The 72,089-nt window shown below is 40.8% G+C and overlaps 1 protein-coding gene across 1 annotated transcript; it reads right to left on the bottom strand.

Moving 5' to 3' along the window:
* Nucleotides 1-28,451: 28,451 nt before the first annotated feature.
* TXNRD3 (thioredoxin reductase 3) lies at nt 28,452-45,443 on the bottom strand. Its single transcript, XM_027882692.1, has 16 exons — nt 45,263-45,443; nt 39,615-39,675; nt 37,924-38,033; nt 37,632-37,745; nt 36,759-36,831; nt 35,831-35,950; nt 35,286-35,428; nt 33,815-33,930; nt 33,481-33,706; nt 33,162-33,254; nt 32,694-32,770; nt 32,231-32,387; nt 31,929-32,036; nt 30,983-31,078; nt 29,895-30,029; nt 28,452-29,594 (listed from the first exon to the last, which is right to left on the bottom strand). Exons 1-16 carry the CDS (start codon nt 45,386-45,388, stop codon nt 29,532-29,534), a joined length of 1,818 nt encoding a protein of 605 aa, XP_027738493.1. The 5' UTR covers nt 45,389-45,443; the 3' UTR covers nt 28,452-29,531.
* Between the last annotated feature and the right edge of the window lie 26,646 nt (nt 45,444-72,089).

The raw sequence follows: 72,089 nt of genomic DNA on the forward strand, positions 1-72,089 counted from the left end.
TGCTGATGAACCTTGTATGTAACATAGCTCTGACCATGGAAAATTGAATCTAATCAGATATATTGTTTAAACTGCACGTGGGTGGAATTTCAGTGGGTTGTAAGCAACTACAGTGCAGAAATCAGATTAAGCCTGGGAGAAACTGCAGTGTGTGATTATCATGTGATAATTACTCAACATTTTGACAGAGCTCAAGACTGGGCTCAGCCCAGCCCTTGACAATGAGGAGGCAGCATAAACATCAGGGCATGAAACTCTATCACTTCTGTTAATCCACCAGTATTTCGTCTGTGGGAAGTCCATGAGCTTCTGATGAAACCCCGGGGCTGCTAATTCACAAGAACCCCTGGGGTTCAGAAACAAGGTCCAGACCCCTGGAGAAGGCAACGTTAAGTTAGCTGCAGTACAAATCTGTGTTGATAACCTCTTGGAACTGGGTCACCACCAATTGTTCACATATGTGGAGTTCTTAGAGAAACCCATCTGGTCCTGGCATCCATCTGATCTGCTCTTCATGCTGTTACCACAGCAACTGATACTTAAATGAAAAATCTCTTAGCAAGCTGGATCTACAGACAGCCCAACCAAATCACATGGTAGCAAAAGTGGATGCTTGAGGCAGGTCTGGGAGGCATTTAGCTGTGTATTTACCAAAAGGGTTTTCAGCCTTGTTTTCTGTTTGTACTTCATCGTCTGACAGAATAAGCATCAGCAAACGAACGTTCCTTTACCAACAAGTCCTCTGTAGGTCAGTCACAGCAGTGTGGCTTTCCATTTGGCCTTGCTATGCAGTCTAAATAAATCTTAAAAATTTTGATTTCTGCACTGTTTCCGTGTGACACACAAATTGAATGGTTTTCTTTGATGGAAACGCTACTGCAGAGAGAAGCAAGAGTAGCCATGTGCCTTTTCAGAAATAAAAGGCGCTTTACAAAACTATAAAATCTAACTAGATCTTCCCAATAGCATTTAGATTTGTTCTGTTGAATTTGATCCAAATGTCTTTAATACTTTAGGGGATACAGACATAACATATAAGTTCTTTGCAGGATAATTTCATGTTTGGCGATACAGATTCTAAGAGTCATTTAACTCTGAGAGTGTGTTTATAGTAGAGGATATTACATGAGTTGAAGCAACCAGCCTTAATATTCTCCCAGCTGACTAGCTGAGCCAGCTCTGAAATATGCTTTATTTCTGTCTCTGGCATAACAGAAACATAAGAACTAAGTTTAAGCTCCCAATCTTTGTTCTGAGTGGCAGGACAAAGAAAGGAGGGTTTTGCCCCAGTACCTGAGCCAGATGTAGGCAAAGCAACACCTACACAGGTGATGTGCCCTGTGTAATACAAAGGCAAGGAGGAGCCGGTGACTGGGGACAGGGGAGGTGACACTGGAGTTGGCATAGGTTTCACAATCCACATCTTTAGTCTTTCAAACCAATACTGAACCTTGTCAGTGGAAGGGAAGTGGAGGAAAGTAACACAATTTAAATGTTTTTTTCTTATTCTTTGAATGAGTCTTTGATTTTTTTCTTATTACTCAAAATTCACAAGTGAGTAGGACTATTTTATGTGTAAAACATTCTGTGTCAGAGGTATTATTTCTTTCAAAGACCAAAAAGGAGAAAGAAACTCAAGGGCACTATTGAGAGAAGTGAGAAGCATAAAAGACAACTGAGCCTGAAATGGAGAAACATTTCCATAAAGCTTCACTATTGTGTAATACTTTGCTCACTAATTTCTTACAATCAAAAGAATTGAATAAAACTTCACACACAAAACCCCTCCTAAATATAATTTTTTCACTGCAACTTATTTTTCTTTTAAATGCTAAATTAATTGTATATTATTTACTCATGAGTCAAATTTCTTTCATTTGGCTATTTAAAATAGACAACAAAAGTCATGTTATATAGATTTCTGAGAAAAAGTCAGAGGGACTTCTGGTTTTCTATTTCCATTTGTAAGTGTCAGGCTGACAACCTTCCTCTCACCAAGTTCTTCCCCGCTCCATCATTAGTTACCAAATTTGAAAAGAGGAAGAAAGTTAGAGCAACCACCATGATTTACTCAATCAGCAGCAGAACAGTGACCCATACAATTCTCTGGCACAAATTTTCCTGTGAACTAATTTACATTTTTATTAGCTAAACTTTGCCGTCTGCAACCACTCTTGTGAAAAACCAACAAATCATTAGTACAGAAAACAGTAGAAAACACTTTTTTTAAAGGCCAAAAATCCGAAAATGAACTCAAAATCTTTACTGCTGGAAATGTTTGAGAATTGGTTCATCCTTCTTAAAGCCCTAAGAGGCCCAAGACACAAATTCTGTCAGAAGACTAGTCTGAGTTTTGTCAGAGGCACAGAATCAGACAGAATATTCTGAGTTGGAAGGGACCTACAAGGATTATGGAGTCCAACTCTTAAGTGAATGGCCCATATGGGGATTGAAGACACAGAGCTGGTGTTATTAGCACCATGCTCTAACCAACTGAGCCAGCCTCAGGGGCTTCAGAATCTGGACTAAATTTTGGAAATCTCAACATGCAAATCTGGTATGCATCTTCTCTGTCAAATGGAAATACTCCAAGTATGAGAAAGAACCGATCAGGAAGACATGGTGTACACACTATGCAAATTCTGAGATGTTTTGGATGAAAAAAAACTATAAATGTAATTAAACTTTTTGTTGACCTCAGTCAGGTAAAAGCTGTTAAAGTAACTAGGAAAGAAACATAGTTGTTAAGGAAGAAAACTCCAAACCTTACTTTGACCCTTAACTTCTAGTGATTAATTTAATAATACTTATACAATAGTATTGAAAATCTGATTTAGGAAAGCAATATTCTGTGTCATACCAAGACTGCCTTTCTTCCCCAGCAGTAAATCACTACCCACCACTTTCAATTTGTGAAGGCAGAGGACAATTATTCATATTCAATATTCTGTTAACAAATGTTTGTTCTCGTCCTTCTCCACTGACTTCACAGTTTTCTTTAATTGACAGCACAGATGCTTACAGCTCCTGTCTCCATTCCAAACAATTGTTTTAAATGCTGCTGAGTTATTTAACTGATGGTGTTGACAGGAAGCTGGAAATTTCTGCTCTGACGAGGGCTTTGTTTTAAGGTGTCTCAGTCCATCTTACCTTCTATCTCTTATATCTTACATGCCTAAAAACACTGCTAATGGCTATGCACACCATTTCAGTATCATATTTGCATTTCGCAGGAAGACTCTCAGGAATTTTTGAGGTTGCCCCAGATTAGAGAGAGACCAAATCCACCACATGACAATCAATTTTAACAGAGGCAGGATCACAGTCTCAACCTCTCCCTGGGTGTTCCCACTAAGATCATAGTGCCTTCTGTTCTCCCAAAGTCAGCTATTAATTATATGCAGAAAAAAACCCCAGATGCTGCCAGCAATGTACTGGACATTTGTATTCCAGACAAGATCCTGTTAACAATCCTGGTGGATGCCACAGTCTTACTTCACTTATTGATCATGTGGAGCAAGTACAAGGCACGTAAACTTCTAGTCTGTGTTAATTTGTGCTATAACTCTTGGCACAGCATCAGTTGGCAATGGTCTGAGACCCCATGTTTAAAATCAATTACCTGAAGTAGTAATTGTTTGTTATCAGTAAGGGAGATTTAATAAACAAACATACTTGATAAATCAAGGCACAAACACAGACATACACATATAAATTAGTTTACGTGAACTTACTGAAATGAGACTACAGGAATGAAAAGGTTTCAATACATCAGAATAACATTATCAGTTCTCATAACTTGGCATGATAGATACAACTCTGTCCACTTTTTGATCTTTATAGCTTTGCTTCTGAAGAGACAATTCAGTAAGACAATTCATAAGGAGGTTAGGCTGGAAAGCCCAGATTATTCATAATGTCTTAATGGAGTCAGTGAAATAAAATGATGAATTATGTTGTTGTATCAACTGAACAGCTTGTATAATGTACCTCTGTTCCTACAAAATTGAAATCTAATGTTTTAACAACGGACTTTACTCTTCCACTCACCTATAAACGAGCACTACTGGAGCAGCACTGAGCCCAGTTCTGCCTTCTCACCAGCTAAATCTGTTTCCTCCTCTGTGAAATCACTGCTGCTTTACATCATTATGAATTAGGTCAGAAACAAACCCAGTGACTGCACACTCCAGCTAGTGAGACATATGAAGAGTGGCTGCAATGACAGATCCATAATAATGCTTCTCATCTGCAGTCAATTAAATTTAGACCGTGCAGAACTACAAGAAGTACACAGTGGAAAATTTTGGCAGGGTGAATGGCAAGCTGTAGCAGATCTAACAAACCTGAAGACTTTTAAATTCATCTTTCCTCTGAACTTTAATCAAAGGCTATAAAAAAAAATCCAAATGAATACAATAAAAATTTAAACAGTGAAGATCATTAAAACAGACACTTCCCGTTACCTCATGGTGACTTGTAGAAAAATGTTGTCAACGTCAGACTCTCATCCCTGGTGTTACAGTCGTAACTCACCTTTCTGGAACAAACAGCGTGGGGAATGTCTGCATTTGCTGAACCTGTGTACCAAAGGCAGATATGAGAGGAGACCAAACATGTTTTTATAAATTACAAAAGAGAACAATTATTTTTACCGAAGGGGATAGGAGCTTTTGGAATGTGCTTTTGGACATAGGAGTGTCTTTTGAGAACTATTGAATATATCTTCAAATGAAAGCTATAAATTAAGTGTAATTATTTCTGACAGCTTGCATGAGAAAAATAAAGCATTTATCTTGTCATTGAGGTTCTCTATCTCAGTGCACTCTCAGGACTTTGGAATCATCCTTGTGACATATCCACACTGCCCTTAGCACAGACTTCCTTTGTTTTCTTTTCCTCCACCACAATTTTTTTTTTTAAAGTACTTAATTTTCCTTCAAAAATTTGTAGCTAGAATATTTTTCAAAACAGCCAAAGGACAACTTCTTCAGCAAACCCCCTCTCAGTTTCAATTCCCCACTTCAGTCCCTGCCCAGCATCAGTCATACCAACATCATCCTCCCAGACCCAAACCCCAGACCTTTATGTCTCTTCCCCGCCTCTATCTAGGTAACTTTTATTTCCTTTATCCCCGCGCTCTGTCTCAGAATTCCTCAGAATTCATCTCTTGTCCTCTTTGTGCTTGACAGTCCATCCTTTGCCTCTGGTTTTACCTTCAATAGGTGCATACCCCACCCCTTTGCCTTTTATTCAATCAGCCCTAGAGGACAGATCCTTTCTGTAAAGGCCACAAGTGATTCCTCTGCAAGATCTGCCTCACTAATTATATATTTAACATACATTTATCTGTTCCTACAGCAGGTTCCAGAGAGCAGGGGCTTTTCTTCTGTGCCTTGCACTGGGCTTGTCATTTCAAACGCTGCCACTATCAGCCACTTCCCGATGACATCCGTCGGCAGCGCTACTTTGCTGCAATTAGGAGGGAAACATGCCAGCAGAGGATGGGGTTTAAACTATCCTTGACAAAGAAAACAGCATGGAAAGAATTGGCTAGGGCTCTGTTTACAGAACCCAAAGGGGTATCGAGAAACTCCAGTTCAGACACGGATTGTCTGTACAAGTGACAGGGCACATAATGGATGGTTTGGTTTGGCAAACAACCAGAGACAAGGAAATGTGCTTGTGTAGGCTGCAAAGCTGTGCTCCACTTAAAGCAAAATGCATCACCTGAAGTTAGAGACAGGCTGTTTTTTTTTGAGAGATCGTAGGTTTTTTTGATTTCTTGAAAGTATTTTAAAATATTACATCTGACACCTAATGCCATATATTAACATATTCTGCTTCAAAAAAAATAAATAAAAAATACTAAGGATGACATTAAAAGCTGACAACAAAAATCTTTACTACCTTTACTTTCCTGCAGTGTTGCTACTATGAGATCAGCCTGTCAGACAGCTCAAAATCTAAGGCAACATGTTTGTAATCCAGTAAATACATTTTTCAGGAGCAGGTTTTCACAAAACTGCCATCCTGTAAGGCAGAATGGACCCCTCTTACCCAGCCATGACCATGAACCAGCTTGTCGCAGCAGACACTCGGCAGGAAAGAAGCAAGGAGGAGAGAGGGTGATGGAGTTGTTCAAAGTAAAGGAATTGCTGTGGTGTCTCTGGTCAGTGCAATAGCTTTCTGGGTTGTCATCTTTGAAATAAATAGAAAGTGAAGCACAAAATCTGTGCTTAGAAAAGGCCAGAAACATTTTTTCCTGGAAGGGAGGCCACATAACCTGCAGACCAGAACAAAGTAATAATACTCTGATTAGAGAAAACCAGCTACATTTAGAGTTTTTGGGTTGGACTAACTGTTAGATGACAGAAACAGAAAAAAAAAAAAAAAGCTCTGATATTTTGCATTGTTTCTGACAGAACATCAAAGGTTTAATCAGCATTTGCCCCCCAGGGCTGCTACAAACAGGTTTCAGGCAGTATTTCTGGTGGAGTAGGATGCGCAAGGTACTCTGGAAATTTTCAGCAGGCATCAGCAAATGCATTTTAAGTTTGGATTTGAGGAGCTAAATATAAAAAGCCTGTTTTTTGGATCTTCAGCAGATTCTGTGGATAATAAAATAATTTACTCTGTGTGTTGCTTTAAGTTTAGGTAGTATAATACTGCATATTACAGAAGTTTCCAATATCCTGTAAGTAGCAGAAGTGGTGCACAGTAGACCCCAGTGGGGCTAATAATGCAGAAGAAAATTCAATGCTATTATCTTCGATTTTTGTCAGTGTTTTGAGTGAAGATAGTTTATTAAGAGATCAAATCCTACATCTTTAGGATGGGGTAATCTGACCTGAATTAGAACAGCTAAATTCAAACTTTTTAGTCGAAAAGTTTTCCTATGTATAAAGTTTCAGAGTGGGATTTGCATAGGGTTTATATAAGTTTCTCTCCAATAGACAAGCTGATGAAAGAATTCATACACCTTGTAATTCTTTCAGGAAAGTATTAAATCAACAGTTTTTTATAGAGGCTTATTTCAGATGAACACACTTAGAATGCATTCAGTTTCCCTCCCCTTAAGCAACACCATTTGTATAGGTTAACTTTCAGCTAATGTCTTAATTACTTGCTCAGCACAAGCTGAAGCCATCTTGCCTTACATGAAAGGTTGGTTACTTGGTTAATTAAAAAAAAACCAGCCTTCTAATATTTTTAAGTGTCATTGTGGTGTTTTAAAGAAAGTCTCACCATCTCAATGATTGCTTCCAGATCAATTTTATGAGCAAGCCTAAGAGGTCACTTGCCATTATGTCCGCATGGATTGAAACTCATCAGCACTGCAGAACATTTTGTAAAATAAGTACCAATGATAACACTAACCCATGATGCATTGATCATCACTGGACCTAATTCAGCAAAAAATGATGAAATATCTGAGCAATTCTTAAAGCTGGGAGCCATGCTCCAGGGAGACTCTTGGTAGTTTATTTCATGTAAGTTGGATCTAGCTGGACGGAAAAGATGCATTAATGTACAAGGAATTACCACTGCCAGTATTGGTGAGGACATAATGAAAATGTGATTGGCATAAATCATTCAGAAATCTTATTACACATTTCTGATCCATATATTAGATTGCCTGGCATTCCAGAGCTGAGAAGGACTAAGGTCAGACTTACTCTGGAGTACTGTATTTCTTTACACATTTTACTGTAAATAGAAAGTGGAATTCTCATCCCGTGGGAAATTCCAACATTTTGACATTTATTTTCAGTGCAAATAAAAAACATACTGAGTCTGAATCACTGAAACTCTTATATGCAATAGTATAGGAATATCAAAATAATGTAAATATCATAGAAGTTGAAATTAAAGGAATAAAATGCCAATATAAAATATTTCAACATTGCCAGAAAGAAATAAGGTACAATTATTCATTTTGATATTTTCCCATCAAATTTAATCTAAATCAATGTATTCACTTAAGATAATTCATTCTTTATGAAATTGCATTGTCTGAGTAGAAGATTGGGGTTTTTTTTCAGCTGACTCTCATTGTTAAAGATTGATCAGATTGTAAAAGTGTTGGGGAAAAAAAATTAAGAATTCAGCTTTTGCAAACTTATTATATTGAAGTAATTTTGATTAAAGTTTCACAATCCCCAAGAAGGAAAAGCAAATAGTCACAGTAATTGTCAATCATATTCAAAGGACTTACAGGTGGCTCTAAAGTGACTTCATAAAAGATAACTCACTAAATTGCTAACATGAATATGACCATTTGAGCACAAGTTCTGTCCTTCACTCTGCAGGTACTGTGCTTATTCACCCTCAGCAGCAGCCCATGCTTTGGTCTCTTCTCCTCTGGTGTAATCCTGCATATGAGCATTTAGAGCTGCTCTGCTGCACCAGCCTCCCCCTGTCCTGTCAAGGGGGAGTTGTGTGTCTCATTTGCTTTCTACCATTTCAAATTCAGCTCCTGCTCCTTGTTTCTGTGGCCTCATGTATCACCTTGCTCCCTCCATTCTGTTCTCGTTGCCACTTTTTCATTCACATCTTTTTAATCATCACCCGCCTCCTTCTCTAGCTTTTCTACTGTCTTACAAAACGCTTTAATTTGTATTGTCACAGACCAGAAAAGTTCTTCCCTCTCCCCAGGAATAATCTCCTAACTCATTGACCTGTCTCTCATCCTGCATTAAGCCTAAACACTTCAAGGCTCTTAGGGGAAAAAATTCCCCATTTATATAAATGGTAAGACTTCAGTAGTATTCAGAAACCAAAGAATAAATGAGCAGAAACGTTTTTTCCACAGGGAAAGCAATTTAATTCTGTGCCAAGCTAATTGAGTAAACTCATGAGGATAAGGGATGCCTTCTGTTCAGATGTTGCCATATTTTATCTACAGCCTGTAAAGTTTTTGTACATACACTGTACATCCACTCACCAGGTGCAAATGGAGATCAGACCTCAAGTGTTTCAGTGTCCTCAGATGGTTGTTACAATGGTTCTATTACTAATCCAGCAAAATGAGAGTAAACGTAGTTTTGAAACATTATCCTGGAATTGTTAATAAAGCAATGAGGACAAATAAAACAAATGAGTGTAATGTACTCGCTGTTAACCAACTTGGTGCTGCTGTGCATGGAGAAAATCATCTTGGAAATGCAGTTGGACCTATTCATACATATTGAACCTTTCTTCATCTCATGCACCACTAAACTTCTTGCAGATGCTTAATTGACTTAAGGAAAGTACTAAAGAGAGCAAAAACATCAGTGAGATGTTTAGTTAGATGTTAGTTTCCACTCAGAAGTCCCCACATTTGGCTCTCGGATGCAGCAGGTCTGTGAATGATCCAGCACACTTTCCAAACCAGAATTTGTAAGTTTAAACCACTGCAGGCTTATCTGAAAGTATTTCTTACTATATAGTCAGCACTTATCTTATGTATCAGTTTCAAAACTTCTCTCTCAAGGAAGTTTTTTCCCTCTCCCTAAGTCCATGTAATTACTGAAGGGTGGCCCTGCCTTGTTCCACCCTAAATTCCTGATGGTATTTCTATACCATAATTGTGGACATTTATCACCGTCAGTTCTCTAGGCAGTCTTATGACTTGGACAGCAGAAGTATCTGATGTTTAGCATTTGCTTTGTACACTTCCCAAGTGCTAAACAACCTTTCATTACCTGCCTTTGGCAGCAGCCCAGAAAACTTCAGCCTTTCAAGCCCATATGAGGTTGGGAACATTAATAAAGTAGTATTCTCAGAATCCTGGATCTACCTTTACTTCTGCTGCGCTTTCTGTGTTTTTTTTCAGACAGGTAAGAGCCCCAGAAAGCTGCTGGTGCAATTTCTCCACCTTTATACCAGGTATCTTGCAGTGCTGCATCCCGACAACCTCATTGTGAATGCACATAAGGAGCCAGAGAGCTGTGGTGACTGAGGTATTGAATCCAAGTGAAGAAGGTGAGCTTAGAGGGTCAAGGTATAAGCTCAGGCCTTTACATGATGTCAGTGTTCCAATTAAAGTGAGCTTGAACCTACCTATAAAAGGGTTAACAGGAACATCCATCGCTTACTTCATCCAAACTCGCAGTTGTCAACCTGGAGACGCTCATAGCAGGGCTGCTGATCATCTGGTGAGCTAGAGGTGTGAAGAAAAGTCTTCCAAAGAGTCCTTCAGGTCAGTTTTAGAGGATGAGACTGCCTAACAACTTAAAGCTTTCCATTTTGCAGAAATCACCCCCTTAAACTCTAATTACTCTGAAGATACTTGCATGTCCCTTTAACAAGGAAAGGTGATGAGTCCAGCGCCTGGAAAGAGTGAAAAGGCCAAAATTCCCAACTGTTTGGGATGAGGGAAACACAGACTCAAGCACCCAAACTGAATGAGAAAAAGCAAAAATGTGAACTTGCACTGGCCCTCCTAGATTAAATCTTGACCACTGGGACAGTTTCTTTCTCAGGACAAAATAATAAAAAAATCATCCTGGTCTTTGGGATCTTTTCTAACCCAAATTTCAACACAGCTGGTATGCTCCTAGGAAACAATGATGTTTTGACAAGTCCACATCTCTTCCTGACTGCTAATTTAGTGGGGAAATGTTCATCTTGCTCTAGTTAAAATCTCCCTAGTCCTACCTCAGTGCTGTAATTTCACGCTCTGCCACAATTTTCTCTATAACTTTCAGGTAGTCACTTCATTTCCTGCATACCCACAGCGCTGCATGATGCTGTGATTTTACCTCTCCATAAACTTTTCCAGGAAATGGAGTGTCTATAATTGTGACTATAACTCATACCTTCATCTTCACATCTCAGAGTACAACTGCAATAAAGCTCAGGACAAGAAAGCTGCCTGGAGAGATCAGCCCCGTTCAATCTGAGTTCTTGGACTGAGTGTTTTAAAAAGCTTTTCATATGCAACGATCCCTCGGGTTGCACAATGTGACTCCCAGTACCTTTAGCATCCCAATAGGGACACACCCATTCATCCAGAGCCACGTATAAGTCAGCAGAATATAAATTCCCCACGTTCAGCTCATCATGAAGATGTAGTAAACTTCTGTGAACTTCAGCTGTGCACGTAACCAGGCCTGCGAGAACAGCGCGTGAGAGTGTGTTCACCCACTGAATTACAACAAACTGCTGGCTTTCAGTAGCAACACGGTGCTGCAAAATTACTGCATTATTCATTCAAAGCCATAGTGCAACTTCCTCTTATTGATTCTGGATTTAATGCCTGCTCCAGCAAAGGGAAAGGTCAGATAACAATTAGGAAGGGCTCCACAGAGCCCCCAAAAAGCTACGTTAGATAACACAATGAGTCATTCCGTGTACTTGCCCCTTAATCTCTGCCTGGGGCCACCACTAGTCTCCCACTAGCATTGGCAACTAAATAGGTATGATTACACCTCTGGCTGTATGAGTGTTGTGTCTATGAGCACATGTGTATAAGAAGGAAGGAGGATTGTTTTTTTCCTATTGCTACATAGGCAGTTCTCCCACCATTTTCTGGGAGCAAATATTCAAATCAGTGCTGTGTCTGAAGATTAGATTTACAGGCAGAGGCTTGTGCAGTATGTTTGAAATAAACTACTACTAAAAAGCAACGACAAGCAATCATAGAGATCTGTACTTGCAATCCACTACTACTCACTCATTTTAGTGAAAACAGATGATTTAGTAACATTTTCTTGTAGACAGCATTGCAGCTCGTAGAGAATCCAGTCTGCATTTTGTAATCTCTCACATTCCATCAATACAATTCTTAAGCAGCTTTCAGAGGCAGAGCCAAACTCCACTGCCCTCTGATGCACCTTCACACACCCTTTGAGACTTCAGGTGTTGCAGAACTCTTACTGAGGGCAGAGCAGTGAGAACTGCTGTGACAAGAGTACAGTGTGGAGTTTGTCTGGCAGGATTTTCCCTTAGTGCCCAGTGCACTGTAAGCTATTCTGGTCTGATTTAACAAGCTATAACTGTGTGTCTGACTTTTCATTAACAAATCTAGCAGACACAGTAGATACAGAGAAGTAAACACACATCTCACTAATTGTACATCATAACAGAGCCACATGTTAATAAAACTTTATTAATTTACTAGAGAAGTTTGAAAAACAAAGCAACCCCTTTAAGATGCTAATTTAAACCTACTTTCACTTACTTTCTGCCACTTCATTCTTAGGGCAAAGCTATCAATTTTCACCATGGATTTCTTCTACTTGAGAAGCTGCGTTATTTTTTTTCTCCTTAGATTCACATTATATTTTAACATCTTAACCACAGAATAATAGTAGCCTACTAAAATTCATGAAGGACACATAGGCCATCAGACTCCATATGACTCACCCTCTCCTGCCTGTCTTTAAGATCATCATAGAATCACCGAGTGATTTTAGTTGGAAGGAATCTTTAAAGATCATCTGGTTCGAGCCCACCTGCCATGGGACACCTTCCAGTAGATCAGGTTGCCCAGAGCCCCCTGTCCAGCATAGCTTTGAATGCTTCCAAGGAAGAGACATCCACAACTTCTCTGGGCAATCTGTGTCAGTGCCTCACCACACTCACAGTAAATATTTTCTTCATAATATCTAACCTAAACCTACTCTCAGTTTAAAGCCTTTATCCAAGTCAAGAATTCCATATTCAACAAGGATTTGGGATAGCCACCTAAGCAGGCTTCAGTATGGTATTTGACCTGAGATAACACTCTTATATTTTTTTGTTTGTTTGTTTGTTGTTTTTTTTTGTTGTTGTTATTGTTGTTTTTGTTTTTTTTTTTCAGATTTATAAATACAAGTGAAAAGACTAACATTATAAATCTAGCAAAGAAAAGAAGAATTGAGTCGGGCTTCCCAATTCCTAATGTTTATCTTAAAAGCCATCTGATTATCCCGTTCTGTTCTAGTCTGATAAACTATATGAGTATTCTACAACAAAGTAGAAAATGGAAGTAATAGAAAAGAATAGAAAATAGAAATAATTCTACCAAGAGAAATAATTCTACATAAAGAAGTTCACAGCCTATACTACTGTGAGATACAGTGATGTGGGTTTTTTCCTGCAAATTCGTTGTTCCAGTCTCTGCTCCGAATCAGTGGAAAAGGGTTTTGACTCTGATTTTACCACCCACAGATGTGTACCAGAACCACGAGAACAGAATCATCAGAACCAGAGAGAGCAGATCAACCTGCCCTGGTTTGCTTTGGCAACTCAGGCCCTGGGAAAGAGGTGGAGGTTTCTTTACCTCTGATGTTTAATTAAAAGAAGTTTGTGCACTTGTGGAATGGCTTTGGTTCCTTGGGAATGAAAGATGCATCTGGACATGTCAGATAATCCATAACACGTTAGCTTCTCCACAGCACTCCTGAATATGCTTGCAGAGGATCAGAGTAACAGCTTTTTGAAATAAAAATTGGTCTGTGAAAGACAGACTAGTTCTCAGTGCTCCACTTCTTTACCGATAGCTTTGGTACTGTAAAAATAGGGGAGGCACCATGCAGGGATGCAGGTGCAAGCACCAGAGCAGGTCCCTTCACCATCCCCAGCGTTCCTGCCTGCTTAAACTGCTTGTCTCTGGTGACTGGTGCCCTGGACAGCCAGAGTGCAAATATCAATGGAGGACTAATCCAAGCTAATCCTCGGCATTATGAATGAATGACACCTATTAACTGTTGTGCTGATGCTTTAACTGAAATTTTGCAACTCATTGAGCACACCAGCAGAAGTAATGCTTTCCTGGCCAGAATGAGAGCAGTAACGCAGCAGCTTTGCAGTTGGAAAGGGACACAAGAACTTATGACAGAAAGAGACAGCAGAAACAGTGGTCCATGCTGTGAGTGTTGAAACTAATTGGCCTACGTTTTACATCTTAAATGTATTCCTTTTTTATATTTTTCCTGTTTGACATACACAGGAGATAATAGAAGTGTTGATCTGGATCACTTGGTGATTCCCTAGGAACACGTTAGAATAGCCTTTGGTAATCAGCTCCACTGCAAAGCCAGTGGAAGTATCTGAGTCACTATTGTATTACACAGCAAACACAATTTAGCAAGATTAAAATTATTTAATTAGACAGTGAAACAGAATCTATTTGGAAATATTACCTGTTTTAAAATTCAGTGATTATCTGAACTGATATTGTCTTTGTTAGTTAGGAGAGTCAATATTTAAAGGGGGATGAAGAGAAAAAAGTATTGCTTTTGCCCTTTTTTTTTTTCTTTCAGTGAAACTCAAGCTATCTCTTTTTCTTCCTTATGAATTCATTGTGGGAGAAATTATAACTTTACTCTTGAGATAAAATGAAAATAAAACTAATAAGTTTGCTAGATTATTTGTACCAGATAAGACCACTGGATGCCTGTGAGTACAGCTCATGCAAATACAGCTCTCTGATTACAGTATCCCCACAGATATGTTTTGTTTTTCTTCATCTAATGTGCCTTCATATAACCCCAAACTCTCTTTACAATACAAAGGGAGGGTGCACTTGGAGTAATGCTTCTAAATCCCACAGCAACCTATGTAAATAAACAATTACACAATCCTCTTTGCATACACGATGCTACCTGTAGACTGGTTGCTTCAGGAGAAAACACACATATACTTTCACTGAAAATACAACCCTATTTGTAATATGAGCTTTCTAAGTGCTGGATTTTAACTTGAAGCCTATTCAGAATGCTACTAAAAATCCCATTAAAATGGAAATGAATTTTCTGACTCACATTCTTTTATCAAAACTTTCTTTTCAGTTTCCCTCATCGTCAATGAGTTTACAATTCAGTGTTTGTAGCTTCATATTTAGTCCAGCAGAATAAGTAGTATTAGCAGGGTAAAAGCTTATACTAATGCATAAAATCCTGGGTATTTTTAATAGTATTAGGAAGGGAAATGTAAGGCTACAACAGCACAGCTTCTCTTATAATCATGTCACAGCTTTTACAGAATAACAACTTCTATAATGTGAGGTTCATAAAAAAGGGATGTTGAAATATTTGGTTAATTTGAGACTCTCAGCACATCATTTGCCATAAAATGGGTTCAGGTAACAAGTTCTTATCCAGAAAGCAAGCAGCAACAGTAGCAGAGAACCAATAAATCTTACCTATTGAAGCACTCATTCAACCTCTTTGTCTTTGTACTTACCTGGTCCGGGTAAGATGAAGCGTTTCTTTCACGTCTAATCTGTACTTCACAGGTTACCACCAAATTGCATGGAAATTGCAGTCCTTTCTCTGGTTCTGCCACATGCTCAAACTTCTCACTTCTTTCTCCTTAGCAGCATTTTCTAATCTCTTTCCCACAATACAGACATAAATACAAACAACACCCGAAGCAGGGGCAATTCAAGGCTTACCATAGGTCAAGCAAGATCATTTTCAGGCTAGTTTTGCCTACCTTAAATGAAGAAAATGCACTAAATGAGCTTCATGAGTCTCCTTCTGTTTTGTTTTCTGTGGCTTCTCTGCTATTTTTTCCTACATAAGGAAGAAGGCCAATACTGACATTGCAACCACAAGTCACTGAAAGCTGTAAAGCACCAATATAGGTATATCTGCTTTCCTACATTCATATATACACACCCCTACACCATCATCTTACCTGACTTGAGCTAGAAAATTATATTTCTAATTTTTCCCATCAAAAAAGGAAGGGAGCTGGACAGGACAGGACTCATTTGCAGCCAAGGGCAGAAGTTGGAACAAGCAGCATTTTTAACAAGGTGCATATGAAAGGGCAAAAGTAAAACCAGGATCTTGCTGTGTAGGGTCTGATGTGCCCCAGAGGTGAATTGTTCCACTGGGGTGTTTGTACAGCAGGTTGATGGTTGGCTGGAGCAAGGACACAGACAGAGATACCACACCTTGCCTGGGTGCAGAGGGAGCACTTTAATCTTAGCCATGGAAAAAGAAGAAATTAATAACAACAGCAAATTATAATGCAAAGCTAAAGTTTCATTAAAGGAAAAGGATTAGCCAACTCAGTGCTAATGAGCTTCCATTCTACTAGTCTTCTACTGAAGACTTGCTTTTTCCAAGGGAAGTCACACAGTTCCGCTCTGTGCTGAAAGCTGGTCCCCACTGGTACACTTCAATGAGTAGCAGCACGTTTTATACATTTTTAAGCACTAAAAAGCATTGGAAACTTTCAAATATTGATAGAAGTGTTGCAGATGATGAAAGACTGAATGTATGTAGAGATGGTCAGCTCCAGCCTTGCTGAAAGGCGTGTTTCTAGCCATAAGCACTAAGAACTCACTTTGTTAGTTGGGACCTTTCCCAGAAATTTCATTTCTTTGACAAATCTATTACTCATTCAAAACTTCAGAGCTTTACTCAACCGCACCCGTGTTAGGCTCCTTTCTGGAATACAACGTTTCAGTGTTTTGCAATTGCCATTAAACCCACAAACCTCCTGTCAAGCTCCCAACACCACTGCTCAGCTGGATTTTTCCACCTGCATTTTGTGGACTGGATGAAGCTATTCAAATGCTTGGGGGATGCAACAAGAACAGCACAGCACCTTCTCCTTTGTCAGGCATCAGCTTTCTTTCACCACAGAGGGCTGGAGCACAGGCACAGAAGAGAAAATCATGAAATAACTGTCAAAGGCACCTAACATCAATTACAATAGACTGCAGGTTAAATTGCACATGACACTTTTTCAAAGCAAATCACCTTCTCCTATAAAGAAGTTTTATGTCGTTTTTAAATTATAATGATTTGCTGAAAACTCAATACCAGGAAAAAAAGAAAAAAATCAATTATTTTCTACAGATGGTCAGTGGTCTCAGATGCAGCTGTGGCAGAGATGGGATGGTCACAATGACATGGCTTTTTCCCTCCTGTTAGTAGAGATCATACTGCATTAGATGGTATTAAGAGGGTGGAGAGAACTGGAATGCTTCTACGACAGTGATGTATTGTAGAGATGGATGAGCTAATTTTAGACCATTTAAACTCAAAAATTGGCAGCAGTTTTTCTGAGAGCTCAGTTAAAGCTAATTTTCCTCAAATCATGTACTGAATTCATCCTGCAGATCACAAAAACGTAAAACTATCATGCACTTAGAGGATGAAGAAAATACTGTGCTAGTTCCTGCAGGTTACATAAAAATGCTTTCAGAAGCGGTAATGCCAAGGGGACATGACTTGCATTTTTATACTTATGAATGCTCTTCCACAGTAATTAAAAATGACATACCCTATTAAATCACTTAGTACATACCTTAAAGCATATAATGCAGAGGTTTCTTGAAAAAGCCAATTACACAGTGCAGTTCTGTAAAAGGCCAATGCTTCAAAGCAATTTTCAGATTTTATGAGTTACATATGCTTCATAAAGGGACTTTTTTTTTTTACTGGCAAGAAGATACACTGCAAATAACACCCCCTCTCCTTCCTTTTTTTGCTGCTGCTTTGAATTAAAAATCCATTGCCTATCTTAGCTTCAGCACAAATAGTCACAATTTATTAGAGAAGTCTTTTAGTGAAAGAGGCTCCTCTTCAAGCTGAACTTCTGTGTAAATAAAGCAGTAGTAATGATTAAATGATGGAGAGGAGTTCTGGTATTGCTTGCCTATTCCCACCAACACTACTGCTAGAATCCACGGGTAGCCAAAGCCTTGAGTCTTTGCCGTGTAGAAGGATACTGTAATAATATTGCACGGCTGCAGAGTCTGTGTATGTCACAGGGAACATTTAGATTTCTTTCCATCATCTCTGTTTAGCCAAACACAGTTTTGCTCTGCTGACTCTAAACAAAAACAGATCTTAAAAGAAATTTTTCTTCTACATAAAGAGAGTTTTCTTTCCCAAAATTGAAACAGTGGCAGTTTTGATGAAAACTTCATTTTCCTCCAGACAAGGTAGGATTTTTCCCTTCTGTCTGAGAAGGACAGATACTCTCAGACCAGAGGGCACTGTCAGCACAGGCCCCAAAGTTACAAAAGCACAGTGCTGGGAGAAATGATCAAGTATAGAAAGATCCTTCTTGAAAGGCAGCTGACTTTGCTGGCAGCACAGCACCAAACACTGAGGTGAGGTCAGACTCTAACAAAAAACCATGTGCAAATTGTAAGCAGAAATAATGTCAGGATGATCTTTATCTTGTGAGCTGAGCACACAGCAGGGGCGTGTCCTGACATCAGCACCAAACCTGACTGTAGGAGCTGAACAGGGAATCTGATGCTGCTATTTTTTAACCTCTTACTGAACAGGGAGTACATGGCACCTCAAAAAAATCCTCCTTTAATGCTGAAACTCACAAGTTCATTATACAAATATTTTTTCTCATAGAATCACCTCCTGTCATTCGAAATTCAACCAAATGTTTCATCTTCCTCAACAATATCTGCAAAACCTCTGTGTCCACTATTGTAACCACATTGTACCATTCAAGGATTCAAAGATAAACAAAAATGAAATAGTTGAGTGGAAAAGGAGATTTGTGACAGCCTAATTATGTCCATGACACATGCAAACAGCCCTTTTTACTCCAGTATTCTGTTGTTTTTAATAAAAAAACCTATGAGATCACACAAGATTAATTCCCAAGAAAGATAAAGAATACTTCCAACCTATTGTCTTTCTTAAAATACCACTAGAAAACAGACAGGATAAGGGAAAAATTATTTTTGTGATGACAAAAAAAAAAAAAATATTAGAAGCTGAAGCTGGCTCTTAGCCAGAGAGCTTTTTAAACCTCTAAAGAAGCTTTAAAATGCTCAGGACCCTTTCTCTTGATAAAGTTCATTAGAAAATTATAGTCTTGACATTTTTCCAATGTTTAGCATTGGCTTTGACAGCAACAGCCAGATGTTCCTGCTTATTAGCAAATGCAAAATCTGGCCCAGCCTAAGAGTAAGTTTATCATAAACACTTCCTTCATAAATTTAAGGGCATAAGTTTAAGGGACAGATTCTTGGGAGATGACAGGCAATTAAAAACAATGACACCTTTTTTATAAGCAGTTGGGAAGATAATTGAAAAATACAAACATGTCTGAATTAGGGCACCCTAAGTTCAGTTTGTTGAGTGGGAAAGTGCTTTCGCTGCCCGAGCTTAGTGACTTGCTATTGTCCCAGAAAATAAGTCCTGGCTGTACTTTTGAAACAGCACTTTTGCAAGGTCAAGTGTTAATACACAAAGGAGAAGAACGGGACTTGCTTAGCAGCTGGAGCTGAAGGATCAGTTCTAGCAATATCCATATTCATTTGAAGTCAACATCATACATCATTTTGGTTACAGGCATTCATAGACTCACGGGGACTTAATTTCTGAAAATTAGGGGAGAGATAAATGGACTGGGCATCTTTGATTCCAGTACCTGTCTCTCTGCCCAGACTCTCTTGAAAAGCTGACTGCAGCTGGAATGGTCATCTGGCACGTGCCAGCAGACACTGTCACAGAAAAGGACAGCACTGGATGGGCAGAAACAAGTTGAAATGGTGTACTCCCTGTGCTTTCACAGCAGATGTGCCATTCACTAAAATCCAGTAAGCTTCCACATGCTGACAGCAAGCTATGCTCATACACCAGATGTTTGTGTATTGGAATTGTATTTTACTTAAAAATAACATTGGTGAGATCAGATCTGTGCAAACTACAAGAAAGCATATAAAAACATATTTAAAAGGCCTTAATTGATACTTTTTTTGTGGTGGCAATAGAATTTGCTTCTGTTTCTGTCAATAATTTATCCATCTTCCCAAACTGCAGCAAAGGACTGGGAGTGCACTGCTCCATGCTGAAAATGCCACATGAAAAAATAGCTGTAGTACAAAAAGTGCCTGAGAGTTATTACTTGGCATTCAAAACCAAATACCCTAATTATCAAGAGACCAACCCACAACTCTCCAAAAGCCATAAAACTATTTTAAACACTCATTCTGTGCTTCAGATAGTAACATCTCAGGGGTTTCCCGAGACAAGTCCTCAAATTCCTTGAATACTTGGAATCATTTACTTTTCAAAGACATAAAGCTAACTCGGTTGTATTTTAACACATTTTAAACACGAATATTTCTATGTTTAAAAAAAAAAAAAAGGGGATAGCTTTGGTCCAGGATGGAGTATTGTCTATTTGGTTTCCTTTTTTTGAGACTGTATCACTACACTATGGGATAGAAAAGGGCTATCCCATCCCTGGTTAATCTGAAATGAGAACTGTGCTAATGTATTTTAGGAAAGCCAGACCACATCACAGAAAATTTAAGATTTATGAAAACACAGTTTCCTACCCTTTTATTGATTTTTCAGCTCTCCCATATTCTGCATAAACAGCTCACAGTATTTGTCTGAGGATGTGAGTCACTTGGTACAGACAATTTCACCATGACCCTTATACGCTTTCACTGCTTTCTTTGCCTTCTGACTGTGGGTGAGAAAAACAACCCTTTACCTCATCTCTTACATTTTCATTATTTTTTCATCATGATGAACTAAGATTGACTGAAGTTTAAAGAACAGAGAAGTATTAGATAAGTCAGCTAACATTAACATCACTTTTTACCATAGAAGTAATCCTGGTTTCTTTCTCTTTCTTCAGTTCATTGGCCTCTTCTTTGGCACAAATGTAAATATGCAAAGACTTTAGGAAAAAAAACAGAAATAGAACAGACAGCAGCAAGACTGGTTCATAATACTTGTCTCTAAACAGCTATTACTAGTTCTAAAAAAACCCCAAAACCCAAGACAAGGTTTTAATCAGAAAGGCTGCTATTTTCCTCATATTCCTGCTGTGTAAATGCTGGATGCTACACTCCCATATACAGGATTCATGGACTTTCCTCCATCTGTGAGTTAATCTTACCTTTAGAGCACACAATATGGAAAAAGAAACATTCCTCCTGTCACTGCCAATCCTGGGTAACTGGAAGAGATTTTACTTCAAACAAGTGATCTTGATGCAAAATGTACATCCTAATTTTGATGAGGTTACATATCTTGCTTGCTGAAAACAATTTCCTTTTCACCTAAGTACCCAAAAGATCATAATTCACGAGTAAATACATTTCAAATAAGCTTGTGGTCTTTCTGAGCACAGAAGATCATCTAAGCACTTTACCTACTGTTTTCCTTATTATAGAAAACAGTCTATGTTTCCTTCGCTTTAAAAAAAAAAAACTGTCTCATTTTTATAGCAATTTATTCACAAAGCAGTAAAACACAAAGAATTTGTTCTACTTCCAATTCAGGACACAGGAGTTTTCCCATTGTGGTATCTTCAGGGAGATAACATATACCTGACAAATTACAGAAACCTTTCCAGAAACACAACTGAGAAATAGATAAAGTCATTCTTTTACTAAGAGGAGGCTAATTCTATACACCATCAAGATTTTCAGTCCTTTTCTCGTCCCTGTTTGGGTCTATGGTATGTGTTAATCCAGACATTATTGCTTTAACAGCAGCCACAGAAAAAAAGCCCTCTTAAGACAGAAGTTTGCTTATGTGTTTTGATCTTGTATGGAAGATTCATTTCAGTACCTGCAGTTTGACAAGGCATAGTTTGGAAATTGGGAAGGCAGTAAACACTTGCTTTGGGGGAGACACATCCAAGAAAATACCCTGTGTTACAATCCAGCATTTAGAAATAAGTTAGAAAAACTTATGCATTCCAGTTGTTTTTTTTTCTGAGATGCCCTGTGGTCTTCATAAATCAGAAGCATCGATTCCTTATTCGACACTAATTCTACAAAGCTTTCAATATGAGGGCTGTGGGCTGAATGAGAGCAGAACATTCCTTCAGGATGTTTTCTGCTGTTGAGATATAAACTGTGGACTCTCCAAGCAGACTAATTCTGCTCTCTGCACTGACTGCTGAATCTCTGAAGAGAAAGAGTTTGGAAGGAAAGACTCTTAATGGCTACTTGAGCTCACCTAAGCAAAAAAAAAAGCAAAGCAGCAACTGGGGCTGAAGAAGGGCTCCACAAAATATTTTTATCTTTGCTTCAGCTACTGGCATCCTAATTTTAATGTAACACAAATCAATGGCAAAGAGTATTAAACTATCACTTAGTTTCCTCTGTGGTGGGTAAGAACTCCTCAAATTAAAGGTTACAATCTTTCATGTTGTAATAATTAATGAATACATTTAAAGTATCATCATTCTAGAAAAGGATAACTTTGGAAACCACAAGAATAAAAAAACTTCCAACCTTTTAGAGTAAGAATTACCTTGACATTTTTATATTTCACTTGGAAAATCATTAAGTTTTTAAATGCATGTTACTAGTTTTAGGGCTGGCTGAAAAAACTGTTTTGATCTTCCAGATATTAATCATCTACTTACAGCACTGAAGCAATTGAAAAGCAACAAGGTGAGCACTCCATAGCATAGCCCAGCAAGTCACCTCTGCCAGAGCAAGTGGTGATGCCATTAAGACATGGAAAAAAGCCACAGTGTTGGCCAAAGTCAGATGAACCTGGGCCATCTCTAGTACATGTTGACTTGCTCGCTTCCTGATACAAATCACAAGGTTTTGGAAGAAAGTTGCATTTAGAGCAATTCTTTTCCTTGAGTCATTAAATCTTAAAAAAAAACCCAAACCAAAAAACAAACAAATAAAAAAACCAAGTAAGAAATATGGCAGATTTTTATAAGGGGATGTAGTGTGAGTAGCTAATCCCATTTGTTTATGTTAGGTTTAGAGATGATAAAATGTGGTTTTTCATCTTATATTTTGTTATACATAAATATCACTTAAAAAAAATTAGTGATAACAAAAGTGTGCTGAAACCAATTTTCTTTTTTTTTTTTTTTTTTTTTTTTTTTTTTTTTTTTTTTTTTTTTTTTTTTTTTTTTTAAAGAACAGAAGAAAACAACCACGTAAGGAAAGTGTGCCCAAACTCTACTAAGGAACTCATTTTATCTTTACAATTTTCTGAATTTTGAAGTGTGTTGCTTTCTCCACATCTGACAAATACAGCTGTTTTTCCTACTGAGCTGGAAGAAAGTAACTCTGGGCTTTATCTTCTGCAATATTTAGGGGCAGTCTATGCTTGCTATCACATGCCACTAGGATGAATTGCAAAGGTAGTTTAAACCCAGATTACAGGTACAGACTCTTGGAATCCTGGAGCAACACATGGATGGTGTGATATTAAACAACAGCTCTGTCATACCCATGGTATTTTGTGAACAGCAGCAGGACCACAGGAAAAGTGCCAAACCACGGAATCCCTTCTCAAAAGCATTAAATGCCTATTTGTATATGATATTATAAAAGGGGAGGTGAAGACAAAAGTGTAAACTCAAGTGTCTGTGGGAATGACACACACTGGGGAAGTTCGTGGACTGTTTTCCCTGAAACAAGCCCACACTGTAGCAGTTGATGTTGTGGCAGGGAGCAGTGTGAGAAAGGAGCAGTGGAAATGAAGAGTTATGACCTGACCACAACTCTCCATTCCCCATCTCCCTGTGGCTCCGAGGAGGAAGCAGAAGAGTTGGGAGTGAAGTTGAGCTGAGGAAGAAGGTGGGTTCAGTTTTTATCTCTCACTATCTTACCCCAATATTGATTAACAATAAGTTAAATTCTTTTTCCCAAGTCAAGTCTGTTTTGCCTGTGACAGTAACTGATGAGTGGTCTCTCTGTCCTTGTCTCCAGCCCTAAGCTTTTTCATTGTGTTTTCTTCACCTGTCCTGCTGAGGAGGCAGAGTAAGAGAGCAGCTTGGTGGGTACTTGATGCCACCCAAGGTTAACCCATCTCACCCTGCTTAAAAAATTTGAGCAGGGAAGTCTAGGAATTCAGTTTCTCACAGGGCTCCCAACAAGACCTAACACAACTGCAGGCCATCAGCCAGAAACAGATCTGCATCAAATAGATCCTGTCAGTGACATTGCTCTTAACACATCTCATTTGATAACTTTAAAATGCTGTGCAAACAGCAACTAATCCTCTCACTCATGCAATATAAGCTTATCCTCAGAGACTTTAAGTAACCAACTCAGTCACACTACAGATGCAACACAAAGCAGAGCTCTAACCTTTGCTGTCACTGCCCACATGACAAACCCAAGTACAAGCCACAAACACATTTTAAAAGTCTGCATTTCCCGCTGATTGAGGTCAGGATCAGCGAGGTGAACTTCAGCCCCTGCAGAGTGCAAACTAAATTAAATGTGAACATCTCAACAGCAGAATCTGAGGCTTCCTAATTTAGAAACTCAGCTCCTTTACGAAGAGCGAGACAAACAGGAGCCTGAAGGGAAGGGGCTGTTTAATGATAGTTTATCCAATGTGGGAGGCAGTTGGCCTGCTTCCCAAGCTTTTTTCCTCCACCTCCCTGGCTCAGCGGAGACCTTCAGTGTTATGGAGATGCCAATCTGGCAGTCAAGGAGTACCTTTCATCACCTTTGAGAGCAATAATCCTTCTAAACCTTATCCCTCTGGTGGAAGGAGGAAGGGGATTGGCAGAGGTCACTAAAATTACCATTCAAGAGCAATAAAAAAGCAATGGGGAGATGAGGACTGTAATCGAAAGCCTGGAAAGGGCCAGAGCAAGGGGAAGAGAATTAATTTGTAGGCATGTTTGCTCCAGGGAAAGAATGGGGCCTCTTATTTTGGGGAAAGAGAGTAGGAAAATCTCATGTCCCAGAGGGCACACAATCATCTTGTCACGGAGGACGGTGGGTAGAGGAACAGAATGAATCAGGCTGAGGTAAGTTGTGGCTGCAAAGAGATGGAACAGTGCACAGTGAAGTCTTCGCTTCCCAGTCTGCTTGCTGGTATCACTACCCAGGAAAACTGGGATGGAAGGAGTAGACACATCACCTGACAACAAACCTGGCTGATACAGTCCCAGCAGAGGGTTGTAACCACAAGGTGGTAGATGCTACATGATGATTTTTCTTCCTGCTTGAGGTGAGTGAGGAAAAGAGAGGTAGGTGAAAAACCCCAGAAGAAACCAATCCTTCCCACCCCCACCAATTCTTTCCTGTTCTTTCCTCTTTCCCCTAGCAGTGCACCATGCCAACCCATGACTTCCACTCCATCACCATCTGCAACAATTCAGACACCAGTGTTCTAAATTACCCTCCACCCACACACCACGCAAGCTCCAAGTCAGAGCATGTTCAAGGGAAGATTATATAAGGAAAAGTCAGTGCCAGATTGCCAAGAGTCACATTTTTACAAGGCAAGAAGGTAGTGAACCAGACCAGCATGTACCCACAACCAGCAGCCTCTGCTAAAAGCAAACAGCAACAACAGTGCAAGTGCTACTTGAAGGGAATTCCTTGTCAAGACACTCACAGGTTCACAAACCTCAGTTCTCAGTCCACTTAGTTACAACTTACGTGTGCCTGCAGTTGGCAGGCACAGAGCAGCAGCAGAAACAGAGGTCAAATTGATCAGCAGGGTGTAGTTGGAAAGGGAGACAAAGTGAATTCCTTATAAGTCGTGGTACATACGGAATACCCCAACTCCTATATTTAATTTAAAAAAAAAAAGAGAGTCTGCAGTAATTTTTATCCAAGTTAACTAAAGAAATAACACTTCTGTCCTTTCAGTGGACAAAAGAAAGCTGCCAAATGGTTACAAACCTTGTTTACTACAAATGAAATCTTCCAAAATCTCCTTTTTTTAAAGGCTTTTACTATTTAGAAGTCAGAAATACTTTTTAGATTTTCGCCACCGTAACATTCAGACAGCCGGCATTGTCAGAGTGGCAAATTGTTTAAAGAAAAGATTTTAAAAAATACCTCAAGAAAACCTCCAAACTTGGCTACACCTACTTGAACCTCTAGTTAAGAGTCATTCTTTTCTTCCCTACCCAGATACATCTGCTGCAGACACTTACACAGCTGGTTTCAGTAATTTGATCCTTTCTCCCCATGTAGAGCAAGCGCCACAAAGCACCCACCAACATGACAGTCATGTTTGCTGGTGCAGAGGAACCACCAGTAGCCCAGCAGACCAGTGACACTGGCTCTGCAAAATAAGCAAATGCTATTTTCTATAGTGCCTTGCAGTCAGCAAGCAGACAATCAGTGCTGCCTGCCAAACATCCTGTCATTCTGACACTTCTGAGCCAGCACAGTTCCTGTTTTTGCCATGCAAAGTTATCTCAAGGGATGGTCACTATTTTTAGGGGCAACACTGGAAACTATGAAACTCAGCTCCAAATTGTGAGCTCACACACCTTAATGGAGGTGAAGATATTCCATCACACACTCACCATGTATTGACAATTAAAAAGGAGTTCAAAGCCTGTCTCTTCATTTACTTGAATTACAACCTGGCGAATAAAATACATAATGTTGCAAACCACAAAAACGTGGTTTGCTTCATTAGATCCACTACCTATTTTTAGTTAAAATGCTTGATCCTTCGTCTGCTGTTCTCACCACTTCTAAGGCACATCCAGGAATTTTTCCCTTGCCAATATTTGGGGGAAGCCTGACAAGCACAAGATTTAAACGCATAGGAACTCCATTGTAAAGCTAACCATCCCCTATTTTTCAATTTTCTTCCAGTATGAGATGTGTTGAAAAAGGTAAACACTTCAAGACTTTGTCAAAAGCATCTCTGAGGGGATTTGTGAGAATCTGAAGCTTTTAACAGTTCACTTACAAAGGAACAGTCTTTCATGTCTAATTCTGTAATTTCAATGCTTATTACAGAATATTCAGCTCCCCTTTTTGTCTCTGACTTGCCCCCACAGCTTTTGCACAGGCCAACAGGCTGCTTGTGTTACTCAAGGCAAATTACAGTGCTCAAAATATAATTAAAACTTATGCTATGAGGAAAGCCATCTACTAATTTGATGATTAAGCGTTTTCCATGTTTACAATAACTATAATCATAACCACTCCTGGACCTGGAATGGATAAATTTCACCAGTAAGTTAAAAAAAACCCACACAGCTTTGCTGTTTATCCACTGTTTCAAGAGCTTCAGTCCAGATACAGAGTGCTACAGTTATCAGTGATCTTGACGAAATAGCTAAGAGCAGATTCAGTCACAACTGGGCATTTTCAGATGAAGCCTATAAAAGGTTCCTGGTATTACAGCATGAATAAACACCAGAGTATTTTCAGGACATCCCTTCAGAATTTGGTGAACGTCTAAGACAACAGAAGTGTAAACACACCATTTTGCCTTTAATGCCACTGCTGGAGTGTCCTTACCACTCAAACTCAGGGTATTTATTTGGTTGTTACAAGTTCTGCTTCTCAGATTGTATCTTCTCCAACACTTACTGTCCAGCTTAAAATTTTGGCTTTGAACTCTCTTGTTGTCATAGGACATTTTATTTTACACAAGTGACATGTTCACTTCCTCTTGCTATTAGCAACTTACCATATATTTTAACCGGAGAGTTTAAAGCTTAAAAGACTAATTGCACAAAGTTCTCAATACCATCACTCTAAGTGCCACCTAGAGCTGACAGCTTGGGCAAGCTTGACACAAGGAACATCTGCAATTAGTACACTGTTAGAGATATGCAAGTGGTAATTATTGATCAATTAACATGAACCTGCAAATCAAATATGAATTTGAAATAAAACTCAATTAGTGCTTACTAATAGCAAATTCAAGACTTAATCATTCATCGACTTGGCTTCCTTCTTCACTCCCTTCCAGCTGGGTTACACCAGGTAAACTTTGCCATTCTGGGTCAAGTTTTTCCTGATATAAAGCCTTCTGAACACTTCACTGTTTACCAAGTTTCATTTCAGCCATTTAGATTTCACAAAGTCTCCATCATATTACCTGCTCCCAGCTGTCCACCCTCATCCACACTCACCTCCCCTGTCTTTTTACAACTGCTCAGTTGAGTCTTTGATTCATCCACTGCAACTCAGTTTTGCACTACTGTTGCACCTACTTTACTCCAAACTATAACACCTGACGTATTGAGGCAAAATTTCAGACACACAACATTTTGGCAATATCACTCTCAGGGCCACTGCTGCAGAAGTGACAGCAAGCACATGGCTCTAGCAAATGAGACCAGAACAAGTAACTCCCCAAAGCTCTGCAGCAAAGCTCAGCAGCTCAGTGTCTCCATAGTCAAGTAAAAGTGTTTTTCAGTACTACAGGGCCCACCCAGCAAAACCCCAAAGTCTCTAGGAGTTATTAAATTTGAACACCAGCAAGAGTTGTTGCTAACACTCTAACTAGATTCTACTGAGCATCTGAGCCATGTTGTAGTTAAACGCTGTAACATAGGTATTTAAGATATTCTGGAATATATAAAGCGGTATAAAATTGTTCTCTTAGTCTGAGCAGAGAGAATTCTGTGCACCAAATAGAAGCATGTTGGATTTCTTGGGCAAGCCTCCAGGTGTGACAAAACAACTTGTTTCTCCATTTAAAAGATTACAGCATGCACAGCTTTATAGAGGTTTTAGTACTGTATGGGATAAGTAACATAATTGAAGTACAATAAAATCTCAGGCAACATAAACCAGGAGGTCAGACACCACACAGTGTGTTGTATGCATTGTTTATTGAACTTCAAATTCCATGGTACATCACAGATTAAATAGTTAAAAACTGTTTACTATCATACAATGCTCAGAATAGTCTTTCAAAACATCCCTTTGAACAAAACTAAGAGCCAAATTCAAGCACAATTCCCCCAAAACAGTATGCTAGGGATGGAAGAAAGCTTCAGAGTACTGACCGTACACAACACTACACAAAGCACACCAGGTCATTGCTCTGTGCTGCCACACATGATTCAGAGAGCAGTTCTAGACAATGCTTACTACCATCATGGGCAGGCACCTACTTTATTAGTGGGGCAGAGTCTGCTCCCCCCAAGACTTTAGTACTCAAGAGCACAGACTTAAGAGTTGTGGGTTCTGTAAGGTTTAAAGTTACAGAGCTGAAACCAGACTTGGGTAAATTGACAAGGTCTTGCGCTTATGCTCTTCAACCCTGACACAGAGGATACTCTGAAGTTTTAGCCTGGTTGAGGTGGGAGACTAGTGCTTGAACTGCACTGCTCAACACTGCATTCTACTTGTGCCATCTTGCCTTAACTGAATATACAACTATCTATAACAAAATTCATCAAAAAGATAAATCAGTCAGCTGTAAACTGTTGGCAAGAATCATTCAATTATATATTTTTTTCTTCTATTTCAAGCATTTGTACAAGACACTGGAACCTAGAAGCATCAGCTTTAAATTTGTGCAATTTAAGAATTTCCTTCAGGAGGAGTTCAGTCATGTGACTAGAGGAAGGATCTCCCAACCTTGCCTGGAGCCATCAGTCGTAGCTCACCTCACGAGAAGGTTCCGAGCTAGAACGTCAAAAAAGCACCACAGTGCTAATTCCAAGCAAAGCCAAGACTTACAGTTCAAGATTTTCCTGCTGTATTACTGTTTCCATGTGCAACACAACTTACTGAGGAAGGTTCTCAAAGGCACCACTCCCAGCTGCAGCACGTACAGTGGTATTGATGCAAATGTTTACTTTGCTGCAAAGCAGTTGGATGTATTAGAGCTTCCCCAGAACCAAGTGTGAACAACATGGAAACATGTAAAACAGCAGGTTTAACCTCAGCAGCCCTTCTGAGTGATGTCTTGTCCCGAGGCCTTCGTAATATCCATCGTAGTGAACACCTGTAACAGATCAAAAGAACAGCTTGTTTACTGCTGCCTGCATTATCATCCACATGAAGATTGGTCTCCCCTTGTAAAGTAACAATACTACGTTTCTTTGAACTGTTACAACAGAAAACAGGTTGTAGTGCACAACTAACACATTTCCTATCACCTGTCAGTATCTTAGGAGTTAAGGTTAGGAGTTAAAAAAATACTAAATAAATCTCAAAATACAATGTAGTAGTCTTTCCTTGCATCTAAGTAAAGTCGTCTTCAACAGCAGGTTTTAAATCAAGCTGTGCCTTGCCCCTTCCTTACCTCTGCACAAGTAGGATGGATACCAATTGTTTCATCAAGCTGTTCTTTGGTGAGACCACATTTTATTGCAGCAGCAAAACCTTGGGTCACCTCACCAGCATTAGGCCCAAGAATATGAAGTCCTATCACACGATTCTTTACAACACATGAGAGGAAAACATGAGTTAGCACAAGACAAAGTGCAACAAAAGTTCTAGTGTGTAACTCCCACTACACTAGAAATGTGTGTTATGCAAGCAGGTCAACAGCAGAGTCTTTAACTACTTCAAACGAAGCAGATCTGCAGTGCTTTCCAGTCCACTGTAGCAGAATGAAACAAGTTTTAAAATGATTACTCAGTACTAATTCAAAGATACTGAGTAAAACTAAATACATTCTAGTTTTATAAGTTGTTTTTATGATTTATAGATATAGAGTATCTTTAGCACATTTAGATTTAATATTATTTTTCTATGTTGAAATTAGGTCAGATAGAGACTCTGTTTATACTGGTTGTTAAAAAATCTGATATTAGAGCTTTTACTGGCTGTTCCTCCCTCCCCAAGCAGTTAAGAGGAGAAAAAAAGAAAACACAGGGTTGAACGCTGTCTTTAAGCAGATCTAGAGTGATAGCAGTAGGCTACAAGTTAAAAATGGGTGTGGTTTGTTTCAATTTGTTTCCTTAATTGTTTATCAAGAGGGATACAAGCTGTGTTTTAAAACATTTTCCCAGGATGTTCCTACACCTTCAGATACCAGCAAGACACCAGGTGGCACAGTTACTCAAAACCCACTCGGAAGAAAAACTGGCAAATTTCTTCACAAATCTATCAAATAGGAATCCAGGATGAAGTTTCGTAATGTATAAAGCCACCACTTGCTCAAATAGCTGCTAAACAAAAAAACCCAAACCACCAAAAAATCCCATCCAAAACGCCAAACAAAACCATCAGCTCCCTCCACATTGGTTTGCCCTTCTGAAACAAATACTGATTTTAACAGACTGGGTAGAGCTGGCCTCAGGCAGGCCAAATAAAAGATCTTACTCTTTTGGCCTGTCTATAAAGATTTCAATACACTCAGCATATCCCTTCCAGCCTGCTACTTACATTGTCCTGTTTATTGCAGATAATCTTTGCATAACAGGTATTGTTATCTCTGCCTGGTACTGTCCATTCAAGTGGCCAGAACAAACTGTGATAAACCTGGGAGAATGACAAGAGCATTAGAATTTCACAAATTAATTCAGTCAGACGTAATTCTAATTTTTACTACCTTTATAAATAGGTGGTTTGACATTTACCCCACTAGATGTTTATTACTTAAACTAGACGGGACAGTGATTTCTGTTTCACCCAGCCCACAGAGGCCATCCTCCAAGAGTCAGCGGAAGACTTGACTCAAACCATGCATCCCTTTTTAAATACTTGATTAAACCAGCAATAAATACATAGCATTTAAGACTTTTAGAAAGAGAAGTGCAAAGTTAATATCCAGTCACTTTAAGTTTAAACCTATTCTGGAAAACAGTTAACAGCAGGGGCTAAATAATGCCAAGTGATTTCAAAGACATAAAGAGTTAAACACAAGGCATGCAAGCAGCTTTAATGAAACTCTCCAGGGAAATGCAGAAGCCAGAAATTACTGAAAAACATGGAAGGTATGCCCAACACTCTTACAGTCATATGATAAGGTCAGGAAAAAACTGATTCCCAATTCAAATACAGTGAACCAGCAGAAAATAGTCAGTTCACCTCAGGAGTTTGGTACACTTCAGCAGAAAGTCTTTGATTCATGACAACAAATAACAGTTTTGCAACTCAGGTTTGGCCCCCTGAGGTCAAATGCTTCTCAGCTGCCTGCAAACAGCTATGTGCAATTCTAACAGTATTAAGTCCAGTATCTCATTAGCCAGATGAAAACACTGCCAAAACAGTTCTACCTATCTTGCTAACCTTCTAATCTTGTCTTAACACTATGCCTTGAGAGTAAAGCAGCACGGCCCAAGAAAAACACTCTCAAGCTACAAGTTAAATGACTCTTGAGTGCTCCTACCTCCAAGTTTTGCTTTCCATATTCTTCTATGGCTCTTTCTTCAGGAAACCCACAGCTGCCATACTCTAAAGGAGTAAACACTGTCGTTGGTACGTTGATATAGTCACACTAAAAATAAAGAACCATATTTAGACTATACAAGTTCTATACATTTCACAACAGAAAGAGTTGTTTTAGCACTTTTTTTCTTTTTTACAAAACACTTGCAGAGCCCATAGACAAGTGGACAAATCAGCTCATGTTACTGCAGTTTTGAGGCAAAAATAGAAATAAGTTGAAGATGTATAGGTTCATAGCTTTACCTTTCTGGAACTACCCCCATACAGCCTGCGGGCCAGCAGTCTCCCTGCCTGAATGGCAACTGGGGTAAGTTCAAGCTTTCCCTCCAAGATATCCCCAATAGCATAAACGTAAGGCACATTGGTTTGTTCTTCATCATTTACAGGTACTTTACCATTCCTTTAAAACAAACAGAAGAGAACAAAATTCAGTTTCACAACCCTCCTCAGAGCTTGGCAAAAAAACAAAGGGGAGAAGCTCTGCTACAAAGGTGTTAGCCTAACTACTGAACATATTTTATTGAATATACTTATGCCTTTTTTTCACTTCAAAAAAAGTTTTAAAGGTTCACATAAATGCCAGGTATAACAGCATCTAAAAAATAAATAAATAATAATAAAAAAGACACAGCAGTACCACTAGGTCTTGTTCAACAGTTAAAAAATCCTTGCATTCAGTGGTTTAAGGGAGTTGAGCAATACTCACTTCTCATTGATTTTGACGCCAATCGTCTCTAAACCAATATTTCTGGTACACGCATCACGACCAATGGCTATCAAAACCTAAAAACAAAGCCCAAAATTAAATACAAGAACTTTATGCAAGAGAAGCATAACATAACACTTCCTTTGGTCTTCTACTGAAAAAAAACGAAGCACATGAATGAAGTAACTTTCTCAAACATTTTTTCAGAATTGACCAACATGCAACTTGCTTCAGAGATGCAACAAAACAGTACTTTCAAACAAAACCAGAAGCAACTGCTCATATGAACTGAATTCTAGGCACAAAGTTTTACCCATTCTGCTGATAGGGTTCAACTGAAGATGAATACTGAATTTTCAACATATTTTTTTACACCAGTAATTTAGATTTTTCAAGCAGAATTTCCCTTTAAAAGTTGTTCAAGAAAAAAGTACTTTATTCAGTTATTTCAAATCCAGAAATGCTTACAGTGTTGTATTCTCCTTCAAAGATTTCCTGTCCCTCAGTAGACTTTGCCGTCACTTTCAGCCTTCCCGGCATGCCTTGCTCCAGCTGCTCAACCTGTGCAAATTATTGTAAGATTAGAAGGACCCAAAGAGCAGAGATCATTTACACTGTCACTTCAAGCCTTGACCCACTAATCTATCACTCAACAGTAAAACAGCTTAGCCTCGTAAAACATTTATTTCTGCAGAGAACCAAAGCCTTCCCAGACAACACCTGCATTTTACATGTGCTGTTCAAAGTAACCTTGTGTGGAGAGAAGAAACCTAAAGAAAGCACTTGCCTGAACAGGTACAAACTTCCTGATGAACTTCACGCCGTGTGTTTCCATGTGAGCCCCTACTTTCTCAGCCATTTCTTGGTCAAAGCCCCGCAGAAGGATGGAACGCACCATCACCGTGACATCGAGGCCTAGACCAGCAAGAAATCCTGCACATTCCAGAGCCACATAGGAAGCACCCACAACTAGAGTTTTGCCAGGACAGTAAGGCAGGGAGAAGAGGTCATCGCTGGAAAGAAAAGAAGTGTAAGTTACAAGGTTCTTCCATCACAAGCTTGTTTGTCTTTGCAAACACTGGAGCAGACAAAGTTCAGTCTATTATACCTTGTTATCTCACCTTGTAATACAGAATTCTTTATCTCCAGGGATACCCAGATATCTAGGCCTTTCTCCTGTCGCCAGGACAAAAGTCTCTGCTGTGTGATAGGTTACTTGTCCTTTTCTATTAGTTGCCTATTGATAAAGACACAGTTAAGACAGTCTTTTTCATAGGTTTAAAAAAAAAATAAGAATCAAGAACAAGTGGTTTGAAACAAGATATAATACATTTAGAGATGCCACGCAGGTCACTGAAGAACAAGTTTAAACAACAGACTATCAGGCTTTTCTCACATTAGAGCACTTAAAATCACTTACTCTTTGAATCATGCCCATTTCAACTACTCATTTATATTGAACTATTTGTAACAACTTCACTTTCAGGTTATAAAAAGCCACAACCAATTAAGATCCTCTCTGCCCCCCATCCCAGCCAATAAAAGGCCAACACAAGACCAGTGGCAGAATAATATCAATTAGATCTTAGGCTAATGTGGAAATTAAAAAATTAAACTAGTTGCATGATTTCAGGGAGCCTAAGATCCAACCTTAAGTGAATTCAAACTAATTTAACCTCTAGAGACCCTTGGTCTTTCTCTCCCAAAATCTCACCTTCATTCTGGCTCTAGTTGGAAGATACCAACACAGATAAAGGGAAACTTCCCCCCCACATTGAGTCAGCAGATAATTCAGGTTGGAAAAGATCTCAGGAGGTCATTGAGTCCAACCTCCTGCTGGACATCTTTCTGTTGTACTTTATTTATTGACTAAGGTCATGCAAATAGATGACCTGCATGCCTGGACACTACAACGGTTGGTACATGAGGTAAGTTGAACACACTACTATCTTTCACTGCTGGTCTCTGGGTTTGAAACACATGTAGTTCACCCTTCATATTGAAAACAGACAATTACACCCACTGAGCGCTACAGTTGCCTTCAACATGCACTTTTCTAGGTTAACCTTGCTACAGTATGATCACTTACAGCAAGATTGTCAGCACATGCTTTGTCTTGCAAAACTGACAGTTTAATTTGTATGCTGATACAGCATAAGGTTCCAGCAGTGCTGTTACGCAAGTGCTAAATCTGAATTTAATTTCAATAGTTTTTTGCTTTAGTATGAAGGTTTTCAAAGTTGAAACCATCCAGCTAAAGCTTTTCTTTTTTTTTTTTTTTCCCCTCCTCACTCAGGCTGCTGAACTCAGTCATGAAGTTAGAGACTGAGACCATCTTACTCTACTCTATTCACAGGTTTACAGATATCCACATTACTCTTATGTAACAGTTACTAGGTTTGCAGACACCGTGGAATGTACTAAAGTACAATGATTATTTCAATCAATAACTTATTTCACAAATGAGTTTTTAACTTCAGTTGACCTAAGCTGGCAATATTAAGACAAAGCCTTTTCTGTGCTGGATTTGAAAAGGCAGTTTTAGAACACGAGTTTTCCCTCCCAACCAAGCCTTTTAAATGCGGTGCATACCTTAATTTTGTGTGGTTCGACGAATTCTCCATAAGAATTGAGGTATGTCACAGACTTTTCTCTCAAGGACACTCGATAGCCCCAGTTTAAAGAACCAATGTAGTTCTGAATTGCTTCTACCATGACCTCCCAGTTGTGTTTAACTGAAATAAGACATTATTTTCATATTTAAAGAAATAAAAGTGCAATGGACCCTTTAAAAAACCCTTATTTGCTATACATCATGCTAAGAAAACATCATTATCAATAATGAGGATTATTAGTAAGGTCTTGTTCAACTATGCTAATATTTACTTGACTTGTTACTATCTGAAATAAGCCCATTCTAGAAGTTCTTTCATTTATTTCAGATAATATAGGGAGCAAAACACAATTAACTTTCAACCCTGAAGGTTTTTATGACTCAAGAAGGAGGATGCCTTCTGATTCACCTAAGAAAACTACTGAACTCTGCTTCTAATTTACTGAGTCCAAAGTGCAAGAACAGTCTTGAGCTCAGCATCTCATCTGTACGGTCTTAGGCTGTCCTCCCTGTTCTTACTAACCTTGTTCTTCATACTGCCACCCATATTTCCTTGAATCTTGGAGTGCCTGGCCCAGAAGTGCTGCTTGATGCATTAGCTTCTTAGGAATGCAACCTACATTCACACATGTGCCACCAAGTCCTACGATGGAAAGAACCACTTATTATTTCCATAAACAAAACATTTATGCTTTTCCTATTATGTACTTTATATAATTACCCATATATCAGTTGGTAAAGTTTGCTGTAGTCAGGCAAGTAACATGAAACTTCTGTTGCAAGAGACATTTTAAAATACAGTGAAGACACTAAGCTTGTAAGTTTGTATTCAGTTTAAGAAGCGAGTAGACTCACTGAACCAAGATGGAGTGTATCTTAAACACAGACTCAGGTTATTTATTCCACAGCGTTTAAGATTTTGGTCAGGTTGGCAAGTAAGCAAGGCAAAAAGCCCAGAGTTCCTAGAGTTTAGTATCACCTACTATGAGAGATTTGAAACATGGATGTGTTTGAAATACTAGCTACAAAAGCACATTCACTTCTCAATTCAATAAAATTTCACCAATTTCCTTACTCATTCTCAACTGCCACTATCACTTACAAGGCCAGATGACAGCTGTCTTAAATTATGGAAAGGTGAAACATATATAGGCACTGTTCTCAAGACACTTGTCCACAAAATAGAACCAGTGCACACACACTACCCAGACACTTTCTGAAAGCGATCAAAACTAGAACATTTGACAAAGAACAGAGTTAGCAATGCACAAAACAGCAATAACTGTTCAGAATAGCAGCAGAAATGCCAGCAAAATATCCCCTTTTGTTATCTGTTTACCAGAATTACAGGAATTTAGCCTCAATTTCTAAGAACACAAATCTGTAATATTCAACATCTCAGAATGTATCACTGGTACTCAAGCATCATAAAATACATAACAGAAGCTTACCCCACGAGGTTCCAAGAGGTGTTGGAACAACATAATCCAATACCATTACTTTCTTTCCCAAGGCAGCAGCTTCCTATAAAAGGTGGAGAAGACCAATCAGCATTACTCAACCAAGAAGGCCTGTCCAGTCATTTATGTTCATGATGCACTTAGCACTAATAGAAGGCTTCTTTACTACCTTTACTAGTTAGTCTTATTACCATATATGGCTCTTCTATCTCCTTCACTAGACAAAAGTTGAAATCCCTCAAAAACTATTACTTTCTTCCAAGCTTTGAACGTCTGCTTACAAGTTCAATGCTGCATTCAGATTATCTTATGCTGTCAAAACCCATGCATTGAAAAAGGTAAGAAATGGGCTTATGAGCCTGTGATACTCTTCTGCCTCACCCGAAGAAATATTTACTGTTAGGTCTCCTTTTCCCTTAGGAGGGCAGGACTGACTTGGCATGTTCATGGATGAGGAAATAAAAAAGTGACAGCTGAAAGCACTTCATTTCAGATGACGGATGATTCTGTATCCTAAAGTGTTAAAAGTCTTCAAGAGTAGCCCTAAAGTTTTCTAGATTACTGTTTGGAAGCATTAATGTGCCTGTGCATTACACATGAAGAGGTATTTAAACATTTGGTTCCACCCTCAGCCAGAAAACTAAAACCTATTATTATGATCAAGACCTGAATAGACACTGGCTAGAAACCGGTCCACACAGACCATTATCGCCTGAGTGAGCACCACTACTGGTTCATTAATTAACAAGCTGAATAATAATACTCATCAAAATATAGACTATTTTATAGTAATATAATTGAGAGATTAGCTTTTGAAGAAGTTTTACATATAGCCTGCTCTCTAATGCAATATTCATGTCTTACCTTGGAACATGCAAGTCCACCTGAGCCACCACCAATAATAATAAGGTCATATTCATAGGGTTCTGTATCTTTGCTATCCCCAAGAAGTTTCTGCAGTGATCCGTCCTGATAAGCCTGAGAGGGGGGGAAAAAAAAAGTCAGAACACACATTTCTGAGCAAACAGCAGCTGAGTCACATTGCCTCCTCTGACCTAGAACACCCAGTTCAATATGTCACACAAAATTTAACTATGATCAAAGAGCAAATTCACTCAGTCTTGTCTACTTCCATCTAATTTTAAAGTCAAGTTACCTGGTACGTTGCATCACAGCCACCTATGTGAGTTCCATTGACAAATACATTAGGCACTGTCCTCTGATTTGTTAACTCTGCCAACACTTGCTGAATACTGGCCCCATCATCTAAAAAAAAAAGAAACGGGTACATTACAAACAATTTCAGGAAGAGAGCTTTTAAAACAACCTGAAGTATTAAGAGTTTGGACTGTGGTACACCACAGGCCTGCCAAGAAAACAATTCTATTATAAACATCGCATTTAAGGTTTCCTGAACATAAGCAAGTCTTCAGAAACTACTTCTCAAACGAGCATGCTTAAATACAGAGGTTAAACTGGTGTTTCAAGCCATAATTCTACAGAATGAAGTTGAAGTAATGAGTTTAGTCCTTGTATTTCCTGGATTCTTATCAGTCTCTTCCTGACAGTGCCACAATTGGTACTACACAAAAATTCTTTCCCAGCTATCTCAGGAGATCACACAGACAGTTTTTCTTTCATGAGAGCTGTCTGGTTTTGGAGTATGTTCTGTATCCATGCACATAATTCTGCCCAGCAGCTCTGTATTATGAGAACACAGGAAAGAGAAGTATGAGCATGCTTTTTTACTTACCCTAAAGCTACCTTCAAACTTTTTCTACCCACCACAATGTCTTAAACTTTCCAGTTTTAAAATTATTGCTTGACCTGACCTGTCATCTGAATCATTAGTACCTACACACAGGCTCAATTTGGATGTCTTCGCAGTAAATGTGGGAATGAGCATTTACAGTAATCACTTTGACTAAAATCTTTTTATTCCAAGACCTTGTCTATTTCATATCAGTAATCTGAGAAATTGCAAGGGAAATACATTATTAATTAGGAGCAATTCCAGGGGGAAAAAAAATAAAAAAGAAAGGGTTGTGCATTATACTTCGCATATTTTGGGCTATAATTACTTCACAGTACCACAACCTGGATAAAACATAAAAACTATGAAGTGATGAATAAATACATACATTTATCCCAGGTATTGCTGAGATAAAAAACACTTCAAGAAGACATTAGAACTTAAAAAAAAATTGGAAACTTAAGTTTTGTACAGAAAAGAAATTGATAATACATATTCAACAGCTTACGAACAGTGCAACTTAAAGTTTATCAAGAATCATGCAAGAAACTACTTGTTCCTAAAACTACATTAAAACCTACATGCACTATGTACGTATATGCATGAGGCACTGCACATGTCCTAAAACTAAAGCACCTTGGACTTTAAAAAATCCCCACCTCAAACTAGAAGCAGTCAAGGTACTGGAATTTACCTTTCCTCCCAGTGACTCAGCAACTTTCCCAATGAAGGTCACCCATATACCAAGTCAAACATTAACGACTCATCTAAAGCCACAACAGAACCAGAAGCAGGAAATAATACCACAGGTTTTTTCCTAAAAGACAGAGCTCCTTGTAGAGAAATCAGACCTCACATCCTCTATCAGTTGCTCATTTTTACAGAGTCAAAACCTTCAGTCCTATTAAAAACACATCCTTTTTTAAAATCCACATTGAAGACTAATTACTTGTATCTCTGCACATATTAAAATGTATTTTAATTGGTTTTGTACATCCTCCAATTAGTTCAAGACAGCTTAAGGAATCATGCCTAGTCATCCATCTTTTAGTTACATTAAACAGCACGTGATGGATTTTCTTTCTCCCACTTACCAGTCACATCAAGTTCCAAAGCATAGTATTCCACACGCATGGAGCGGAAGAGTTCCTTCACCTGCAACACAAACAGACACGAGGGTAGTGCAAAGCTGGTTCAATATCTGACACTCAGCCCAGGGTAAAACCTGGCACACACAGGGAACCTCTCAGTCTCAGTTACTGCGCTCTGAGGGCTGGGTTCTACGTAGCTTTGCTGAAGTTTCCCATAACTTCTGTGTTTTGCACTCAAAGCCGGGCTAGTTAACCTTCCGAGACAAGTTTCATTACCTGAAGAAAAAGTTTCTACATACAATTTCCTCAGCTGCTGACTCCTGCATCCCAGACATACCAAAAGCCATGAAGTGGCTGCCATATGGAAAAACAACAAGGTTCCTTGGGAGTAATAGGGAAAAAAAAGAAAGCAAAAGAAGGGAGTAGAAGATAACATGTAAAACAAAACACTCTCAAGAAAATAAAAAAACCCACATCTGGCATTACAAAAAGCTGCAGAAAATAGTAATACTTCTTAAGTGTACCCAGCTGGGTGTTTTTCTAACCTTGGTTCTGGATGGACAGCATATACCATTACCAGATTCAAACCAGGTAGCCCTTTTAGAAATGAGATTTTTACAGTAGCATTATTTATTAAACTGTCAGTATTCAAACTGTGAACCATCTTTTCAGATGGACAATGCCATACCTCATGGCACAGGATGTAGTATTACATACAGCAGTATTTATTCCTTTGAAATATAATTTGCAGACATGTCCGTGCCAATAAATATTGTAAGACTATGCATTAAAAAAATAAATCTACTTTAATCATAACTATTTGGATGTGAAAACAGCTCTAGCAAGAATCACTAAATGCCTGTGTGATGGATCCACTTGCCAGCATGGAGTCTGAACATTTTACAACCAGCTTTCTGATGAACCTCAAATTTACTGACATTGCTTCATTAAGAGTACGTTGAGTCACAAGATTATTAGAGTGAGTTTAAAGATGTCAAGCACACGATGAATAAAAATGTTTTAAATGTTGCTGTGATCTATGCTGAAGACTGAGTACTCCAGTGCTTTCTGACGAAGTTTCAGCTTTATGCAAACAGGAAGATTTTGTATTCTGTACCAACTACACGGTGAACTTCTTACCATATCATGCATCAACCGTAACATACAAAAAATAAGCTCTGTTTGCATAATTAACTGTATTAGTTCTACAATTATAGAATAATTGAAGTTGCAAGGAACCTTTGCAGGTCATCTGTGCCAACCCCCTGCTCAAAGCAGAGCCAAAATGTGAACACTGATCACATTGCTCAAGCACTGTCCTCTCATTCTGAACATCCACAAGGACAGAGACACCAGAACACCTCTGGGCTGGTTCAGTGTTTGACCATCCTCACAGGAAAGAACTTTGATCTCATTGGATTATCTCTCACTGCAACTTATGGCCCTTATCCTTTCACTCCTCAACTCTGAGAAGCGTCTGGTCATCTTGACAGTTGAGGACAGTAACTAAAATCCCTCCTCAACCTTCTTAAAGTTCAACAAACTAAGCTCCTCCTTCACACATCCAGTGTGTGAGACACTTAGTCCTCTACCCATTTAGGTGACCTAAAAACTTTGGTCCTAAGCTCCCCATTACCTTCAGGTTTGCTTCCTGGAATGATTATGCCCACAGGCTGAATGAAAGGGAAACAGCAGTGGAACTGCTCCAGACCTCCTGCTCTGCATCTGCTGTTATTAAGCCCAAGCTGAATGCCATGAAAGATCTAAAAAGCAGAGCTTAAAGAGATTACTACTAGGATGTGGTAAGTTAAGAATCTGGAGGGAAGTCACAAAATTAGCTACTTGGCTGCTGGTCTAGTTTGCAGCAAAGCAGCAGAGTAACAGACAAGATTTCATTAGTTTGTTTTTAGGTTTTTTATTTGTTTGTTTTTTAAAAACTTTACCAAAACATTGCAACAGCAGCTGGTAAGGGGGAGGACAGGACAGAACATCAGTAGAATAAGAAAGCATTAGGCCACCTTTATTCTCTACCGAAGATATGTAGTGAAGAGGAAAAAAAAAAAATCAAACGTCAGCATTCTAATTAGAAGTAGCTACTGCACTTTATACTTATGAACACATGATACTTGTGCTAATGAAACAAAGAAAGAACAGTAACAAGCATATGAGCAGTTACAAAATCTTCAATGCAGGCAAGAGATAATAGATTACTTCAGTTTGGAAAAGGAAATGATTAGGAGTAGAAAGATAACATACACTAATCATGAGTAATATCTAGATAACGTGAACAGGAAATGATTTCTCAGAAATACTCACTGGAGCACTCAGCAACAACTGCATTTACCAGAAAACAATTCTGAAATGAAAAGGAAGTAAACCTCCCTGTGGAACACAACCAGAGAACTTACTCCCAACTGACACTGTAAAAGGTAAAAGCCAAAATTAAAGATGAAAGGAGCTATTAGACCAAATAATGAAAAAAAAAAAATCCACTGAAAACTTTTAACTCAATAAAACTAATACAAACTCAGGTCAAGAAATTCCTGAGTCACACATTGCTGGAAACTCCAGCAGCATACAGGCAGATTTTCTTCCATATAGCCCAATTCTAAAACTATAATTTCTCCAAGTGTCTGGAATAAAACACTAGGTTGCATACAACCATTTGCTTCCCTTCTCACCAATGCAATGCTCATCTACCTACTAAACTCCTCTAGTTTTCACAAAAAGTGATAGCCTAGAAACTCTTCCAAATATTATTAAACAGTAGATAATTTCTCTGAAACTGAGCAATTGGTCTAACTTTAGAAAACTCTTCCTGGAGATGCTGTCACTAGGGTAGCTCAGCAGGTTTGAAATAAGCTTCATACCATAAAAGTAGTAATGGTATGTCCTAAGTCTGCTGTTTCACATATTAGCTAACATTCCATAATAGCTACAGCTGAATTGACCAGAACCCCCTGAGGACTGAGAACATAATCTGTAATAGCATAAAATATCACTAAAATAAACAGCAACTTCTATGTAATCACAGTTGTTGCTCCTCAAATTTCAACATAGCACAGTGTTCGGACTTGCCATTTTTTCATGCTAAAAAATCCCTGTGTTTTCTTTATGCATTTCTATCTTGCTTAATATCTTTTTTGGGTGCTAAGAAATTAAAGAACAGCCAAGTTGTTATGACAAGCAAGCAACTCTACCCCTACACCGCTGTCTTCTTTAAGCAACTGAACAACAAATTGCATTTGCAGAAGAACAACTGCACAATTGGCAAGTCATGCTACTAGCTAAACTGAATACAATCAACTACTTAATTCACTTATAGAATTTATTTGCAGGGCTGTTTCTGAAGAAAAGCACAATCTTAATTTTCTTCCAGCATAGCTACCTCCATCTGAAATATCGAATTCTTTCCATCCCCCAAATTAGGTCCTTTTTTGAAAGCATCAGCGTTCTCTGCACTTGTGCTAATCATCTTCAGTTTTTTCAATTAATCCTACCAAAAGCACACTGCTAACAGCCATCCACAGTAAAAGACAGACACAAAGCACACTATTCATATCTGTCTTTAAGAACTCAGAACTATGTGATTACAGGCTAAGCACCCGAGCTGTAACTACACTTTCAAATTATGTCCACTTCATGAATTCTACAGACTTGATCAGCTAGCAAGAATGCTGCATCACCCATTGTTTTCCCATCCCTTTTACTAATTTCTAACTCTTCAGTGGGAGTTGTTAATACCCATAATGCTGCAGATATTTCTATTTTATCACTTGATGTCTCACGTGAGGCTTCCATCTCTCAATCTTTCTTCTTCTGATTCTCTGTCTGCAATCTACACCTCTGCTACAAATTTTCTTCATTATCTTACCTTTCTTTTCCACTCCAAACAAGAAAATAAGCCAAGGAAATCTGCCTACTAGAGCAATCAGCTCCTCTTCCCTCAGCCCCATTTGTCACCTGTTCCTTCTGAAAAATTCATACAGGGTCTTTCAACTCTACCTCCTAGAAAAGGCCATGAGAGAGGGCCCTCCTACTCGCAATATTCATTCTTCCCCTTTGCAAGACAATAAAGATAATATTCCTCATATCTGACTGCTTCCCTGAAGCAAATAATCCTGCCTAATGGAGAAGATCTGAACAGGAAAAAACAATCTGGAATTTAATTAGTACAATCAAGTCTTTTTTTTCCCCCCTCAAGCTCATTGCCTTAGTCTAGACATACAGCAACACCATTAACAGACGAAGGAAAAAGGCACAAGGCTTAAAAAGTTACTGTGCCATTGTATGATCTCAAAACCACTGGACTGGGTGTCAGGAGCATCAAGACTTGCAATCATGATCAGTAAAAGCAAACAGGGCAATACAGACAAGAACAACTAAGTATTTCTAAATGCGCAGCACTGAAGTCCTCAAAAAGAGGATTTCTCCGCAACAGAAGGTAACATTTTTGTCAACTGGACTAGAGTGGAGCAAGATTCCAACCCTTCATTTACCAAAACTTCTAGCGAATAAATTGTTAAGTAAATTTTAGAAGTATTTGAGCTGCCTAATGTGCTGTACTATCTGCCAAAACATAGTTAGAGAGGAGGCGTTGGTTTTGTCTATCTTCTCATACACAGAAGCTTCCTTTCCCAAAACCTCAATTAAGTTTTAAGTGAGATACAATATACTCATGTAAGATTTTTACAAGAGGGTCATAACATCTCCTCCCCCACAAGAGCTCCCGGAACTAAACCCAACCTACACGTGGGAGTGAGGCTTCACAGTATTTTCCTGGTTGTCAGTTCCACTGAGGAACACCAGGACTCGATCCCACAGTTCCAATTATGTTTTTCCACCACGGCCACATGAAATATGGCAGTGTGGGGTTTAACTAAAATTTCATTAACATGCTCTTTATAAACATCTAAGAATCCCAATGCCTACAAACACCCACATTCTGTATGGTCCCTCCACTGTGTTGGTATTGTAAAATTCTAATGAAGGCCTTGGGGTTTTTTTTAATGACTCTGGCTCAGAAGTTACAGCCACACTGTGATACTGATGCACAACCAGAGCCAAAAAGATATTTTTCTCTAAAAAACACAACTAACCAAGAGTGCCTTTAAAACAAACAAACAAACAACAAAAAAATCCAAACAAACCCACACACAATATATAGAGAATTTAGAACTTAACCTTGCTATAAAGTCAACCTTCTCCCTGAAATTTAGAAAGAGCAGAAAACTTAACCCTCCCCTGGGACGCCGCTTTGTCCAAGCTGAATACCAACGTGGTACTCAAACTTCCAGGGAGAAAGGAACGCATGCAGCACCCTGAGCCTTGAGCAGCAGCTACAGAAGCTGATCAGAACTCTCCACACATCCCATCTACCCGCGTGGCAAAGAGAAAACAACTACCAAGGACGCCAGTTCGGGTCTTTGCCTCGTTTCACGCCCGGTACGCGGTTTCCAAGGGCTGGCACGTGGTGCTCCAGAGGGATGGGCACAGCGCTCCAAACCCCATCCCCACACCGCCTGAGCTTAGCCCCGCTCCCCTGCGCCCTTCCCTGTCCGGGGCAGAGGTGTCCCGACGAACCCCCCGGAGGAAGGAGGGCCCGCGGGGGGACCGCGCCGAGCCCGCTCCCGCTCCCGCTGCCGCCTCACCTTGTTGCAGTACGGGCAGTAGCTCTTGCTGAAGATCATGACGCGGTGGGAGGCGATGAGGGTCCGCACGCGGAGCTTCAGCCCGTCCCAGTCGGGGAGCGGGGTCTGTCCGGGCGGTGGGGCCATGGCGTGGCCGGCTCGGGCGGGCAGCGGCGGCGCCTTCCCCGCGGCGGCCGCGATGACCCTCGGCCGCGCCCCGCCCCTTCCGCGGCGGGCGGGGCAACGGGCCGGGCCGACCCACCCACAGGGAGCGGGGGAGAGCAACACGCCGAGAAGGACTTTCCCCCCACCTTGCATTTCAGCCACATTCTCTATGAGTCGTTGTAAAGTAATAAAAGTAATTTTGTAGCAGAAGTAGAAGCGCTACCGCTCCCCTAAAGGGGCCGCAGGGAGTGATAAACTTGCGCTGTTTAAGCCGCCCTCCCCTCTGCAACAAATGGAATGAGCCAGCAGGGGGGAGGCGGGAGCGCGCATGAGCGGGGCAGTGCCGGGCTGGGCCCAGGGCGGTGCAGGGCGGGGCGGGGCGGGGCGGCCGCGGGTCCGGGAAAAGCTCAATGTGTCTGCGGGGCTGCGGAGAGGGGTCAGTGCCGGCGGGGACAGCCGGGAGCTGGGGCTGGCACGGGGGTCATTCTTTCCCACATCACGGACCCATCGCCCCGTGGCCTGGCCTGGAACAATCGGCGACCGCCGCCCCAGGGCCGCCGGGCTTGTCCTCTTTCGGTGTCCTCTGAATTAGGGCGAAGTCTGGGAGATAAAAGCTGCTTTTTATAAGGAGGGAGGAGCGTTCCTCGTCTGCCTTCACCTGCCCCTTGGGTGTCCTCTGCACACGGAGGACAACGAGGACAGATGGAGCGTCTACTGTAATAAAATGGATTATGGCTTGAGAACACAAGTCAACAGAAACAAGTTCCCTTTTTTTACACATTCCGCCGTTAAGGGAAGGGGATGCTGAAGTATCTGGTACTGCTTATTGCAGACTGTTCTCTTCCCAAGAACCCCAGTAATTGTCCGGACCGAAAGCTGGAAGGGGATGTTTCCTGGCCAGAACAATGGAAAGATCCCGTATCAGGGCACAGAGCAGGAGGAATCCTGTCTGGTGACTGCCCTGCTTCGGCAGGGTTTTGGCTGGGGAGTGCCGGGCAGGGTACCGAGGTCCCAAGAACTCGGTCATCTCCCTGCAGAGCAGCCCCGTGTTTTCCGATTGCTGCAACAGCTTTCTGTGAGCAATCGTAAGGGGTTGTCCTGGTGCAACATCTAAGAACTTCGCTAATGGTAGTAAATCAAATCTTGCAACCTGCTGAGTGACAGGAATTATTTTCCGTAGGTGAGGAAATCACAGAGATAAGTGATTTCGTAAGGTTCAATAGAAGTTTCTAACAAAGCAGGAGGTAATGAAGTCCAGTGCTCCCTCCCACGCCTGCCACAGACCTGCCCTACTGCTATTTATTAATGCTAAAAATAACTACATATAAAAGCTGTAATGCCACCAGTGATGAAAATGGGCCTAGTGGGAGACAATTAACTTGCTTAAATCATTTTTGATCACGTGTATGTATGGTGTTCACTGCACAGTGAGCTTGAAAAATTGTATATTGCATTTATTTGAATGTTGGCCATGAAAGAGTTCTAGACTAAGAGTGTTTATACACTCCCCACAGAGAAAAATAAGCCCAAGTTTTTCAGCTTTTTATTGCAGTATCAGCATGTAGGAAAGTGGATACAGTACCTGCAGCTGCTAAGATTTGACATAACATGCAGTGGCCAGACCTACTCATTGTACTTTGTTCATACTCCAGTCAAAACTGCTTGTTTGGTTCCCAGCTTTGGCTAATTCTTCTCTCTCCCTCTCAGACTCTGTGTGAGAAACATTGCTACCCTTAGTATTTTTACAGGAATTAATATCACAATCTCAAAGGTTTGTACCACTGTCTGAAAGTTGGTAGGTTTTCATATTAAACTCGGTCTGCTTTCTCCAACATAAACATCCATCAGCTCCAGAAAGGTCAGAGAAAGGAATAAATATTAGAAATATCTTTTTCTTTTGGCACACTCAACACTGATGGCAATGTGCCTAGTTCCATCAGGAATAAATATCCCAGGCAAATTATGCCACTTGAGGGTTCATTTTCCCCTCTGTGCGCTCTCTGCTGTTGGTTATTATTATCACTGTTACCTTGGAGCAAGAATGGGGTAATGGTTTTAAAGTAAAGGAGGGTAGATCCAGATAGATATGAGGAAGAATTTTTTTACAAGGAAGGTGGTGAAACAGGTTGCGCAGAGAAGTGGTAGGTGCCCCATCCCTGGAAACATTCCAGCTCAGGCTGGATGGGCCTCTGATCAACCTGATCTAGTTAAAGATGTTCCTACTCATTGCAGGAGCATTGAAGCAGATGAGCTTTAAGGGTCCCTTCAAACCCAAACCATTCTGTAGTTACATGATTCTGTGAAGAATGGGTGGGGGTACAGGGTCAACTTGCAACACAGATGGGTGATATGGAAGCACTGTGATGGCAATATATTGCTGACCTTTGCTTTCAATCACTGTAGGTGGTTGAGAGAAAAGGAAAGGATTGAACTCAGGAGAAAGAAGAGAGAAAATGACTGCTTGGTTCTAGAGATGAAGGGACCGCCACAGTAGTGTCCTACCTGTGCACCCCAAGAGCTTATAATGGCTCTGATTATCTTACCAGACTAGGCCCTGAATCTGTCTTCTGAATCTGTGAGTTTTTTTCTCCCGCAGAATGCCAGATCATACTCAGCTCTAGGAATCTTACTCTTCAAGTGTGCTGGGAATCGATGTAAGGGGTTGACTAGAGCTGTTTAGGCAACCATTCCACTCTCTAGGAAACTGCGTCAAAATACTTGAAACAGCAGAAATGCTACAAACATTTATGAATGAAGTGGTTTGCAAGAAGAGATTTTGAGGAAGGGGCAAAGAGGCCTGTGGAAAAACCCCAGGAAATTGTTTCAAGCATAGAACTGTGAAAGACTTGTTTAATAAAGGTTTAAGCATGCTTGCTTGAACTGTGGCTCCCTGCAGGCCAGTCAGCAGCTGTACAAAGCTTCCCCACCTTCCACATAAAAGGCCTTGGTCTGCTTTCCTTAATATGAACTCTCTCATTAAGACAGTCCTCTCCTAGGCATTACTCAGCTTAGTCTGAGGATTAGTAAAAACCAAGCCACATAAAATAATTCATAATGATGTAGCATTGTGTGCTATGGGAAGGCATTGAGGTAGAAATGGGTATGGGAAATTTGAATAGAATAGAATAGAATAGAATAGAATAGAATAGAATAGAATAGAATAGAATAGAATAGAATGAAATATGCAATATTTCCGCAGCTGTTACACAGGACTAGAGGGCTCTTGGCATTGTAAAGATCTGATCTCACACTTAAAAGGGTAAAGCTACACACCATTCTGAAAAACACAGAGTAAGGCAATCTCTCCATTAAAAAAAAAGGCTGCAAAAGACAAGTTGATGCAGACAGCAGATGTTGGAAGCATTTCTAAATGAAGTTGTTTGCAAGAAGATATTTGGAGGAAAGAGCAAATGGCTGGTAGAAAAGAACCAGAGAAGTATTTTAAACATAATAGCATGAAAATCTTTAGCCATCCTTTTGCCTAAAATTAAATTAATTTTTCGCCTTGGCTTGCTGCCCTTCCTCGGGTGCATTCAAATAGCCATGAGCCCTGATGCTGCTGAAGGGAGTCAATTTAACAGTGAAGAAGAATCAGAGAGTTCCCTCCAGCCATATCCCTTTGTTCCCTGACACAGTCTTCATGTCACAGGACAGGAAAAGAAAGAGCATGACCTATCTCCATTTTTATATTCCATTGAGGGTCTATGAAGGGTATTCTCTAAGGTTGCTGCCTCTTTATATATCTAGAATGCAGCTAAGAAAGAGTAGAGAATGTGTCTAAAAGATCAAGAGGGTGACAAAAGGCCTAAACCGTGGCCTCAGTCTTTCTCACATTATTCCGATGCCTTCACTGATCTTCGGGGAACTTAGTCCCTCTCCACCAGGAGGGGAATAAATGTACTGCATTTTCAAACTGCATTTCCTATTTTGGAGGAGGAGCTCCAGATCTCCCCAAAGCCACAAGTATTTCATGGGTAGAAAGAAGAGACGCTGCTTATTTCTTCAGAAAAAAAAGATAACGACTTTCTCTCCTTGAATTACCACAGAAATTGGTCATAAGCCAGGAGACAGCCAAAGTCCTTAGCCATGAGCATGGTTACGCCCTTTGTCAACACTGACAATGGAGAGTCATTGGAGCCTGAGCCATGCTGGAGGCTGATTTGTTAGCCAGTCATTCAAGTGACATGTGGATGGCCTGCAGCTCAGAGTTCATGGATTAGTGTTCGTGGCAAACGATATCAAAAGTCTTCTGGCACATTCACAAATTTTGGCACTGTTAAGTATATTACTGTCAGCTCATTGGAGTGCTGATGGTGCACATACAGCAGAGCGTGTAATAACCCTGAGCTCCAGTTCTGAGAGAGGGAGAGCCTTTCAGATCACACGAGACTTTGGCCAGGGAGCGAGGGAGAAGAGCTCGGGGAGAAACCTAAAGAAAGAGGAAAATAAGCTCTTCAGCTGAGTGGCAGCACTCTCCAGGAAGGGCTGGGCAGAGCAATAATTTCTGTTAACAGTGGTATAACTAAAATACAGCGAGCATACACACAGAAGAGGGCAATCATATCTTCATTGTTGTAAAGATTCAACATCCCTCCCAGAAAAGCTTGTATGGACAGTGGTGGAGCATTGGAATGAGGCCTGGATGTTAGCTGCTAGTGAGAAGTCAATGGGGGGAGCTCAAGACCCACCAGGAATAATTTTCCTTCAAGATCTTGAATAAACAATGAGAAGCCGTTGTGCTCCTTTTTGAAAGGCATCACAAACAAGGGAGTTAAAATGAAATAATCAAAGTGGAAGAGTTAGGACCTGCATCTGTTAATGATGTACACATGCATTTTTTGCGTGCAAAACTCATGCCTGTGAAGTTGTAAAAGACAGAGTGGGTGCTTGAAGTTCACTTTCCTGGTTTTGCAAACCATCTGCTAGTTTGTGCCTGCAAGTGAGAGATGACTGTATATCTACTTTTCTGCAGACATGATGTTGATAGTCCTCCGTTTCAAAATTTGGCTCCAGTACACTGCTGAATGTGTCTCACCTAATCTTACCTGCCACACTTTCAGTCTAAAACACCTGGCTACTGTCCCTTGAACAGTGGTTTAATTTTAATTAGTATTATTATTGTAAAGTTCTGAGGTGAGAATGAGATTTTCTCAATGGACCATAATTAGATTGCCAAAACTTAGGCTCAGGGAATGTCTCCTCCTGTGGGTGTAGGGCACAGGGTTTGTAGATAATGTTATGTGTATTTTACAATAAATAACAGTATAGAGAGCGCTGAGACTTCTTCTTCACGTGGTTGCAGTGTGAGGGAAAGCAATGAGGTTGTCAGGTTCCCGGGATTTGTGCCGACCAGGTCTTCCTTTGCTCAGATGAAGAACTAAATGAAGTGAGAGAGACTCAGGCTGGATTTAAACCTTAGGAATAATGGCCTCCACAGTTCAGTTGTGTTAAGTGCTGCAAGCCAAAAGCTTTTCTAGAGCTGACAGAAAAAGTGCTGGTGCTCAGCTGCTTTACAGGATGAGCCCTTTATTTGTCTGCTTTAATGAACGGTGTGGTGTCCGTCTGCCGTGCACTGAAGTCACCTTTCCACGCTAGGTTTCTTATGAAGGCTTTTTAAAAGAAAAAGGAAAGGAAAAAAAAATAAATGCAGACATAAAGGATAAAAAAGTCCTTAATCTTTCAGAAATATGGGAACTTGGCTGCATTTCTAAGCAAAACCAGTTCCTTTAAGTAGTCATATGTGGCACATTTCCCAGGAGAGTGTTTTAATGAAAGTTGGGCTGTTCTTTTTTTAAAAATTCTAGCTAGTTTTAGCAAGACCACTCTTTTGCACTTCCAGTGCAGGGGTCTTGACCAAGGTCTACTCCCCTTTGCAATCCTCTCTTCTGGTGAAATTCTTAATGTCTTGATCTGTCCGCTATGACTGTGCCATTCTCAATTTGAGAGAGATGGTCAGAAGTATCACAGGTTAATATTTCAGAACAGAGAATATTCAAATGTTTCCTACAGTTTCTTTAGCTAGACCAATTTATTTTATCCTGCAGCTGCAGGGGAATGCTCAGCAGGGAGGTCAGATAATAAATTCAAAAGTACAGATTTCTACATTGCCTTTTGTCACAGATTTATTATCAAGTGTGTCTCTTAAAGTCTATTTACATGGTTTTCCCTTTCGGTAATTAAATACTGAGCTGAACAGGGATTCTTCCAGCTTTTCACCCTTGGGGTACCTGCATCAGAGAGGGATCTTTCTGTGCATCCAGATTGTCCCCCAGCTTGTAGTCGCCCCCTCAGTTTTTTCTTCCAGTCTGCAGACAAGCAGGCTGGACATCTTGAATCCTTGGAACTGAGAACTCTTCCCATCGTGCCTTTTCGTTCACCCATACTGTGCTCTCTGCTGATCGGAATAGTGTTGCTGACTGATTATGTCAAAAGAAGCCATCCTTTTAGGATTTCTGCTGCTCCAGTGGAGTTAGTTGATTTTTAATAGTAGCTGATGCTGACAAGGATAAGCTGTTGGCTGAATTTCTGGATCTATTTAAGGTTTCTCATCTGCTAAGTAGGGTGGCTCCTTCAGTATTAACAGGCCCGCCCAAGGAGCTCACAATATTTCCTGCTCCTGGGTGGTGATCTCAAGGAGCAATCTTCCTTGTGGTTATCTGGTGCTTCCAGGCCTGGCTGGGACCCAGGAAGATGCAGGAATGCACAAGAGAAGGTACTGGGGAAAGCAGAAGATTTAACAGACTGGCATTTTCTAAAAGTTTAGAGAAGAGAAGGCTGAAGCTCAGATTTCAGGGATGGTTCAAATAAACCTGTATTTGTGCTTAAATAAATTGCATGGCCTTGCTAAACACCAGCATAACTCAGACACAAACCAAGACTGCTGTCAAATATCATGATCTAAAAACAAGTCCCTCCGTTTTTGTGTTTTGCTAAAAACAGTGATGGGGAAAGAAAATCTACCATCTTCTAAGCTTCTGTTGCAAACAATGGTTTGGAAACAGGAGCCTGACAATCTCGAATATCAGGCTGACTGTGCAACAAACTCAACATTTCTTAATGGTGCAGTTTTAAAGCCAGTTGATTTTTGAAGGCTTTGGTGGCAAGTCAAATCTTTAGAGATTGTCATCTCATTGATATTGGCAACTCCTGATACAGTTTTCAGGTGGACCCTATTTTTCTATCAGGTTAAGCCAGAAATCAGAAGGAAATGTTCCAGAAAACTGGGGTTTGGGTTTGAATATAATCTTTTGGAATATATGAAATGGTTTTATTCTTCATCTGCAGCACTAGCAAGGTGCTGCTTCAAAGTTCTAGTGCCTGTGTACTCCCTGGAGTCCCTGTGGCTTACATTGCCAAGACAATATTCACAGTATGTCTAGCTAATTTTAAATTATTGACTTTATAATTACTGAATCTGTGAAAAAAAGCCTTAGTACCATTCAGTGAAGGCCTAAAATCCAAATCAAAACAAATGCAGTTATTGATTTTAATTAACTGAGGCCAGAGTGATAGTAACTCAAGGTAAGAATTGCTGAACTGCTATCATTGGCCTTGAGGTTTCCCAAGGCTGCCTTGTGTTTGTCCTCTTCTTCAGTAATCCACAAAGATCCCTGTCCCCTGGAATGTCAACTGCTAGCGCTGCTGTCAAAGTCAAGAGTAGGATGACAGAAATGACTTCTTCTCAGCCCATTCTTCTCTTCTGGGGGTGGTGCTGCTTGCAGCCAGATCCATCTGGTGTGGACTACCCGGCATCAGGACTGGGCAAGACTTTGGTCTTGCCAGTCTTGCATGTCCTTAGGTTTGTTCACGTAGTTCTTGTAAGTGTTTTGAGGATGTGGTGGATGGGGTTGGAGGAACAAAGCAAAGAGACTATAGCAACTAGTTATTTAGCTTAAATAAGTGGGTTTGAAGCTCTGCTTGGAGAGTGTAGGGACAGGCAGGCTAAGGCAGGGAGCTGTTAGCACTTCTGTGCTCCCCACCTGATTTTTCAATTGCTTTTGCTCTCCCTCGTACGGAATCCATTTTGTTATTTTGACTTTTCTCTCGCTAAAGTGTTTTATGTAGTACCTTGGATGTTACTCAGCAATCGATAAGTACTAACAAACCATCTGCTTATCTCAATTTAAGCCAGGAGATAGGCTGCAAAGCATGGCTAGGTTGGGGGCTTTTTTGTTTCATTCTTTATTTCTCCATTTAATATGTCAGAGAAAACTGCAGCAGAGGGCACTGTGTGGTTAGGTTTCAGGGGAACACTTACTGAATTGCACTGGATGGCTGGGAGCAGCCTCCTCCTGAATGCCTGTATAACTAAATAACAGAATATTAAAAGCACTTCCTCCGAACATGATGGGTTTAGGGTTTAGAAAGCAGACTTTTTTATATTTAAAGGCTTGCCTGTTTTAATTTTTAGAGTACCTGGGAAGTGCTAGCATCAGGATCTTTTTCTATTACGTACAGGATTTGAAAGACAGCCTCATTAAAGGAGCAGCATAGAACACAAATGACATCGAGTAGGTAGGCTACCTATAATAATGTCATGTTTTGTCATTTATAATAGATAGTTCTTCCAAACCTTTGGGATTCCCACGGCACTTGGCAAATTAAATATTTGAACGTTGTTAAAGGGAAGCTTGTTCAAAGAGACCGGGCAGCTGTGAAGTGGGACATGGATGCCATTGCAGCAAGAGGTGGAGTGCTGAAATTCCATTTGAGGGAAGTCCCCATTCCCACAAAGCATGTCATGGGACATTTTTAAGTGTCTCTTCAATAAATATGGCCTTGTTTAAGTCATGATTGGAGAGAACTGGATACAGTAAATAACATGCAGTGTTTTCACAGCACTGAGCATTGCCGCAGGGCTCATCCTACAGCAAGCTGTGTGCAACCCCCCTCACCTTTGGCTGACAGTAGGGAGGTGGATCTGACATGCCTGGAAATGAAATCCATGGTTTAAAGAGGCTGTGTTTGTTCAGACTGGAGCCTGACAGTACAAAGCCATCTCCCCATGCCATCCTTTGCTGTCAAGAAAATGCTGAAGATAATGTTAATTATTTCTAGATGCTTCAGGTCAGTGGTGGGGGTTTCTCTGGCAGACAGGGACACTGCTGTGATAAATATTGTACTTCCATGAGCTTCCTCTGGAGCAGGGCCTTGGTCCCACAGACTATACCCATTCACAGTGAAGCATAAACTCATAAAAGAGGCTCATGAGGTCAACGAGATTGTTCCTGTGCTTGATGTTAAGCATGTGGTTAGATACATAGTAATTCATGAACCTGGATTTCTGGAAGAGGGAAAGAGACCAAGGAGAAGGATGGACTGCTCTGACACCATCCTGTCAAGAGATTGCCAATGTGGCAGGAAAGGCAGATAGAGCCCTAGAGAATGGGGCTTGATCTCATGGGAGCAGGGAGTGCAGTCTGTCTTGTCCTGGGTCAAAATCAGAATGTCCTATTTCAGTGTTAAGTTCATGACCTTTCCTAAGTGTTATTAAGGAAAGTGGGAAGTGGAGAAGCTGCTATAAAAATGAACTGCATTAAAACTTCCAAAAATTAGAAGAGGAATAAAAAGAATGTGCAGAAAGCCTTCCTCTCTCTCCATCACGTAAATGATGTTCTTATCCTAGTAATGGTGACAGGAGGTGGTCAGGTGGCATTATTTAGCTGAATGGCCTGCGTTTCCGTGGGTGCTCAGATAAAGTTCAAAATGACCTTTAAAAAAATCCATTTTTAAAGATTCTTTTTACTTCAGAAAGGTCCAACTTTAGCAGCTTAAATTTAATTTTGTTCTTGAGGGAACTGGCTGTGGGGAGGGAAGGCAGCACCAGAGACACTCACAGTAAACTAATCGCAGGTAAAATGTCATTTTAAAAAAGTGGGTGGAAAGCATGTGTCATTGCAAAGAGGAAATTAATGAATCCTTTTCCTCTAATTCCTTTCCTCAGGTTTCATTTCTGATGTCTTTTCTGACTGCCACTGCCCCTGCTTATGTTAACACAAACTTATTAGCTGGCTCACTGAACCCAAGGTCACAAGAACAGGGACTCTGTAGAGGTCAGCTGCACACGCAGGCCTAGTCATGGGAGCACAAGTGTCTCCAGCTCTAGAAGCGCAGAGCTCACAGGACTATCTGCACTGCTCCTCTGTAAGCACAGACTACCTCTTTTCCTGTAAATCTCCAGCAACAGAAGGATAAATTGAGTGCAAGCACTTTCACAGCTGTACCCTGTAAGGAACAACAGTGACATGTTGCACATGGCCAGGGACTTCATCACTTCTTAAGAAGCAGTAGTTGCTCTCCTTAGTTCCCACACTAAGGAAATTGGTCTTCATGTTAGTAGTGATGCCAGGCCCAGAAGAGATTGCTGGGAGACTGCTGTCAGTCCTGACTGCTGTCAGGACTGGTAAGGCGTTCTGACGCTGGCTGTTTACACAGGAGTGAAGCCACCTGTCTGATCCTGAGGTGGCTTTTGCTTTCACGGAAAATTGATTTTGAGCTCCTTTTGGTGTTTGCTGATCTTATGTAGAACACACATAGAAGTTGTGCCAATTTTCCCCAGTAAGAACTACAAAGTGCACCACTACAGCAGCTGATAAGCAAGGAAAGGACTGGGCAAATGCGTGTTGTAACCAACAGAAAAAATCTACCATCTAAGTCATTGGAATGGGTAAAATAATCCTCTAGACTAATTGCTGTCCATAGAAAAACATCTGTTTTATAATCTCATACTTCCTCTTGCTGCCTGGAAGATCCTGACTGGATACTGGGGACAGCTCAACACCTTCATTCTCTGAAACTGAGGGTTCTCATAAAATATACCCCCTGGATGGTAGCATGTCAAGCCTCCTTATGGACATCCTGGTCTGAGAATTTCTAATGTCAAGAAAAGAACTGTTGCAGAGCTTCCCAGGACACTTACTTTCTTTCTTTTAAAGTACCCAACTGCCTGTTGAAGTGAAGCTGGATTTAGCTGTGCTGATAGCGTTGGTTTGGCTTGTCCTTCGGTTAAGCTGCTGACAAGCTAATTCACAATGCTTCATTTTCCCTGGAGATCCCAGCCCTCTCCTGGGCTTGTTTGGAAGTATAAAAGAGATTGGGCTGGGGATGGACAGTCAAGACTGCCCAAGTGTAAAAACAACATGGACTGGCCAATATAAGAGGGTCATGCAAGAGCGGCTGGCTCAGTTGCTGCCTTGGGATGGAGGGATAAGAAGCTCACTGTGGACTGATGACTACATGGTGCATTGACTAAATTTTTGCACATAGCCCTCTCTCTACCTGGATCTCACTGCAGGACAGTGCTGATGGCTTGGCTGTATTGGCAAGGCAGCAGCCTGGCCCCTGCTCCCAGCCCCGGTGTGTCTCAGAGATAATGTCCAACAGGAGATCCAATTAGAAGCTTGGCTGGCTAACCAGAAACAGCAACTGGAAGCTGAAGTTGGTGTGCCTGCTGTGGATAAAATAGAAAACTCTACCTGCAAATCCATCTAAAGACTGCTATTGGAAATTACTGTGTCTTGATTCTTTATTGCTAAGGAATAGCCTATCTGCTTCCAAGCCTTTGATGCAATGACTCATTCACAGGAGTCCAGTAACTCTTCATTTTTTCTCTTCCTGCCACCAAACACAGTAGATCTCCCTCCAACAGCAGATTGTGTTGGAGCTAATTCTCTGTTGAGCCGTTATTATGGTAAACAAGAAATTCAAATATAATCCCATTGGCCTCTCCCTGCAGGAAGGACTTGGACCACAATGTACTGCCTTCCTGGGAACACCTGCAAGCTTAACTTTTTTTGGGTATTATGTAGCTGAGAGTCTGGGCTGTCTGGATGACCCCAGGCAGATAGTCAAAGATGACTTTAAAGGCTGGATAATGTATTTCACAACGGTATAATCCTGCAGTAGCCTGAGGGTTTAGAGTTGTTTTGTACTGGTTTTGATGTAGGGCTTATTTTAGGTTTTATGAAGAGATGTTGCTTTCTTAACTAACACTGCAGTAGCTCATGAGCTGCTCTGCAGAGGACACATTGGCTTTAGGCTCTCTGCATACAAACTAGTGCTTTTGGGGGGCTTGTGTTCAGACATGGGCATGGATGGAGGTGTGCTGCCCTAAGGATAAATGCACCCCTGCACATACATGCAGTTCCTATACTGACACTGCCACATGGAAAAAGATCTTTATCTTCCAATGTCAAATTTATGTGTATGTGCAAACACACGCTCGTAGGTGCAGAGGGAGAACTGCCTGTTCACATGCACAGAGGAAGGTCTGTACAGAGATGTGAAGAAACAAAGTCATGCATGCAGTTCAGTTAAGAGGTATCTCTTTGTAATATTTGTTCATGTCATGGTTGTGCACGTATTGTTGCCTGCATCCTGGCTCTACTCAGACTCTCACAAGTGACAGTTTAACCTTAGCCTGAGGATACATGAACTAGTGATGAAGTCTAGAGAAAAAATGTGGGGCCATAACATAAGAGAATATTGTAGGAGTCCATTTTGAGCTATTTTCCCCACTCTTTTTCCCCAAACCATTCTAGTCTAGTCAAAAAAGGTGATCCTGCTGTTTTTCTCCTCCAACATCTTTCCTTACAAACTTTAATAAGTAATCAGGTGTGATCAATGCCAGCTTCTACTCTCCTGCTCCTCTGCTTGCCGTTCTAGTGCAGAGCGATTGTGTAAAAACGACCTCCCGGGGATCCTGCATTGATTTATTCTCAGCTGATCTGAACCTTCAGCCATTTTCCTTCCAACATTGTCCCTGGCACAGCCTGTTCTGGGAAAAGAAGGATGCTGTGAATGTAACCGCTGGTGTGTGATCTGGATGTGAAGCCTGAGACAGCCTCTCTGGTGCTGTGGGTGCAGCAGGGCAGACCTGGCTCAGGTTCAGGCAGGGAGATGAGAGGGAGACTCAAAGGGGGCATTTGAATGTTCTTCTCTTTTTGCATCTATTTCAAGCCATGATACAAAGGCACCATATGTTTTCCTGACATTAGGGCTCACAAGGGAAGTGGTATGAAATACGGAGTTAGGAAGGTAAAGCTCTCTTCACTCATCTTGAGCATAGGAGTTTCAGCAGTGCAGTGTGAGAGACAGAACACAGGGGTAGCTGTACCAGCTCATATCAAATAACTACCTACCCCAAATCCCTGGTATTTTCCAGTAATGGGAGATGATGGTGGAGCCTGGCAAAAGAAAATAAGAAAGAAGTAAATGTACAGAGTGGTCTTCTCTGCTGTTGCCTCCCAGCAGCTGACAAGAGCAGTCCAAGGGACAATCTTGGAGCCTAACATATGTGTTACTGAAAGAATTTTGCAGACAATCTGAGTTTGCTGCCCCAGGGTGAATCTAGAACACATCAAAGAGGTCTCAGGGCAGAGGCACACAGCTGCCCTACAGGAGACAAAACAGCAGTTCAGAATGTGAACCTCCTTGAGCTGCAAACACAGATGCAAACCGTCTGCAGTGAACTATGCAAGTTTCTCAGGAAAACTATGTCAGAAAACTCAGGAGGAATTAGCCCAGCTGCACCATCCTTGTTCCTTCTGCATTTAGAGAAATGCAACTCATGGATTGTACACCTATGCTCAAGGTGCCAGTGTTTACCCTCTCTTCTTTCTTGCTGAGAAAGATGAAAGTAGGGAGGGTTTGTATGCAATCAAAAAGCACCAGAACTCTGGCAACTCTGACAACAGTGTCAACTCTCCCCCTGCCAAATCAAAGGGGTTTGGGTTAAAGCCCTGATGTCAGGGCTCTGTAAGATATATAGGATAACAAGATATGTAAGGTTAACAGAAAGTTAAAGCCCCAAGCATCAGAATGCCAGTGTTTTCAGCACATCTGTGTTTTCAGTTTGGATTAAGTGCTATGGCACCCTTTGATACAGGAGTCACCTTACAGCCTGCCTGTAGCTGTAACCAACAGAGACTGCTTCTTTTTGCTCCCTCTTCCCTTTTGTGCACAGCCCATTGCATCACTGGAGTAGGATGAGGATAGGGGAACCCTCTGACCCCAGTGTGCAGCCTCTGTGTGTCTGGGAGAATAAAATCTACTTCTCCCCTCAAGCAATTATAAGTGATAACTATTTTGCTATTCAAGGATCGCGATTTCAACACTCGAGGGGTTAATGCACCAGGGAGGCAGCTGATGCTTTCATGCCGGTATGCTGTATCAAACAGCACTGTTTCCAGGAAGATGAATATCCGTAACCAAGTAGCACAGCAGAGCCCAAAGCCTGTTCAAAAGAATTCTTTTTGATGATCTGGTTTTATTACTTTCAATGAACTGGAGTCTCCAAGGTACCAGTGAATAAGGGATGCTGTAAAGCGGCATCTTGTATACATGTTTCAAGCTGCGTCTGCTGATGTCGAAAAGGATGAAAGAGAAACTGCTTAGCAATGACCCAAGGGCCCAAACCCAGCTCAAGCTTCCATGGGGCATTTGCTGAGACAAAAAGAAGATCTTAACCATTTGCACTGGGACATGACAACTGGGACACAGCCTACATCATTCACTTTCCCCGCTGGGAAAACTAATCCATTTCCAGGACAGAGCATGTGGCGTGTGTTATATGTTTCATAAAAGCTCTTTGCCAAATGGAAATGAAAAATATGAAATCTCAAATCAGGAACAGGTAGATGTGAGTTTTGGGGCTGTGTGCTATCTGGAGAATCTAGGGGATTTAATAATACCCTGTGTGAGACACAGCACTGGTCAGAAACCCTCCAGGAAAATACAGCACTTAACTTCACTGTTCTTGGTTTGTCTGTACATAATAAGTGGATTTGGGTATGAAACTGAGCTTGGACTATGAGCACATGGACCCACCTGGGAATGTGGTTCAACATAACCCACACCAGATGTGTGAAGGGGGGCAAAAAAGAGTGAAACCTGATCAAAATCAGCAGAAGAAGAACCCAGCTATGGTTTGTTCTTTAGGGCACTACCTTGCAATTTCTGTAACAGCACTAAGGAGAAGTTTTATAGCTGTAGACTGGAGCTCAAGTTCTAAATGGACAGACACTGAACTGTACAGAAACCCAGACTGTTTGAATATAAAGGAGGTCAGCCAGTGCCCATTCTTCTGAAGCTCTGCATACACCATTATAACAATATTAGCCCATGCATTGCCTCTCAGTGCTTTCGCTTTGGAATTCAAATCATGTGTGTGTTTTATAAAAGGCTCTCTAGTGTGAGCCTCAGAAATACATATGCACTCTCCAACTGTGTGGGTTTTCTCTTTCCTGCCTAGTGCACAAATTACTCATTGTAACATGATAAATGAATGAAGCTATGTAACCCTCTTTATAGTTTACTGTTTTTATAGTGCTTTGCCACCATATGTTATAAATTCATGAAGCAGTTGTAGCGTGTAACAGGTTTTTCTGTTTGTTTATTTAGTTATTTGCTAATTCTTACAGCTGTATATAGATGTATGGATGTGTGTAAATATATATATATGTTTTTCTGGTGGACTGAAGCCTAGAAGAAAAGATCAGCTGCACCTGGAGAGCACTTGAGAAGCAGAAAACAAGAAGGATAAAAGTATTGTCTTGATATCTGGTGAGAATTGAGGAGATTGAATAGAAAGTCACTTTGCAGGGAAAATTCACATTTCATGGTCTGCAACATTTTGGGGCAATTTCTGCTAAAGCCAGCTATATTGTACAGTCAGGGAAATACAGAATATAAAATTGCATTGTGAAAAGCCTGGGGAATCTTCATGTGATCTGTAGCTTGAAGGCAGAGAACAGAAGTCATGAGCCAAGGAATGAACAAAAGCAGAGCTTTTAATAAACATTTGGGATTTCAGGTAGGCATTGTTATGGGATCCCATAGGCTGCTCCTCCTGAGAAGTGGAAGCTGGGAGAAGGACCTAAAAGGAGTGGCTGATGGGGAGAGCATCTGGATTCCCAGGTGTAGATGTGAAAACTTCTTCTGCTTCAGCCTGCAATAGGCTTCCCTCAAACACCCATACAGCTCAGTGAACTTCTGTGTGATGCAGTTACAGGAGGAGCAAACCTAGATGGCCCTTCTGTGGGGGGGGTTATGGTGGGAAGGAGCTGTTTGTGAACGGGGCTTTCTTCTTGCCTATTATTCTGTTCCTCTTCCTTCTCTCATGTGACTTCTCTGCAAGTATTAGGCCTATCTGTTTGATTCATCTATTGTGAATAGGGAACTGTATTCACCAAGTACCAGACAGGTTGTTTTAATTTCCCCATGTTTCCTGGTGGGAAATCAAGCTGGTATCTTAGTGGAAATCCCTAGACATTAAGACTACTTGCAGTCTGACAACAGGAGCACACATAACTGCCTATATATCTCTATCTGTGTGACATGCATTCTTTTCATATGCACAAGCATAGCTACATGCAGACGTGTATGTATGTGTGATCATGTGTATTTATTCTGTGCCTGGCCAGTTTCAGTATCTTTTTTAGCAATTCCATTAGCATTCCCATGTGTCTCACTGTTTAACGGAATTGGGCAGGCCGTGTTTACACTTTATTTAAGAAACACTGTAAAAATAAGAGGATCTTAATCATCACTAGCCATGGTAGCTGCAAATTAAATATCTGAGCTCTTGGAAGCTCATTCATCATAAATATCTTACATGTCTCTAGGAGGGGGACTTAAGGAATCATTGCTAGTCCTACCAGAGGGAGACTATTATGAGAACATATATAGAGTGAGTAAACTGGAATAACACCTGTAATTACAGATCTAGTACTTCTAATAAAAATAGTTCCTGTTTTTTTGGTGTCTTATTTACTTATATCATATATCTTTCCCATTTAAAAACAGCTTTGATGCAGGACCCACTCTATAAAGGCAGAAGTCCAACTTAGGAAGGCAGGAGAGAATCAAGGAGACTATACAAGGGAGATCAAACAGAATGGAGGATAGAGGTTGTCATAAAATAACAACAATAATTTGCAATATCCTTTCTCTGGCCTTACCAGATTAACCATGGGACCCCTTTGTCTCATAGAAATTACAATGTAGTTGATGATTCAGAGAAAGAAGACCAGCTTAATTAGCAGTTTCATTAAGCCAATTTGCTAATACCTCAGAGTGAAGGAAAATTATTTCTTTGCTGTCCTAGAAGGGTAAATTATGATGAGTATTTTCCCATTAGGCTGTTTTATTTACCTAATGATGTTACAATTGCGTGTATATTCTGGAATAAAGCTAAACCTAAACTCTGGATCCAATACTACTGAATTTTGGCAGATGGAAGATTTACACACTGTCTTGGAGTACAAACTTGGCTTTACCATTGTGCTGACAGGCTGAAGTGACCTCTCTGTAGGTCTAATACAAACCATACTTCATCAGAATTGTACGATTTCCATCCCTTGATATTACAACAAACGTGCCAGGTCCTCAACCCCTCCTGGAAGTCAGACCACTTCTTAAGGCTCCTAAGCGAGGCTTTTAGGGCTTGCTTTTGAAATGAAGGAAGGCAGAATTTCTTATTTGCCTGCATAACTATTTAATTGAAAAAAAATGTTCAAAGTAAGCTGCAGACATACAAGCTGTGGATATTACCTGCATCAGGATGATGCAAGTGTGCATAAACTAATTGAAACACATAACTAAACTTTATCTCCACAGAGGCAGGGGTTTACATGCTATTCTGTAGTGTGGAGTTAGGAAATGGACAGCAACAGTTGGGAATTTAAAAAAGAAACAGTCAAGACTGCTTTAGCCATCTGGAGAAGCAACCTTTATATTATGCAAATGCTTTGCAAGTTTTTTGGGTTGTTTTTTTTTGGTAGGCAGTTTGGGAAGATATGAAGGAACTCTAGCTCCTAAAGTTAACATAGCAGCTCATCAGCCTGCACTTTACCCAAAATAAAAGCAAATCACTTGTTTGCTCTAGAACGGATCACCATCTTCCAGATATTTTTGTTCAGAGATATTATCCACCAGCAGTGATATAGCACCTAGTCTGCATCAGGGGAAGCTGCCACTGATATCCAGTGTGAATGTGTCCATGTCAGTGCATCTGAGTACTGGAGGAGGGGAAAGAGAGAGGAACTCACTCTAAAAAGAAGCTTAGAGAAAAAGAAGATAAAAAAAAAAAAAATGGACTGTCTCATTCCTTTCTCTGTGAATCAATTGAGAAAGATTAAACAATTCATTGAATCACTGCCAATCCAATGAAGCATTTACCAGCACAGCCCAAAGAGATCTTTAGAATAACAGTAGAGATGCCTCAGCACTGATAGGACTTGAAAGATTTGGTGCTATTCTGAAAAATGGTCTTGAAGGCAAGATCTGAGTTGTGCTTTTTCCTGAGGAGTGGTGGTGTGCACACCTTGTCCTTCATCACCAGTAAAACAAGTGTTTGCAGAGCTGCAGGATTTCACAACAGCCTTCTGCTTGGGATGTAATCTGATGGGGAGACCTGGGGACGTGCAGTTGTTCCATTACTGGTGAGCTCATGGTTGTGATGCTGGCCTATACTCTGGTGTACAGCAGAGGCTGATCCAGAACCAGTCCCACTGGTGGTTGTGTTGTATCTCTGAGCTGTGCTAAGCAATTTAGCCAGACAGAATCTCTTTATACAGGATCTCTAGGCTTGTTTATACACAGGCTTCATGGGGCCGTCTCACCAACCTGCTTGGCTCTGTCTCCATTTATTCACTGAAGGAAAGCAGGACTTTGGCCTCACAGATCTGTTCCAAAGACATTCACATTCACATTCCCTGTCTCTAAAAAGCTTCTTACAAAGACGTCACACAGCACTGCTCCTCCTCTTTGCTTTATTCCCCATTTTGCTTCAGTCAGATCAGGATTTCAAGGTAAAATCTTGCAAGCAAGAACAAAATAGAAATGGACATAACTTGTGATATTTGCAGATTTTAGATCTGCATGCACCAATTGTAATTAATCTAGCCTAAGGTCCTGTTTGAGCCAGAGAATTTAACTCAGTAATTCCTGAGGAATTCCTTTGATTGCTTTGATGTTATTTGACTTCCCCTTTGGCGAGTCAAGGTCTCCTGTAAGATTCAATCTCACAATTACCTGAACTCCCACTGTTAAGTATGGAATAGTACTGACTCCCATGGAGTCTGTTGAAATCAGCTCCGGGCAAGATCAAGCCACAAGTCTATTCTTCCTCCTCCCCTCCTCCTCCCCTGCACATCCAGTTTTGTTGCTTGTTATATTGTCAAGTCCTGCCTTTAAGAGTCACTGGGTACTGCATTTGTACTGCTGTCTACCCAATTCTAACACCTACGAGGTGAGCCTGTGTTAAAATGGCAGATCCTGTATCATAAAATGTCTGATGCCAAGGACACTGAATGCCATCATCAGATGAAATGAAGCTGACGTTGGTAGTACATGCAAATTCAGCCAGAGACCCACATCCAAAGCTGCCATGTAAATCCACACTCTGACATCTGCAGGCACATGCCCTTGGTTCAGGATCTTAACTGTGTCAGAGGAGGTAGCTGCCAGGCTTTGACTTCTGGATCTGATTTACAAGGAAAATTTGCACCTCAGTGGCATAACCTTTTCATTGCCTTTGCTCTAAGCAGAAAAATGAATTGTTTCAGACAACTCAGGACATGTTTCCAGGACCACAAATGATAAACTGAGATGCAAGTGACCATCAGGAGAACCACAGTTTCTGCCTGTGGACCTACTCTCAAAACCTCCCCAACGGCAAGAGAAAATGGTGTTGCTTCAGCTCTCAGGTTTGTGTAGTCAACAGAAGGAATCAGGTTGGGCTAGAAGAGTGATGTGGGTCTTAAGAAATCTTGCCTTCCCATCAAGGCTGCTCAGGTGATTCCAAGTATGGCTATGGGCACTTGCAACTCAGTAGTCAAACTGCTACAAAACACGAGGACCTTTGAGTCTCGTAGGGCATAGCCATGAGGTGGGTTTATTGTGCCCTTCCCCTCTGCTGCAGAGGGACATTGTCAGGGTCTGGCTACATCCATCCCTGTGTTCCATGGGTCCATATGAAGGTTTCTCAAGCTTCCTGCTTCCTTCTCTGTGCCAGGGTAGAGTAGCTTCTATCCTAACAAAGATTAGGAAGGCAAACAGCATCATGCTGTACCAGGCAGCATCAGACCTTCTTCCTGCCCCTGGAGAGATCAGTGCTATTTATCTTGTTCTGAATCTCTGTCTTAATATCTGCAGTTTCTTGTTTCAAATGATTAGTGATCTGATGACTGGCATTAACAGTGATTAACAGAACTCTGCTGAGAAAGAAGCACTGACTGTGTATACACCATCTGAACTGGGGCAGTCAGTAAGTAGACTCAAGAGAGATTTATTCTGCATCACTCCTGGCCCTAGAAGAATGATGCTAAACTCTATCCCTGCTTTATGAAGCCTCTTATGGCACCCCACTGCTAGATTCAACAAACCATTTTGCATATATTTACTGTCTTCCTAGCCCATAAAAGCTGGCTTTCCTTTATTAACTACAGTTTACTGCCACTCTCAGCAGAAGCAAATAATGGAAATGAAACTGTACTCATTCTGAAGAACCCAGTACGCTTCCAGATGTTGTTCACATCGGTAGTGCCTTGTCAGACTGTAATTGCATATATTGTGATTATAAAATGGTTAATAAACACGTGTCTGCCAGATATTATCACTTCCTGCACCCAGTATTACCACTGCAATGCATGAATCCTTTGGAGGCTCTTATTGTTTCTATATCCCTGACTCGCATAAAGCCTCAGTGTTAGGAAGTGCTGAGCACACAACTCTGGTCCTCCCTCCCCTCCTTCTAGGAGTACCTGGAGGACAAGCTGGGAATACTTCCTAGGAGTCTGGCTAGAGTAGAGAAGGAGTGAGCGTCAAAGCAGGCTTGTCATGCCAATGCCATGACCGCCACTGTGGCTCATTCACGTTACTCTTCTCACCTTGGACTGTAGCAAGCTGGTCTGTAATACCCTTTCCTCCAGCTAAAGCGCTCACATTAAAGTATTTTCAGGCTTTACTTCTCCAAAGATCCAAATAGTTCAGGTCATAATGATGTGCTCGACATCCTGGACTGTACAGAGAATACCAGGAAGATGATTTGCTTTGTGCATTGGTGGCCACTTAACCTCATACATAGTCTTCCTCTTATTTGGGGGTGATGGGTGAGGGCTACAAACATTTGTGACTACCCCTTTCCATAGCAGCCAAAATTATTTTGTATGGCTGATACAGGATGCAATTCTGAAGACTCGCAAGTGGCATGTCTCCCACAGCCTGCTGGAGGAGACCACAGGAAAGAGGGTCCTCATGAAAAATCATGGCTGGGAGGCAGACCAGAGCCAGCCCACCAGGAGTCCCATGCAAGACAAAATGACCTCACTGAGCTCTTGCATTACAGATCAGAAGTAAGGACTCGGTTTGGTCCCCTATGCTGAATAAAACACCAATTTTTGTGGCCATTTAACATTGTTGTGAGGGGTCATGGGAGGTGGCTTTCAGTGGCCTCATTGTCCCAAAGAATTACCGAGGAGTCTTCTGTTTCCCTGAACAGCCTTCTGAGCTTGATGAAGTTTGCTGATTGCTCTTTACCCAAACAGCCTTGGGGGCACAAATGTGGATCATATCTGTCCCTCTGGTTGGAAGTGTGTGTGTTGCTGTGCTTGAAAGGACAGCACACAGTTGTTGGCAGCACTCTGAGTAAATCCAGCTGCAGTGTTTAGCAGTTTAATTATAATCTCTGTGCCTTCCATCCAAGAATCACAGAGCTCTTTGCAAGCATTAATTCATTTTCAGAGGTAATCTGGAGAGGTAGCTAAAAATCCTGTCCGTTTTCTAAATGTGGTGTAGGGAGAGGGGGATGGCAAAGGACACGAAGACACAGGGGGATAAAAGGTACAATTTTCATTCATGCATGTGACCATTTTTGACTCTAAATGTATAGGTGTAATTTTTTAGCTAAATTGCAACCGCAGTGCAGGTGTAGGCTTGGTAGGCATCCCCCATCCCACTATGTTCCACTACTGCAGTTTTTGGCCAAGTTCAGAATCCAGTTGTGTGGGCATTTTCCCACACGAAACTGCACAATTGGAAAAATCATAATCCAGACAGCCTGACACAGTTATCAAAAGCTGTTAGCAGAGCTGGGACCAGAGTCTGCGTATCTCACCTCTTTCTTACCAGCCTGTCTCTGCACCTCTCCTTCCTATTCTGAGTGGAGGCTCCTGAGGATGGTTCCACCACAGTGTTGCGTGACTTGTCTTGATGCTAGTGGCTCTAATGCAGGTTTGAAACGAGTTTGGCACCTCAGAGGAGAAAATCAAAGCAGATCTTTCCACTGCATCTACTGTACCATGTGTGTGGTCATTCTGGTGATAAGTTCTGACAGTATAATGTTACTAAAGTTCATTCCCGACAAGTGATATAGGTATGGGTATAGGGGAAAAATCACATACTGTTAGCAGTGACAAGGTAACCTTTATCAGGGTACAGTCCTATTAACTGATGCAGAATTCCTACTATAGAGAGGTTCATTGGGCTCTGCCTCCACTTGCTTTTGTTCCAGTTTAACTTTGACATTATAATTAATTTTCTCTCATTGCCTTCCCTTGAGGCCATTGTCTCTGTCAGTCCACAAGGCAGCTCTCAGCAATATTTCAGGAAAAGCTCATAGACTAGATAAACCTATCCAGCTCTGGATTTCAAAATCTGGGCCTGTTTCCTCTCCTTCTGTGCTCTTGGCCTCAAGAAACAAAACGGGTTTTATGATTTAGTGTCTGATTTCTGTGCTGAGGCAAGAATGATGCAATCACTACCATTTGTTTTTGTGGTAGCATCGTTTGTACAAATACATCCCTGATGATTCATAGGCAATTGCAGTTGGTAGGTACCAGGATGTATGCACTGAATGGGTTTTTAGTAATGTATTCACTAGAAATTAAGCTGAAACTTAGAAGCTCATTTTCCAGATGCCACTGATGCAACTGTCAGACAGGAACAACTCCCAGTGCCTGCTTGCCTGAGCCAGAATTGAACTGGAGATTTGAAAGTAAAAAGCTTTGGCTTACATTTTAATTCACCGGTAGCAAATTTTTGGCCTTCAACTTTACCGAAAGTGCTAAAAATCTACTCTCACTAAATCAGGTCACCTTAGCTTTTCTCAGGTTGAACACCCATAAGCAGAGACACTGGAAATCATCAGTAGGTTGAGGAAATATTTAATTTTGTTTCCAGCTATGAAAGACTTGAGGCTTCTGTATCTCCTACTTTTACGTTTACAGTGAAGCTTGCTGGTCCTAAAGGAAAGCTTGTCATCCTGAGCACCTTGCAGGCATTCAATGGGAAAAACAGTCTATGCCCTGAACAGCACACAGCCCAGAGCACACAGTCCAGGGTTAGAGGTGAAAGCACAGAGATTTGAAAGGTAAAGTTTTCTAAATCAGCCCTCTGCATTTAGAAGCCCAGTGCCTAAGTTCTGAGGAGTAAGTCCTGCTGAAAGTCAGTGGCATTCAACGTGTTTTCAAAGTTTGATGAATTTGCTCAAGGTCACCCAGGGCATGTGGATGAGGAGTAGGAGCTGTGTACAGAACTCAGAAGTCCTTAGCCAAAACTTAAATTGCCCTCTTCCTGCTCCACAACTGTCCCTATCCACACAAGCTCATTATGAAGAGAAGTTGGTGAATGTGCTCAGGCAACATATCTTCTTTTTCTTTTATTTGCTTATTTCTTTCTCTGTCTGCAGAGAAGATAGTATTAATTATTCTGCATTCTGGAAAGCAATAAATAAATAAATAGATGGAAATTCAGAGGGAAAAAAATCCGTAAATTAAAAACTGATGATTTATGAGGCACCACCTGAGGAAAATTCTCCATCTCTTTTATGCTTGGCTATTTCAGTGCTGCATTCTCAGGCTGAGAGAATGAATCCTAATATGCAAATGAGGCTGTGATAATGATTTTGTGCTGCCTGGATTACAGAAGCATATTTTTGATGCAGATGTATTTAAAACATCTTAGCAGGGCTCTGAGTTCCCTGCATAATTTGATGAGCAATAAGTAAGACACAGGTATGCCATGCAAGCAGCAAAATGTTAAAAGGTTATAGAAGTGTATTACATCCAGTCATGTGAGAGAGCAAATTAACAACGCTGTTCTCCCAAAGAGACACAGGCTGTAGAGGCAAGATCATCAAGTTGATCTCACTGGGAGAGTTTAAAAAAAAAAAAAAAGAATAAAAAGGACACTTACTTCTATTATGGACTTGCCAGCTCTTACTAGTGGGCTGCAGGGACTCAGCTGTTCTTTCAGCTGAGTTTGAGTTTACTTTCAATTTTTTGTTATATATTTATTTAAATAACATGGGAGAAATATATTTATTCATGCAGTGGCATTCTCTGTGCTTCTTTGAGGTATCAGTAAAAGAGTCTTGACACCAAAATCAGTCACTTTGGAATATTTTCCCATTAGTTTCCTCTGTCAGTAAAATGGGAAGCATGACTCTTCAGCGTACAATCCCTACTGACATTCAATCAAAACATCTGACCTAACATTTTAGTACTGACACCCAAATTGCAGGGCATTTTCTGAATAGCTAACCATTCTTTTTTTTTCTTTTTTCTTTTTCTCCCCTTCTCTACCTCTTTTGCTCTCTCCTCCCTGTCCCCTTTCTTCCTTTAATGCAATGTGTGATTGTTCCTTGTCAGGCTGGAGCACGTTCCCATCCCGCTAAGTGTCAGCGTGCTGCTATCAGCTTGCAGCAAATTGTGCTTTCCCTGAGCAGTGGCTGATGGAATGAATGGCAGCCCGGAGATAGTCCTGTCCTTCACAAAGCAGAAAGGCCGAGAGTTCCTACAATTGCTTTTCCCTGCGAGCGCATTATGGTAGCGGGTCAAGGGAGTCAGATAGTTGGAGAGGAGAGAGAAGAGAATTAAAAATAGGAGCCTAGAAAACTTGGCAACATCCTGGTTATAATCAGATGGAAGCAAAAGAGTGAGGGCATAAAAAAGAATCACCCAGAAAAAACCCTCTTCCTCTCTCTCCAAAGTGTTTGTGTCACCTGAAACTAAAGTGGTTTTGCAAGGCTGAGGTTCAAGGCTTTGAGCTGAGGATGAAGCCAAAGCTTCATCTTCTCCTACCCATCATGGATAGAAAGGTGATGTTCTGTGGCAACTCTTGCATCCTTTTGTGCTTGTGATTGAATTTCTCTGCACTCACGTCCAACACGTGCTCTCTGCAGAGTGTTCCTCCTGAAAGATTTGCATTAGCCCCTGACGGTTTAGGAGTTCACAGACAGTGAGCTCTGCCCCAGCACTTTCCCTATGGGGAACCTGGAGATAAATCTTGTTGAACACCTTGATTTTTTTACTGTTCTAGTTTTAAAGTCACATTTCCTAAGAAACATGTCTGAAACTGTATTTCAGCCTCACGTAATTCTGAGATCCATGATGTGACAGCTGTGAACACCTGTGTTTTGTAATTGTCACCCTATTGCCAGGTCACCAAGTTTCACAGGACTAGGGCTCTGTGCAGTTCTTCCCCACCCAAAAGTATCAGTTCCCATCACTCTTGTCATTCCAAGAAGAAATTCTTTCCTATGAGGGTGATGAGTCACTGGCACAGGTTTCCCAGAGACGCTGTGGCTGCCCCATCCCTGGGAGTGTTCAATCCAGGTTGGAGGGGACTTGGAGCAATCTGACCCAGTGGAAGGTGGCCCTGCCCATGACAGTGGGTTGGAAAGAGATGATTTTTAATGTCCCTTCCAAACTAAGCCATTCTATGACTCTGTGACCATATTCTGTCATGCCAGCTGATACCTGCTGTGGGCTGATGCACAGCAGAGCCCCCCTGGCTCTCTGCAGCAGGGTGCTATAACACCACCTCCTATTACATCATTGGCAGCTGCAGGTAGAGAAAAACCCAAACTGTACTAAAAATAGGACCTAGACCTGGATGTCATGCAGCCAGCCATATTAAGGCAGATTAAAGGTGGGCAGTAATTGCATTATATGCTGCATTACACAGAGCTGTTGGTGAAATCTGAACATAGACCCCAGTTTTCCTTCCAGATGTCTGTCTTGGCTGATACACAGAGAGACAGAGGCAAGTCGCATTTTGGATGGGTCTGCTGTCACCTGCCCCACTGAACATGAAAAAGCTGTGAGACTGTTCAGGAACTGATTGAGTAACACCTGTTTTACCCTCACTGTTCCCATGCCAGGGTGGGGCAGAGCTGCCCATTACTGCCCTGCTCTGCACAGTGAATATGTCAGGGTTTGTCTGTGTCCAGTGGCTGCTCCCAGCTGCTCCTTTGGTGCTCTGGCTACCCCAGCCTGGCCCTGGGCTCTGTCCTTGCCCCAGCATTTTGTGGAAGAGGTGAGGACAACTCTACAGCAGCAAAGAGCACAACCTGAGAGCATTGCTGGACATTGCTCCAGGGAGTGCCTGGCTGCTGTTAAACTCTGCCAAGGATGCTACAAGGTTTTCCTGAAGAGCTCTGAAGCAATAAGCACTTTTTTGCCCTCCTGCCACCTCAAACAGTAACAGCAGCTGTTACCAAGCCAACAGTAAAGCAAATGAAGCTCTTGTGCAGGGGCTGGGAGATGCTGCTAATGATATTCACTTGCTACAGTTCAAAAGTGCTGGCGGAGTGATCGTGGAGCAGTTTGGCATCCTGGTCATGGAAACACTGGATGTTTATGCAGGGGTGAGTGTCCCCTGTCTATTCACAAATTCTTCGCCT

The sequence above is a fragment of the Empidonax traillii genome, unplaced genomic scaffold, assembly GCF_003031625.1.
Source record: "Empidonax traillii isolate 1590-97213 ecotype Southwest subspecies unplaced genomic scaffold, ASM303162v1 scaffold109:size1658292, whole genome shotgun sequence".
Classification (NCBI taxonomy): domain Eukaryota; kingdom Metazoa; phylum Chordata; class Aves; order Passeriformes; family Tyrannidae; genus Empidonax; species Empidonax traillii.

Bases quoted from the DNA above. Each gene is read 5' to 3' on its own strand.
- TXNRD3 (XM_027882692.1), bottom strand. From the start codon at position 45,388: ATGGCCCCACCGCCCGGACAGACCCCGCTCCCCGACTGGGACGGGCTG. The intron at 37,746-37,923 runs GTAACTTGACTT...CCCCCCTCTCAG, and splicing joins GCTGTGATGCAACGTACCAG to GCTTATCAGGACGGATCACT. The intron at 35,951-36,758 runs GTAAGCTTCTGT...TTTCCATCGTAG, and splicing joins ACCTCTTGGAACCTCGTGGG to GACTTGGTGGCACATGTGTG.